Raw genomic sequence first — 72,089 nt, 5'->3', positions numbered from 1 at the left:
TTTTTAGTTGTTGACAATATCTAGTAATTTTATTTGTGAGTTTTTTATTGTTGAGATTGTTTAATCATTTTTAGTGTGAGTAGAGTAGTGCAAATAATAGCCATTTAATGGTAGTTGGAAACTAGTAGGAATGACTAGTAGAACTCAATTTAGAAAATAGCTTTGGAATAGTATTAATGCCAAGTTGAGTTGATGGTGATGTTGTGTGTGTGATAGGTTCCAACGAAACCCCACACCTCCATTCAGAATCTTAGTCGAAGTTAGAGCCCACCGTAACATCAATAAAGACTGGTGAGTGAACTTGCATTTCAAAACTTTTTTGGAAATGTAGATGTATTTGGGGTGAAACATTTGAATGATTTTATCCAACTTTTCCATAAAAATATACCTAGGGAACAAGCCTTTGGTGAAATGTTTCTATCTTGTGAAAAATATGCCATATAAAAGGTTCATATGTTATCACAATATGTTGGTATATATAATATGAATTGGATGTTCCTTTTTGTGTGGTAATGATGACCCAGCTATGTGCGTGTGGGAGTGCACATGAGTTGATGATGGCCCAATTTTGTGTGGTGTGGGAGTGCACATGAGCTGATGATGAGTCAGTTATGTGCGAGTAGGGAGTGCACATGAGCTAAAGATAATGGGATGGTATGCATGATGATGTGTATATATATATAAATATGTGTGCTATAGAAAGTTCATGAGTATGGTATATGGTTGTAATACATGTGAATCTTGCATGTTAAACCTTGGAAATTTCTAAGCATGTTCAAGTTGATTTTGTCTTTGCAGCAAAATGGCTTTTTCTTGAGAGAATGAAAACTTATTATTGGTGTCCTATTTCTCGCTACAGCGAAAAACTCTCTGGTTTGGAGAGTTACAATGGCCTGGTTCTCACTACAACAAGAATGTATTCTCACTGTAGCGAGAAAGTTGCTAAAGCTTCTTATTCTCGCTGCAACGAGAAACTTTCTGCTTTGCTGCTTGAATTTTGCTGCAGCGAGAATGGATTCTCACTACAGCGGGAAACTTTCTATTATGCCTCTTGAATCTTGCTGCAACGAGAAACCTTTTGTTCTACATGATACCTTGTTTGGTTGTTGCCCCATTTTCCATTCCAGTAATACCATAGTTGCTCATGGACTCCCAACATTAAGAAATTTATTTAATTAAGTTTGAAATGAGGGGTTTTAGAGAGAAACCCTCATCCAGTTGATAGTTTGAGCCCAAATTTCGGTGTAGCGAGAATGCCTTTCCACTGTAGCGAGGACTTGTCGTTTCATTTGACTTGCTTGAATATTACTAAAGCTTTCATTCATCAAATTCTTTGTTATGTATAGTTCTTTCATCCTTAAGGGATTAATTCATTAACAGTTTAATGAGGGGTTTTAATAAGAACCAAACTAAATTGCATTGTTTTTGAAAATAAGTGCATTATGATTTCTTAACTTTTCTTATCGATTGCTTCTTCCCTTCCTTTGTTCACTCACTGGGTTTATACTCAGCGTTTTTCAACTTCATGTTTTCAGATCAAGAGGCAACCAGTAACTAGGTCAAGGTGTCCTTGTAGATTCATTTCCTTGGTAGGTATCTCGGCGTTCAATAGCTGAACTTTCGTCGAGTCTCTCTACTAGAAGTCGAGTATCCCTTTTTGTTGTGTATAGACAAAACCATTTTAAACTATTAAGATATACGTTTTAGACAATATGTATATATTTGATTGGAAATGCCACTAAGAGATAGCAATGGTTAGCATTATTTTGAATTGAAATTATGAAATGTGACTTTAATAACTTATGATGGAATGATGTACAGATTATATAAATAGGCTTACTTGGGCTTAGTAGGCTACGTCCATTGAGCCCATGCGCCAATCATGGCTCGAAATTTTGGTCGTGACAACAATTTAAAAGGTTTTATATATTGTCATCATGAATACATGCATCATGAAATGTTCAAAGTCCATGAATAACTAGTATGCTTACATAATTTCAATTGTATTTTCAGAAACATATCTGCAGCACATATATGAATCGACTTTCAATTTTGCTGAACAAATGCACTCTAAATGGTGATAACTACATTGAATGGAAAAGAAACCTTAATATCATCCTTAATTATGTCAAGATCACATGGGTTCTTTCTAACCATGAGCCTGAAGCACTAATTCCCTAATCAACTTTGCATGATATAAAAATATTATAAGAAGTGGCATGATGTAAACAAGCCAGCTAAATGCTATATACTGGCCTTCATGAATAGTATATTGCAAAAGCAGCATGAAGGCATGGGTAATGTTGCTAACATAATGTTACACTTACATGAGATGTTTGGTGCAAAAACAAGGTCTGCTAAGGTGAAGGCAATCAATGCTTTTAGGGACTTCAAGCAAAAACCCAAAGAGACAGTAAAAGATTACATGCTGATGGTGATCTCTTATCTCAATAAGGCAAAACTACTTGATGCTGAGATAAATGCAAAAACACAAGTATCAATGATCGTTCATAGCTTGAATTCATCATTTCCACAGTTCAAATTGGATTATGAACTGCACACTAGGGATTACACCCCAAATGGGCTAATCAATGATCTCCAAAATGTGGAGGAGGTTCTTGATTTGCAAAACGAAGCCTAAAGCACATGTAGTTTCCACTTCTAAGCCCAAACCAAAAGGTAAAAGAAGATAGTTGGAAATAAAAAGACTACTAAGGGCTTAATGGGAGCAAAAAAATAGCCCATGAAGAAAAAATTGCTTCAAAAGATAACACTAAAAGATAATGTTTCCACTGTGGTGTGAAAGGACATTGGAAGTAAAATTGTAGGATTTACCTTGAAGAAATCCGGAAGAGTTAACAAGGCATGGGCTTTCTAAATATGTTAGAAGTCTATTTAGTGGTTGATTCTACGGATACTTTGATAGTAGATTCTGGAGCCACTAACCATGTTTGTAATTCTTTACAGGGGTTTCAACAAAGGAGAAAACTGAGTAAAAGGCAATTTTGAATGAGGATGGCAAATGACTTATTCATTTTAGCATTAGTAATAGGAACCATTATTCTTCAATTTCCTTATGGTCATAGATTAATCTTGGAAAATGTTTATTACATTCTAAAGACTTTTAAAAAATTGATTTTTGTCTTTTGTTTAATAAAGTCTATATATTCAATTTCTTTTAGTGAGACACTCACTATTTAAGCGAGTAAGGATTTTTTTTGTTCTAGAATTGTAAGATATAATCTTTATTTCCTTAAGCCTAAAACTTATTCTACAAATGATGTAGAAGCAATTCAATTTAAAACTAAAAGAGTCAAAAAATCTAACATAAATCAAAATTATCTTTAGCATTTGTGTTTAAGTCATATCAATCATAATAGACTCAATAGGCTTATAAAGGATGGTACTGTACCAAACATGGTTAAGGGTCTTTTGCCAATATTTGAGTCTTGTATTAAAGCAAAAATGACTAAAGGGCCCTTCAAGATAAAAGGTAATAGAATGTTAAACGTTCTAAACTTGGTGCACATAAATGTGCATGGACCAATGAACGTACAAGCTCAAGGAGGTTATGAATATTTGATAACTTTTATTGATGACTACTCAATAGATGGTTCTGTGTATTTAATGAATAGAAAAAATGAATCTTTTGAAAAGAGAATTTGAAGTCGAAGTTGAAAAGCAACTAGGCAAGCCATTGAAACAAATTCGATCAAGTCAAGGTGGTGAGTATTTATTAGATGAATTTCAACAATATCTCATAGGCAATGGGATAATTTCCAATCTGTCAGCATCGTGAACACCTTAACATAATGGTGTAGCTGAAAGAAGAAATAGAACATTTCTAGAAATGGTTGGATCAATGATGTCTTATGCTAATCTTCTAATCTCGTTCTAAGGATATTGTATGCAAACTGCTGAGCACTTGCTCAATTTTACGTCATCTAAGGTTGTGCCTAAGACACTAAGGGAGCTGTGAAAAAGGTGTAAATCATCTGTACGCTATTAGCAAACCTAGGGGTGTCCTACTGTAGTACCTCATATTTTGATGTGGTGGCTAATAAAGTTTATGGATGCCAATTGAGGTTAAATATTGAGTTAAAAAGGGTAATTCAGAAGTGAACCTGTGAAATCTCGATCTCCATAGACACGTAACTAGAAGTAGACTTGAAAATACGAATTAGGGGTAATTTCATAATTTCACTTGGTGAGCTCCTACGAGTAGGCTTTTTTTTTTATGCTATTAAGGTCTAAATAGGCCTAAGGAATGAATGAATGATGTTTATGATGGCAAAATAAATGAAGAAGATAAAAAATAATGATAATTTTTATAGTAGGGGTAAAATGGTCATTTTTCATCTCGAGTTGAAATTTTTACGTTTTCGTGAACCTGAGTATTTTAGACTATTATGGACTATGTTTCGGTGTCAAAAGAGTAAAAAGGTTGAACAAAGGATGGGAGGAAGACAAAGCCACCATGTTAAGGGCATTTTGGTAATTTTAGTGGAAATTTGGATTAACTTGAAGCATAAATATCTAAGCTCCAGTAGCTTCTCCTTCTTCATCCCAACCCTTCTCTTCGATTTCACGTTTTCTTCATTATCCATGGGAGGAAAACCTTGATTCCTCCATAAATCTCTCATGGAAAGTCCAAATTTCATGCTTTTGCCCACTCCTTTATAGGGTTTTTCATGTTCTTCCACTTTTACACCTCAACAGCCTTCAAAAGTCTTTGTTCATCATTTTCTCTCACTAGTTGGAAGTTTTAGAGAGAGAAAGAGAGACTTGCCATAGTAGCTTGAAAACTCTTGAAAAGGAGTTCAACTATAAGTCCACCAAGGTGAGTAATGAATTAGATTTAATTTTCAAGTTATTGATAATGGTTAACGATTAGAGTGGTGAGTTAATCTATTGTTGAGATTGTTAATCATTTTTAGAGTGACTAGAGTAGAGTAAACAAATAGCCACTTAATGGTTATTGGGAGCTAGTTAGGAATAACCAGCTAAACTTGAATTAGGAAATAGCTTTTGAGAGTGTATTAATGCCAATTTGGGTTGGTTGTGATGTTGTGTGTGTATAGGTTCCAACAAGGCCTCACGTGTCCATTTGGAGCATTAGTTGAGGTTAGAGTCAAGCAAAAGAATCAACAAGACCGGTGAGTGAACTTGCATTTCAAAATCATTTTGGGAAAAATAATTGTATTTGTATGAAACATTTGAATGATTTATTCCAACTTTTCTTTAAAAATGTGTGCTCGGGAACAAGCCCTTGATAAAACGTTTTGATGTTGTGAAAATGTGAAATGTGTAAAAAGATGAACCTATGTGCTCAATATTATGTTGATATATACATATATATACGAATATATGTTGTGCATTGATGAATAATGTTGTGTAATGATATCGACCCGGCTATATGCGAGTAGGAGTTCGCATAAGCCGATGATGACCCAACCATGTGCTAGTGGGGAGTGCATATGAGCTGATGATGATGGGAGGGTGTGCATGATGATGGATATATATATATATATATATATATATATATATATATATACACATACATAGATATGTGTGTTATAGAAAGTTTATAAAAATAATTATGATTGTGTTGTTTGTTGCCATTGTTAATTGCTCATAAATTACTTTTCTTTTCCACAAGGAAATGGCTTTTGATGTAATAAAACCCATTTCAAGAAAAAATGCTCTGTTTCTCACTGCAGCGAGATTCATTTTCACTGCAGCGAGAATAAATCTTACTGCAATGAGAAACTCTCAGGTTCTAGTGCAGTTCTTTCACTTCGAAGAAGATTTTGACAACCTTCTCAGTCCAAACTAGGAAAAGTTGTAAACATAAAAGTTGTAGCCCTGCCTCTTATCTTTCAAATGGTTCAAAAATTAGATCAATTGGACTTCTGTAGTGGGATATATTCTAGAAATATAGAAACACAGGCAAATTGACACTATTTCTCACTACAGCGAAAAACTTGCTACCTTACTTGCTATCTTGCTTGATTTTGACATATTTTTCACCCATTTAACTTCATGGATTGATCATGGGTTTTTGGAACACTATGAGGTTATTAATCAAAGTTTGAAAGGAGGGGTTTTTAGTAAAAAATTAAACCAATTGCATTATTTTTGAAACAAGTGCATCATGATTTCCAAATTCTTCCTATCGATTGGTTGTTCCTTTCTTATGTTCACTCACTGAGTTTTATACTCACATTTTTAAACTTCATGTTTTCAGATTTGGAGGCAATTGGGACCTAGATTTAGTGTCCACGTATGCTTATCTTTTTGGTAGGTACTATGACATCTCAGTAGCGGTACCTTCACTTAAAGTCACTCCGTTGACGGTTGATAGTCTTTTATCTGTGTACATGTATATGGAATGTAAAGTACTAGGAGTCATGTTATATATGAAGTATGTATATGTTGGATTGATGATGATGCCTTATGAGACGACAATGAATGACAATACTTTGAGATAATACAAATATGAATATTCGATTACTATAAATTATTACTGAAACATTCATCAATCAGAACTAAAATATATGGTTTTAAAAATGATGGTTGGGATTAATGATCGGGATTGCATAAATAGGCTTGCTTAGGCTTAATGGGCTATGACCATTGGGCCCATGCGCAGGTCATAGCCTAGAATTTGGGTTGTGACAAAGGTGGTATTAGAGCCCTAGGTTTAGTCGAGTCCTAGGGATTCTTTTGTCAGTCAGCAGAGTTGTCGGTGTTAATGTAGAGTCTTGTTTATTGTTTGTGACTACAGCACAATTCATAAATAGGAGGCTATATGAACTCCTATTCCTAGTAACCTAACCTCTTGCTAACATTATGCAAAAGTCATAAGTTGTGCCGTTTTTCGGATTTTGAGATGCAACCTGAGACACGAGCCATTGTTGGAAAGATTTTAATCAAATACTCCTAATGAAAGGCTAATGTAATAACAAATCCCTTCGATTAAGGATGGAGGAAAGTGGAGTTGGATTAATTGGTCTATAATAACTTGTTCATTTGGTGGGGTTAAAATTTAAGCCCATAATTGTCAATGGGAAGAAATTGGATGATATTGGATCATTATTGCGATCAATATAAAGAAATATATACAGTAATGGTACAAGGGGAGCACTTTGATTGGAATGAATAGTGATGATTGTGATTCACTTGGAGTGTATAAATTTAAGCATTTGGGGTAAGAGTAAACCAATATTTGTGTGCACGGATGTAAGTGCACTATGTTAAGTGAGCTTGTTATGCCATATATAAATGGTGTTGCGCTTCCGAAATATTTATATGAGAATGTGTGTTGAATATGTGTACAACGGTTAGAGGGAGTTGGTTTTGATTCTAATTAAGTAATTGGGAGATTTCAAGGCTTGAATTGAATTATTGTGGTTTATGGTTATAATTGCATGAATTAGCTCATGGGTGAAAATCACTAATTATTATAATTGATGTATGGTCATGAAGTACAAGGCTAGTAAATGATCTACTCTAAGTATAAGCTTGAATTTTGCTATGCTTAGCGTGGAGCCAAAGGCTTAAAGGACTATGTGTGGATTTAATAGTTTGAAGTTAAATGACTTAGAAATGATGAATTTAGTCTAAGTGCCATATGGAGTTCTATATTGAGATTGATATATGAATTGCTTTAAAGGTCAATTTAAAAATCTATTTGGTTCAATATGCAACCTATGATGTAAATGATTAGTCTTGAATGTGATTTCTCCAAAGGTAAGGAACTTAGAACATGTGGATTTTCAGATATGCTCTAAAAGGAAGCTTCTGCATCTTAAGTTTAAGAAATTTTGATCTTATGACTGTAAAGGCAAGATACAAAAAAAAATTAAGTGAACTGTTTATCTTATTGATGTAATTGGTAAAGAATTGATGAGTAAAGTCAAGATCTCAACACTAAGTGGTGTAGAATTTAATATATGTGTATATAAGAGTAAATTTGGAGATCATTGCTTAATCAATTTGCACTGAATGTTATGGTAAAAGTATGCGAATGCTAGTAGTGAAGTATGCCCAAAGTGAGATATGTTGAGACTAATGTTCCGATCGCAAACTTGTCATAGAAAGCTAGTTTTGTAAATTGTGGTTTTTTATTACCATGAAATATATGAAGGTTACCAATATGTAAGCATATACTCGAAGTTGTATATCTTGTGATTTGCATTCATCATGTGGAAGGAGATATTCCATAGAGGATTTGGCCTAACTGGTGATTACATGACTATAGGCTTGGTATGAGATTGAGAATGCCCTAACATGTATGCGAAGTGTTGCGAAAGGCTGAAAGTCATTAAGACGAATGATGGGTGAAACATAGATGTTGTTATGATGAGCATAAAAAGCTCAAGGATAATCAATGCAATTATATTAAGTTAGTTTGGTTCGATCCGAAATAAGAGTAAGGCCATCTTGAAAGATCTTAAAATAATGTTCAATGGGGTTAATGAGCTAAATGTTATCGAATATATATTAAATTGTTAAATTTATACGTGGCTTTGAAGATAAGCCTTTGATTGTCTGAGTCTTCAACAAAATTCTATTGAAGGATGTGTTTAAGCATTTTTGGAAGTGTATTGGAAAACATAAGATTAATATACTAGTTTGACTTGCTATAAGAGGTCGAATTTGGATGGCCATGAGTGGCTTATGAACAATCAAGCTGTCAAACCCTGTTCTATAAAATAATTACGACGTCATTTACATGCTCAATAGAATGTTTGCATATTTAGGAAGTTCGAGAAATCGTTAAAAGATGAGATTGCCCCTAATGGTACCATTAAGTCGATTAAGCCTCGAACTAGTTCAAATAGGAATTTTAAGGTGAAATTATGAGTTGTACGATCCAAGGATTACTCAAAATGGTAATTCGGAGTTCGAGGATCAATTTGGAGTCAAACCGGAATTTTCACTATCTAAGGGTAAAATTGTCATTTGCCACCTAGGGATAAAATGAAAATTTTTAGAAAAGATTTTTTTGGCCCCATTTGACTTATTGGAGTATGATTTAAGGTTTACAAGTGAAAAATTTTAATTCCGATAAAATTTAGAGTATAGGGGCGAAATGGTAATTTTGCCACCCTAGGGGCAAAATTGTAATTTTCCACCACCAGGACATTTGTCCACCACATGATCTTCCCTTATTCTCATTTTGACTTTTGACTAATCATGTGGTGGAGATAAAAGGTTTAAAATTTTTAAAGTTTTAAAAATGGACTAATGGAAACATGTCATGTGTCAAGTTTAGGATATTTTATTATTTAACTTAAAAATTATCATAAATCAGCCCATTATCTCTCCAAATATTCGGCCAAGCAAGGAAGAGAGGGAATGAAAGGAAGAACAAATCCTAGGTGAAGAATTTCAAGAGAAGAAGTGTGGAAAATCAAGGAAAACAAGTGAAAAAAGGTAGGATTTTTCAACTTAAGCTTGAAATCTATTTTCCTTAAGCATTTCTCTTTATTTTCCATGCTTAAATTACATGTTTTCATGATAAATTCATGGCTGGTCAAAATGGGTATGGAGAGAGAAAGATGTTGGATTGAATTGATTTTAAGATATGTTAGTGTTTTTAGTTAGTTTAGCATATTAAGAAACAAAACAACAAGAAAAGAATCCATTTTCACCATGAACCTTCAATGGTTGAACCCTATGTGAAGTGTAGAAGTAATGAATTGATTTTATAATGGTCAAGCATTAATGTGGTGAATTATGTATTGTACATTGTGGATAGGTGGTGAGTAAATTACACTAGTAAAAATACAGAGATTGTGCTTGAAGACTGGGATTAAGAGTACATCGACTCCTAGAACTGTGAGTAAACTTATTATAGTCTTAATTATCTAGAGTAGTTTTATACAATTGTGTGATTTTATAGAAAATGGGTTTAAATGGTAATTTGCTATGTTTTAGGAGAAATTGTGATTTTATAAAATGATTTTATAAATTTTCTGGAAAATTGAACACTGATTTTGAAAATAGAGTAATTGGAGATTGCCTACTTGTGTTATAAATTATGTTTTAAATTATATGGCTTATAGCAATATGTGAGCATGAATGGCAAAGTCGATATTTGTATCAAAATTATATATACTATATATTCAGCCTTGAGAGGCTAGATTGCAATAAATTGCCATGTGATGCAGATAAAGATTTTATAAATCAGGTGGTAGATAAAATAATCCATAATCCTTGTAGTGGAGGCGTTGTGGACTAACCTAAGAGAGGGGGCACAGAATCAAATATACCTTACCTCGATCGGAGAGCCGTGTGGAGGGTATCTCTGGAGGTAAAGATTTAAGTGCACTTCACGTGGACCACTGCACGAGAGTGAGACTCAGCCAACGCCAAGGCATGGCTAGAATTTCGGATGTAAAGACATTTGACTACCTTGGTGGTCTTTGTCAGATGCCTAGGCCAAGGCATCCCCGGGAATGATATTGGTAGGAGCCAAGTTTTGTGAGATATATAAGCCGTGTTGATTAATTGAGTAAACTGAATATTCATGTTATGAAACATATATTGGAAAAGAATATTTTAATTCGTCTCCATTTACTTGCCTTTAGATAGTTTAGATGGTGTCTGTTTACTCACTGAGATTTTATAATCTCACCACCCTCATTTCCTCACATTTCAAGCTCGGGGAATTCCATAGTTAGCTAACTTTGACAAGGACCTTCATTTGGACTTGAATAGGCAAAAGCTGTAGGTTTTCAGCTTCCGATGCATTTTGGTTAGATGTGGGCCCACGTGTCATTGTAAAAGTAATTTTATACTTTAGTTATCTGATTTAAAGTATGTATGAGCATATTTAGCTTTTACACCATGTTTTTGTGGGTTTCGGTATTTTCAAAGAAAAATAACGAAAATACCCCTATGAGCCAAAAAATAATATTTTATTGTTTTGATTTGGAAACGACTTATGATTTCTTGAAATGCGAGATTTAATAACTGTCGCTCACCGGGGAGATACGGAAGTTGATGCTAAGCCTTGGGGGGTTTCGATCGGCATTCAGGGTAATGAGTGCCTATCGGGACGTCGCGACTGTTGTCACGGGCCCGATAGGAGTTTCGAGTCGTGACACAAGCAGTGTAAAGTATGTGCTCATAAAGGGAGCTATGATTGGTAGGTAAAGGTGGAACTTTAGAATTTCAATGTCATAGTTATTAGATTATATTTTGTATTATATGATATAGCGTTGAACATCAATGATGAGATAGTGTTCAATGCTTTAGGCCTTGAACTGTAAGTTATGGACATGTATCCACATTGTGAATACCCTGATGAGATAAATTCGAAAGATTTTGCATAATGAGAAAACATTAAAGCTTAAAGAGCAAATGGCTATATAGTCAAGTTGGGCTCGTGACTGATATGTCACATAAGTATGAAGATATGATACAAGCACAAGTATACTTGGAAATGCTGGTTTGAGGCAATGATTATCCTATTGTTTTGTGGACCCGATGAGGTTCTAGTCTCGACATAATTATAGACACAAGGCATAAATTGTGAAATGTGGTTCCCCCACAAGTTTCAATTTCTTTTGAGTAATTATCAAGGCAAAGTGCCTGATAGGGATAGGCAAAGGTTGAATTATGCTTTAAATGTTTAGAGAAGGAGGGTGACACGGGTTGCTTAAATGATACTACCACTAGTGAGGGAATAGAAATACGTTATAGGAATTGCAAAGATCTACTTTGAAAAGAGATGATGATTTGAGAATTCAAGTACTCGTATACGAGTAAAGATTTGGTATTGAGACACGACCTAAAGTTGGAATACTACAATATGAATTTTGACTAAGAAAATCAACTTATAAAACACGTGGGGTTTGGAGATGGTGCCAATTAGTGGTTAACTCTTGTATGAGAATGGAATATTGAAATCAGCTTTGTGTATTTGCCACAAATGATGAGTATGATCTAACCAACCAAGAGAAGAAATGATTCTAAACTTGATTGTTGGTTATTTTGGTTTTATAGATGGCTTATTGAGCTTGATATGCCTAAGGCTATTCGAACTTAAAATTTTTGGAAATATATATATATGGATATATATATTGCATATTAGTATAAAAACTCATGCGGAGTTAGTTATAATTTGATTCGATGATGATATTCTATCAATGGTTATAGTGCTAGGCAATGATTAAGATAATTTATCGCTGATTTTGGCAATGAACAAGTGGATTATAATGCTGTTAGCTTAAAGGTAAGTGTTTATACTTTTGGTAGGAATTCATCAAATTTTATTATATCATCATAAAACTTGGTGTTTTGATATAGCCTGAGAGGCTTGGCATATGAACTAGCTTAACTGTGAGCTAGAAATTGTTAGTTTATTATGAAGTACACAAATAGAGAAGTATGCCATAAATTTAATTCTCTAAAGGCTAATGGAATAGAACGTATGAGTGCTGGTATAGCTTCAATACAAGGTTTTGACTTAAGGAGATTTGGGTAAAAATTTATAGCTTATGAGTAAAGCTATGCATTTGAATTCATGTAATTAAAAGTTTAAAATCTGCCTTGTTTGGCATAAAGCCATGATTGAGAATGAATGATTATAGATTTAATTTTCTAAGGCAAATAATAAAAAGGCTAAAAGGAGCTAATATAAAAAAGGTCTTAATAGATGATTCTTTGATATTAAAGTACACTTAAGGAGAGACAAGTGTCTAATTTCATCCTTGGATGGATGAACGAATGAGGCCGTGAGATTTTGCATTTGAAGTAAATTTGAGGAATCTCAAGTTAGATATGTTTGTATTTGACATATAACTAACAAGTTGGTTATGACCTAGGAATTATAAAGATTAGTTAGGTCCATAAGGATGCATCCAAAGGTATCATTATTTATTGAAATGTATTGTGGTAAGAGTCGAGATCTACTTAGTAAGTACTTGATCATGAAGGTACTAGAGTTTTGTTTTTGGGAATATGGTTACTAATGGTTACCGGATTTGAGTCATCCATGATGTTAAACATATATGAATAAATAAAGAGTGTTTGATCCTTATGTATTATGAAATGCTTGAATGGAATTTGTATCGAGGTATGTAAAATGGAATAGAGGTTGGTTGACCAATTAGACCCATAGTCAATGGTGTAATAGATGCTTGAATATTGGAAAGTTTGATAAAGGAGCAAGGTAGAGGAGTTACGGATGGTTAAGTGAACATTCATAATTGATGATTTAAGGATGATTTGATTGAGGTGTGACCAGAATTAATAGCTTATTTGAATTCTCTTCATAAGATGAAGGATGATATTATTTTGATCCAACAAGAGCAATACACATAACTATATATTATGGCATTGTCGAGTTTTCAATAAGATTGGAAGTTGATATGATGCATAAACCAAGATTCTATGTTAAGAATGCCGACGAAAGTGATGTGGAAGAACTTTAGAACTTTGATTATTCACCCTACGTCGATTTGAATTCGAGGATGAATTCATTTTTAAGTGGGGGAGACTATAGTACCTTGTATTTTGATATGGTGGCTAATAAAGTTTACGGATGCCAATTGAGGTTAATTATTGAGTTAAAAAGGGTAATTTAGAAGTGAACCTATGAAATCTCGATCTCCATAGACACATAACTAGAAGTAGACGCGAAAATGCAAACAACGGGTAATTTCATAATTTCACTTAGTGAACTCCTATGAGTGGGTTTTGTTTTTATGCTATTAAGGTCTAAATAGGCCTAAGGAATGAATGAATGATGTTTATGATGGCAAAATAAATGAAGAAGATAAAAACTAATGATAATTTCCATGGTAGGGGTAAAATGGTCATTTTTCATCTCGGGTCGAAATTTTTACATTTTCGTGAACCTGAGTATTTTTATACTATTATGGACTTTGTTTCGGTATTAAAAGAGTAAAAAGGTTGCACAGAGGATGGAAGGAAGACAAAGCCACCATGTTAAGGGCATTTTGGTAATTTCAGTGGAAATTTGGATTAACTTAAAGCATAAATCTCTAAGCTCCAGTAGCTTCTCCTTCTTCATCCCAGTCCTTCTCTTCATTTCATGTTTTCTTCATTCTTCATGGGAGGAAAACCTTGAATCCTCCATAAATCTCTCATGGAAAGTCCAAATTTCATGCTTTTGCCCACTCCTTCATAGGGTTTTTCATGCTCTTCCACTTTTACACTTTAACAGCCTTCAAAAGTCTTTGTTCATCACTTTCTCTCACTAGTTGAAAGTTTTAGAGAGAGAAAGAGAGACTTTCCATAGTAGCTTGAAAAGTCTTGAAAAGGAGTTCAACTATAAGTCCACCAAGGTGAGTAATGAATTAGATTTAATTTTCAAGTTATTGATAATGGTTGATGATTAGAGTGAGTTAATCTATTGTTGAGATTGTTAACCATTTTTAGAGTGACTAGAGTAGTGTAAACAAATAGCCACTTAATTGTAATTGGGAGCTAGTTAGGAATAAGTAGCTGAACTTGAATTAGGAAATAGCTTTTGAGATTGTATTAATGCCAATTTGGGTTAGTTGTGATGTTGTGTGTGTATAGGTTCCAACAAGACCTCACATGTCCATTTAGAGCATTAGTTGAGGTTAAAGTCAAGCAAAAGAATCAACAAGACCGGTGAGTGAACTTGCATTTCAAAATCGTTTTGGGAAAATAATTGTATTTGTATGAAGCATTGGAATGATTTATTCCAACTTTTCTTTAAAAATGTGTGCCAGGGAACAAGCCCTTGATAAAACGTTTTGATGTTGTGAAAATGTGAAATGTGTAAAAGGACGAACCTATGTGCTCCTATATTATGTTGATATATACATATATATATGAATATATGTTGTCCATTGATGAATAATGTTGTGCAATGATATCGACCCAGCTATGTGCGAGTAAGAGTGCGCATAAGTCGATGATGACCCAGCCATGTACTAGTGGGGAGTGCATATGAGCTGATGATGATGGGAGGGTGTACATGATGATGGATATATATATATACACATACATAGATATGTGTGTTATAGAAAGTTTATGAAAATAATTATGATTGTGTTGTGTGTTGGCATTGTTAATTGCTCCTAAATAACTTTTCCTTTCAACAAGGAAATGACTTTTGATGTAATAAGACCCATTTCCATAAAAAATGCTCTGTTTCTCATTGCAGGGAGATTCATTTTCGCTGCAGCGAGAAACTCTCAAGTTTTGGGGGTCACACTGGCTTGATTCTCGCTACAGCAAGAAACTCTCAGGTTCTAGTGTAGTTCTTTCACTTCGATGAAGATTGTGATAACCTTCCCAGTCCGAACTGGGAAAAGTGGAAAACATAAAAGTTGTAGCCTTGCCTCTTATCTTTCTAATGGTCTAAAAATCAGGTCAATTGGACTCTTTTTGTGGGAGACATACTGGAAAAACTGAAACACAAGCAAACTGACACTGTTTCTCACTACAGCGACAAACTTGTTGCCATGCTTGCTACCTTGCTTGATTTTGACATATTTTTCACCCATTTAACTTCATGGATTGATCATGGGTTTTTGCAACACTATGAAGTTATTAAATGAAGTTTGAAAGGAGGGGTTTTTAGTAAGAAATTAAATCAATTGCATTGTTTTTGAAACAAGTGCATCATGATTTTCAAATTCTTTCTATCGATTGGTTGTTCCCTTCTTATGTTCACTCACTGAGTTTTATACTCACATTTTCAAACTTTATGTTTTCAGATTTGGAGGCAATTGGGACCTAGATTGAGTGTCCATGTATGCTCATCTTCTTGGTAGGTACTATTGCATCTCAGTAGCGGTACCTTCATTGAAAGTCACTTCGCTGATGGTTGAGAGTCTTTTATCTGTGTACATGTATATGGAATGTAAACTACTAGGAGTCATGTTATAAATGAAGTATGTATATGTTGGATTGATGATGATGCCTTATGAGACAACAATGAATGACAATACTTTGAGATAATACAAAGATGAATATTTGATTGCTATAAATTATTACTGAAACATTTATCATTGAGAACTAAAATATGTGGTTTTAAAAATGATGGTTAGGATTAATGATCGGGATTGCATAAATAGGCTTACTTGGGCTTAGTGGGCTATGCCCATTGGGCCCATGCACCGGTCATAGCTCGAAATTTGGGCTGTGACACCTACACAAGTTTTAAAGCTTGAGTTTACAAAGATGAAATGAAAGACTAAAGTGTGCTTGTTTGTAGGGTATCCAAAGGAAACAAGAGGTTATTGCTTTTATAGTCCTCAAGAGAAAAAAGTTTTCGTTAATGCGGATGCCACTTTCTTAGCGAAAGAATTTGTGAGAAATCATAAACCTAGAAGTAAAATTGTCTTAGAAGAATTGTTTGATCCTTTAGATTTTAAAGTTAATTTTGAAGATGTCGTAACATAGTTTGATTTAACGGTTGAAATAGAAACATAACTTGAACATCAAATAATGTTGCCTCGACATAGTTGGAGGGTTGTGAGACAACTAGAGAGGCACATGGGTCTAGGAGAAAACATGATTGCACTCTTAGATGAACATGAATCTAACCCTATTACATATAAAGAAGCTATTAATGATGTAGTTGCTGAAAAGTGGCATAAGACAATTGTCACAACCCATTTCCGACAGGGATTGTGACCGGCACATGGACACAAACAAGCATAACCCGTTAAGCCCAAACAAACCTCCTATCATAACATCATCAAACATTCATCATCCCATGTGGAAGCATCATATCACATCCATTAACGTACATAACCATAATACATACATTCTTAAAACTTATTACACAATAAAGGAACTTCTTAACTTAATTGTGTAACCTCAGCTTAATACATCTATATGTATATTAACAAGTGCCACTATCATAGTGCACAATAATATAACATTAAACATCATCAGCACCCTGAGGTGTCCCTATAGGCTTTCAAGCCATCATCATGATCTCATACATAACATTATTCATATAAGGTGCCCAAACATTGGTGATATCAACATAAACATGTTCATAGTCTATAAACATAACATAAAGTAAAGACCGACTCATCAACAAAATGTGACCGACCCTCTAGGCATCAAGTGGCTACTAGACACCTACCAAGGAGTGAAGACCGGACACTGGTATCCATGACACTGGCTGCTATCAAATCCTATCACTGATCTGCAACAAAATAAATGGGAAAAATACGTGTGAGTCACAAAGACTCCGTGAGTGGATACGGGAAGAGGATAAACCAGGGGATAAGAGTATTTCGTAACCATGAATTTATAACTCATGCTGTTTTTAACTTTCGAATCATAAAATTCATTATACATGTCATTTAAACTCATTTAAATACATTTTGTTTGAAAACAAACATATATAAGTCTTTAGAAATTCTTTACCTTTAAAATCCTCATCAAATTCACTCAAACATCCTTTTCTGTACCATATCTACCGATACATTTCACACATAAAGCCACCAATGGCAATCTGTTTAGAATGTATCGATACGTGCTCCATATGTATTAATACTTTGAACACAAAGACCAAGTTTCTGAACAATTTCATCATTTTTACCATTCCTTAAGTCTTTTTACATCTCGAGAACTATCTTTAGGGCTCAATTCTTTTTACTAAGCACATTCTCATGCCATCATAGAGGATAAACCATAAACATTACTCAAATGAACTCAACATACAACATACCATAAACATAATAACCATAATCATTTCATTAACATTAAAACTCATACATTGTGATGGTTTGACCCCCATCAACCTTAGGTTGGTAATGTACATCCCCATTGCACCTTGGGATAGCAGTGCATATATCTATTGCCCTTCGACATTTTATTATGCATCATAGGAGTGAAGTCATCATTTGCGCCCTGTGAGAGTGGTATGAATCGCACTCATTGAGTTCTCACACTCGTAACATGTCGTATGTGGAATGTCTTTCACATACATGCTTACTCATCTTATAAGGTAAAGGGAATTTACATCATATACATAATCTCATGGCATTTATGCTTACCTAATCACCTCAGTAGTATATAGAATATACATCATATACATATTCTCATGGCATTAATCATGCATACTTAATCATCTCATGTAGTATATGGAATATACATCATATACATATTCTCATGGCATTAATCATGCATACATAATCACCTCATATGGTATATGGAATTTAAATCATATACACAATCCTATACTATACATCATGCATACTTGATCATCTCATATGATATATGGAATTTACATCATATACATAATCTTATGGAATTCATCATACCAACATGGACAATATAGCATCTAATAATAAGCATACAATATCTCGTACCGACACTAGTTCGAAAACCAAAGTACTCAAGTGGACTTCAAATAGAAGGTGCTTGTCCCTCCTTGCTGAAAACTAATACATAGTAGAGTATTTACATACATAGAAGATTAATAAACATTTCAGAAAATCCATTGAGTAAATCACATCACAATCATTATCAATTTATTTTCTTAGAAAATCATTGTCATTCTAAAATCTCAAATCATTTGATAGCCAATTTAGAGATATAATTTCAACATGCATAAATAATATTTTTCATTGAAATCATGCTAGCTTTACATATCAAAATAATTTAAAAGTTGTGTATCCACTCACCTAATTAGAGAGTCGATTCCTAGCTCTAATCACAACTCCTTTTCGACATTATCTGTGGAGTTTTGAAGTGTTCCTACCATACAACAATCATCACGAACATTTCTAGAATAAGAATTTCGTAGTAACCATTCTCGGTACTTTTGAAAGTACTCGACTTTTGCTACACTACTTTTTTCTAGCTAAAACCCATGCTTAGAAACCCATAACTATTCCATCCTTACCTTAGGTGAGCTTACATGCTTAAGCAAATCATTAAACCTTTAAACCTTAATAACTAGCAAAAAGTTTTGGCAATAACACAACTATTTAAGTTATGAAAATCCAAAGCGAAAAGATTTAAAAGCTAAAAATATCATATTTTTCCATAAAAACCCAAATCTAAGCTTTAGAATCATAAAAATGGAACTTTTTATTAAAAATGTGTTAAAAGAGCTTAAGAATAGGTCTTTTACTTTGCAAATGCGGCTGAGGGTTACCAACCCTCGAAAAATGTGATATATTTATAAGGGTGTGAAAATACAATTATACCCTTTTTTTTCTGAAATCAACAAAATATATCGATACATTAGCCCATGTATTGATACATGTGGTTCTGGGGAAAATGTTTTGATACATTATGAATATGTATCGATGCATGTTCATTAGAAACCCATTTAGGACTAAATGTATCAATACATCATGAACATGCATCGATACATTTGAGATAGAATTGCCTAAAAACCTGCCCACGATTTAAGTAAATCTCCTTTTTACTTTCCATTTACTTAAGATATTTAATGTAAATAAGCAAACAACCCCCTTTTTGGATTCGATAAAAATATCAAAAAATCAAAATCCAAAAGATCAAAATCCAAAAGAATCAAAATTTAAATTTTGCTTTCAAGAACAAAATCGAAAAAGTTTAATAGAAATTAAATTTACGATTCCTATTTACCCTAGCAAACGTGCTCCAAAAATTAAAGAAAAATCACTTTTGATCATCTAAAAACCAAAGGAATCATTACCACCATTTTTTATTTTCAAAAGATTGTTCTATAAAAATCACATATTTTGACCCTTTCCAAACTTAGAAAATTTTTTGCTTCAAAAGTGACAGACAATAAAAAGTGTCAATAATTCTTTTGAAGGTTCAATCTAAGTTTGATGTTCGAAACATGTAATCTATATGCTCATGTAAGGATTTCCTAACTTATCATCTTACTCAATATGGGATTTCACAGCAATGAAACATGAGTTGGACTCCATGGATTCCAACCAACTCTAGACTCTAGTATATCCACTTGAAGGGCTAAAACCCATAAGATGCAAATGGATTTATGAGAGAAAAAGAGAAAATGATGGGAAGGTGAAAACCTTCAAGGCTAGACTAGTGGCCAAGGGTTTTACCTAAAGAGAAGGGATTGACTATGACAAAACCTTTTCCTTGGTTGCTATGCTTAAATCAAACAGGATCCTCTTAACCATAATTGCACATCTTGATTATGAGATATAGCAAATGGATGTTAAGATTGCATTTTTAAATGGGGATCTTAAATAGCATATTTATATGGCTTAACTAGAAGGTTTCATTAAAAAAGGCCACGAGCCTAAGGTTTGTGTATTGCATAGGGCCATTTATGAACTTTAGCAAGCATCTAAGTCTTGGAAGATAAGATTTGATATTACTATCAAATCATATGGTTTCCAACAAAATGTTGACAAACCTTATGTCTATATAAGGATACAAGATAAAAAGGTTGTTTTCTTTGTCCTTTATGTTGATGATGTTCTACTGTCACAACCCAATTCCAGGGCCATGACCGGCGCAACGGCCCAATAGGCATTGCCCACCAACCCCAAGCAAGCCTCTATTTCTTTAATATCTAATACTCGTAATTTCTATGAATGTTCTTTCAAAATTAGACCATGAGGACCAAGTATATATATATATATATATAACGTTCCCAAAATAGGGTTATCATTCGTCAACCCTAAACGACATGGTTAATCAATCAACATACATAGTGCAAAACAATCTCAAACATTTAAGTAACTATATACACATGCTAGAGACCTTGATTATCAGCGGAGTGACTCTGAGCGTGGGTGCCACTACAGGATGCCATGGTACCTACTGAATGGTGAATACAAATGGACACTTCAATCTAGGTCCCAATTACCTCTGAATCTGAAAACATGAAGTTAAAAAAAGTGAGTATAAACCCAGTGAGTGAATATAGGAAGGGAACAAGCAAACGATACGAAGAGTTTTTCGAAAACATGATGCACTCATTTAAAAACAATGCAAATTTGCATATTATGAACAAAACTTGATGCCGTACTATTTTTCAACTCATTTTAAAACATTTAGGAAGTTCAACTTTCAACATTCAATACAATCACATAATATTTTCTCTAACATTTTTATAGTATGTGTAAACATGCATACAACCACCGGTCATCAGCTCATGTGCACTCTCGCACCACACATAGCTGGAATCATCATCCTTCGATCATCAGCTCATGTGCACTCCCATACCTCACACATTGTCACGACCCGGTACTCCCCTCGAGCCCGTGACAACCGCCGCGATGTCTCGGTAGACACTTATTGCTCGGAATGTCAACCCGAAACCCCGCAAGGCTTTACTATCAGTTTCTCTGTTCCCTTGTGAGCAACCATTGTCAAATATCGTGTTCTAAAATATTTTAAGCTGTTTCCAACTTTAAACAAATAAAATATTAATTTTTTCGTCTCACAAGGGTATTTTGGTCATTTTTCTCAAAAATTTTAAAACTGGCTAAAACGTAATATACAAGTACAAAACACACAATTCATATTCAAAATGAGTTTAAAAGTCTAAAATCTTCATTTAAAATGAAATTATGGTTATTTGAATATAATAAGAAAATAAAAGAAATATTAAGTAAAATATTCTATTTTCTTATAAAACAATATTTATAGAGTTATACGTGAATAATTTTTATAGCGTAAAAGCTAAATAAATTTATACATACTTAAATACAGTAAGCCAAAATATTTAATTTAATTTACAATAACAAGAGTGCCCCCGAATAAACAAAAGTAAAGAGGACTGTGAACCTACGGTTTGGAAAATGCAGATCCCACTGTAGTCCTCGATGAGATCAGCTATCTACAGTCTATACTGAACCTGAAATGGGTGGAAAGGAGGGTGGTGAGATTATAAAATCTCAATGAGTAAACAAACATCATCCTAAACATCTAGAGTTGAGTACATGGAGACAATAAAGTAAATCATCATAAACTGGGTTATAGCATTAGAACACATTTTGTTCAAAACACGTAAAGCGGCTTATGAATCTCATAAAAATCTAGGCTTGTGCCATAAATCCATTCTCGGGGACACCTTGGCCGAGGCATCCTACCGAGACCGCCAAGGCTATTAAAATTCACATTTCACATAAATCATGTTTTTGTTTTGAAAACATAGCCGTTCCTTGGCGTTGGCTGAGTTCCCCCTCACGTGGTGGTTTAGCGTGAAGTGAACCCTAAACTTTACCCCAGGAGATACCCTACGCGCCTCTCCGTTCGAGGTAAGAATATAATGGGGTTTACCGTGCCCCTCTAAAAGGCTGGTCCACAGAAACCCCCTACTGCAGTGATTAATTAATATATAATCCACCATATAATAAAACTCAATAACATGATATGGCAATTTTTGTAATTCGTAGTTTTTCAAGGTAACCAAACAATTCGCATTTCAATACAATTGCCAACTAGCCAATCATGCTCGATTTATCATAAGCCAGTTAATTTAAACAATCAAATTGCCACAATTAACAGTCTCCGTGTACTCTATTTTTCAAAATCACTATTAATTTCAAAACAATTTATAATTTAATTTCATTGAAACTCATTTATTCATAAAACATGAAAATTTATCTTTTTAAATTCCTTTTTCCATAGAATTCATGAAAGCATTTAAAAACCACCCTAGATAATTAAAATGACAGTAAGTTTACTCACAATGTCTAGAATGCGGACTTTCGAAGCACTCTGTCTACTGGTCCTCGGATGCAATTTCCTTGCCTTTATCGGAGGACTCACCACCTTGACACAGTACAAAATCGAGAGTTTTACCAAGTTGGTACTAAATCAAAATTAAACTAATTTAGACTACCAATGCATGATATGGAATGCAAAAATGCACTGGTAACTATTTAAACCCGGTATTGGCCTAATTCGTCTTATCACCCGATTAAATTCCTAACGGGTCCGTTTAAACTCCAATTTAATTCTTTTCAGTTTCTATACCTCAATTGCACCCAAATTAACTTAATGTCCCTCAGTGTGGTGCAAATTATCAGTCCCAACAGTAAATTACGAAAATACCCCTAGTGGGTAAAAATTCGTATTTTTGCTCCGAAAATTCCCATTATTTTTCTAGGCTCATAATTCATCATTCCTTAACCAATTTTCCTAGAATAAAATCAAACTCATCCTCACTCACTACATGGTAAATTCAGCCATTAATGGTTGGGGGAGAAAATAAATTCTTTTCTTGTTGTTTTGTTTCTAAATATGCTAAACTAACTAAAAACACTAACATAAATTAAAATCAAATAAATCCAACAACTTTCTCTCTCCTAACCCATTTTTCCAGAATTTAATTCATCATGAAAACATGTAATTTAATCATGGAAAATAAAGAGAAATGCTTGGGAATAAGAAAACTCAAGCTTAATAGAAAAAACTCACCTTTTTCACTTAATTTCCTTGAAAATTCACACTTTTTCTTTGATTTTCTCTCTCTAGGGTTTTGTTTTTGTTTTCTCTCTCTTCTTGCTGGTTTGGCCGGCCATGGGGTGGAAGATGGGCTGATTTTGTGCCTTTTAAAAAGGAAAATAATAAATTAATAAAGGCATGACACATGGCATCATGTCATTGGCCCGTTTTTAAAATTTTAAAAATTTAAACATTTTATCTCCACCACATGTTTAGTCAAGGGTCAAAGATGAAGACAAGGAAGACCATGTGCTGGAAAAAATATCCTGGTGGTGGAAAATTACAATTTTGCCCCTGAGATGGCAAAATTACCATTTTACCCCTATACTCCAAATTATACCGAAATTAAAATTTTTCACTTCTAAACCTCAAATCATACTTCAATAAGTCAAATTATACTCTAATAAGTCAAATGGGATCAAAAAAAATCCTTTCTAAAATTCCCATTTTGTCCCCAGGTGGCAAATGACCATTTTGCCCCTAGTTAGTGAAAATTCCGATTTGACTCCAAATTGATCCTCAAACTCCAAATTACCATTTTAAGTCATCCATAAACTGTGAAACTCTTAATCTCACCTTAAAATTCCTATTTGATCTAGTTCGAGGATTAAATAAACTTTGTTGTACCTCTAGGTACAACACCGACTTTTGTAAATTTTTCGAGACTCTCCTAGCATGCAATCATGCTATCATCACATGTATGTCATGAATAGTATTTTATAAGGTTGGGCTTTACAGCACTACCCCCCTTAAAATAAAATTTTGACCTCAAAATTTCACTTACCTGATTCGAATAAAAGATGTGGATATTGGTTTCTCATCTGGCTCTCGACTTCCCACGTTATCTCCTCCATTTGAGCATTCTTCCACAATACTTTCACCATTGGAATGCTCTTGTTCCTTAGCACTCGATCCTTTCGATCTAGAATACGTATAGGCTGCACCTCGAACTTCAAATCCTCATGCAATTCAATGGGAGGTGTCTCTAAAATGTGAGAGGGATCGGGAACATACTTTTTCAACATCGAGACATGGAAGACATTATGAATTCGATCTAACTCTGGGGGTAATTCAAGTCTGTAAGCCACTGGCCCAATCCTTTCAATGATACGAAAAGGTCCAATGTATCTTGGATTGAGCTTTCCCCTCTTCGCGAATCGAATCACACCTTTCATCATCCAATAAATACCACAAATTATCACAATAGTATAATCAAATAAGATTTAATACTTGGAAATGTCAAATTATTACCTTTCCAAGGAGAAACCTTAAGAAAAACTTTATCGTCGACTTCAAACTCCAAATCTTTCCTTCGTTTATCCGAATAATTCTTCTGCCTATCTTGAGCTGTCTTTAATCGCTCTCGGATAACTTTGACCTTATCATTTGTCAAATCAATCAATTCCACATTCACCAATTTCCTCTCACCTACTTCATCCCAACAGAGCGGAGTTCGGCATTTCCTTCCATACAAAGCCTCGTATGGTGCCATCCCAATACTAGACTGAAAACTGTTATTATAAGCAAACTCCACCAATGGCAAGTGTCTGTCCCAACTCCCGATAAAGTCAATGACACAAGCCCGTAACATATCCTCCAAGGTCTGAATAGTTCTCTCAGATTGACCATCTGTCTGTGGATGAAAGGCAGTACAAAATCTCAATTTAGTTCCAAGAGCTTCCTGAAATTTCGGCCAAAATCGAGAAGTAAATCGAGGGTCTCGATCTGACACAATAGAAACTGGGACTCCGTGTAATCTCACAATCTCATCTATATAAAGTCTTGCCAGCCTCTCAATAGAATACGTGCTATGGATAGCCAAGAAATGGGCGGACTTAGTCAATCTATCCACAATCACCCAAATAGCATCCTTCCCACTTTGTGTCCGCGGCAAACCCAATACAAAGTCCATAGTCACATGTTCCCACTTCCATTCAGGAATCGGTAAAGGTTGAAGAGTACCTGACGGTTTTTGATGCTCCGCCTTGATCTGTTGGCATGTGAGACATTTCGCTACAAACTCTGCTATGTCTCGTTTCATACCCGGCCACCAATAACTTTCTTTAATAGTCCGATACATCTTGGTGCTTCCGGGATGTAAAGCGTAGGCGGAAGAATGAGCTTCCTCCAAAATAGCTCGTCTCAACTGATCATCCTTAGGAACACAAATTCGGTCTCTAAGCATGAAAGTACCATCATCGCTGAGTCTAAACTCACTAGCTTCTCCATCTTGCAGCTTTTGAACTTCCTGTTTCAACCAATCATCAGATTTCTGCAATTCTCTTATCTGATTCAACAATGAAGGTCTCACGACGAAACTAGCAAGTAGGGTTCCATCCTCACCATTATTCAACTGGATCCCTAGAGATTTCATCTCAAGTAACATCGGAAAATAAGAACTCCGAAGTGTTGCTAACGACGATGAGGATTTACGACTTAAAGCATCCGCTACAACATTTGCTTTTCCCGGATGATAATCAATCACTAAGTCATAATCCTTAATCAACTCCAACCATCGTCTCTGTCTCAAGTTAAGCTCTTTCTGGGTGAGCAAATACTTCAAACTTTTATGATCAGAAAAAATCCGACAACGCTCACCATATAAATAATGTCTCCAAATCTTCAATGCGAATACTACTGCTGCCAACTCCAAGTCATGAGTAGGGTAATTCGTCTCGTGCTTCTTCAACTGTCGGGAAGCATAAGCTATTACTTTCTCATCCTGCATCAACACACACCCTAATCCCAACTTAGATGCATCGCTGTATACCACAAATTCTTTTCCACTAACAGGAAGTGTTAAAACGGGAGCGGAGGTTAACCGGTTCTTTAGCTCCTGAAATCGATTCTCACAAACATCATCCCACTCATACTTAACTCCTTTACGAGTCAAACGAGTCAGAGGAGCTGCTATCAAAGAAAATCCCTGAACAAATCTTCGGTAATAACCGGCTAAGCCAAGGAAACTACGAATCTCAGTTACCGTTCTCGGTTGCTCCCATTGCAAGATTGCCTCAATCTTCTTGGGATCGACATAAATTCCAGCTCCGGACACCACATGTCCCAAGAAAACCACTTCCTTCAACCAGAATTCACATTTAGAGAACTTGGCATAGAGTTGTCTCTCGCGCAAAGTTTGCAACATAATGCGCAAATGGGCAGCATGTTCATCATCATTCTTCGAATAAACCAGGATGTCATCGATGAATACTATCACAAACTTATCCAAGTATGGATGGAACACCCTGTTCATAAGATCCATAAAAACTGCCGGGGCATTAGTCAAACCAAACGGCATCACCAGAAACTCATAATGCCCATAACGAGTCCTGAAGGCAGTCTTAGGTACATCCTGCTCCTTAATCCTCAATTGATAGTACCCAGATCTCAAATCAATCTTAGAGAATACCATAGCACCTCGTAATTGATCAAAAAGATCATCTATCCGGGGTAAAGGGTATTTATTCTTGATGGTCACTCGGTTCAGCTGACGGTAATCAATACACAATCGAAGAGTGCCATCTTTCTTCTTTACAAATAGGACTGGTGCTCCCCAAGGAGAAATGCTAGGGCGAATGAAACCTTTATCCACCAAATCTTGCAACTGGGCTTTCAGTTCCTTCAACTCTGCTGGAGCCATTCTATATGGAGGAATAGAAATAGGTGCGGTACCCGGAAGTAAATCAATAGGGAACTCAAGCTCTCGATTAGGAGGTATTCCCGGTAAATCATCAGGAAATACATCAGGAAACTCATTTACTATTGGGACATCCTCTAACTTAGGTTCCCCCTTTGAAGTATCGATCACGTATGCCAAATAAGTCGGATACCCTTTTTGCACTAATTTTGAAGCTTTGATGGCCGAGATTACACAAGATGGTAATACTCGACGTTCCCCTACAAACACAATCTCTGCTCCCTCCGAATTCCGAAGAACGACTTCTTTTCGGAAACAATCCACGTTCGCCCGATGTACAGTTAACCAGTCCATACCTAATATTAAATCAAAATCCAAGATCTCTAGAGGAATTAAGTCACCCCTAAATTCTTCCTCACCTACCCTTACCCCACAGTCTCTATAACAAGTATTTCTAATCAACTGTTCTCCTAGAGGGGTATGCACTACAATTTCTTCCTCTAATGGTGACAGGTTTCTATCAGTAATTGATGCAAATGTCGTACTCACATAAGATCTATCTGAGCCAGAATCTATCAAAACATAAGCATCTTTATCAAATAAAGACATAGTACCTGTCACTGCTCCAGGTCGGACTCGTGCCTCATCTTCTGTCACAGCAAAAACTCTTGTTGCGGTACGAGTCTGTGGTCTCGAAGGCGGATGTGACGGGGTATTACTCTCCACACCAGACCGTATGGCTACTCCCTGTCTCGGTGGTAACCCAGAAGAATCTCTCCTCTGTATATCTGTGCGAGCTGGTGGAGATGATGCAGCTACAGTGGCTCGTCCTAACTGTGGGCAATTACTCCTAATGTGACCCGTCTGTCCACATTGGAAACATCTTGTTGGCCCTCTACATAGCCCACTATGATAATTCCCACAATTTCTGCATCTGTCAAAACCTCCGAGACTCTTCCCAGAACCAGTCATAGCAGATCTGCTAAACCTCGAAGGTCTCTGCTGTGATGGTGGAAATGGAGGTCGAGGAGATGTCACGGAAACAGAAGTAGTGCTCCCTGAAGTCGCTGAGTCCTTGCCTCTTTTTACTGGCTGACTAGAAGACATACCAGGATTCCTCCTTTTTGCAAACTCAGTCCGAGTCCTTCTATTCTCTGTTGCGAGCTTCTCAGCCCGTAAAGCCATCTGTACCACCTCCTTATGTGGCTCCCTACCAATCACTGTCATTCGCTCTCTGATCTCATTACGGAGCTCTTCCTCGAAATAGCTGGCCTGATCCTGCTCAGATTTCACCAGATCCGGCACATATAACATCAACTCGTTAAAACGAGTCTCGTACTCCTCTACAGTTAGATTTCCCTGTTTCAAACTCAGAAATTCTCTCTTCTTTTCTTTTTGATGGAAATAAGTGAAATACTGACCATCGAATTCCCTGAGAAAATCGGACCATGTCTGAGGAGTAGCGGAACGGGACTTCACCGAATTCCACCAAGTACGAGCCCTCTTCTCTAATAATCTCGTAGCCACCATCAGCTTCATGTCATCATCTAATCCCATATCAGAGAGAGTCTCGGACACCTGATTAATCCAGTCCTTTGCTACAGTGGCATCCAACTCACCAGTGAAAGATACACAACCCAATTGCCTAGCCTCCTTCAGCTTCTTGGAAATGGATACATCCTGTATTGGTGGTGGAACTAAATGAGTAGCTAGAGGCACTACAGGTGGAACTTGACCAGTCTGAGCTTGACCAGCCATTGCTGCAAAGAAAGCTGCCAATGCCTGTGCTGCCTCAGTAGGCATGGCGGGAATACCAGTAGGTGGCTGAGGAGATGGAGGATGTGGAGGACTATCGGCCTGCTCAGCAGCAGGTGCTGCCCGAATGGTAGATGCAGCTGATTCCTCCTGTACTATATCTGGCTGATGACGTTGGGAACGACCTCTTCCCCTCCCAACCGATCTAGTGAGAGGTGGGCGTCCGCGTCGAGGAGGCATTATAATCTATAAAAAAAATACGAGCAAGTTTAGGTAACCTTAGGCTCTATATGCAAATGCATGCATTCTATTCAACCTAACCTAACTTAACTTAATCCGGGGCCACACTGATATTGTAAATATTTAAAACAACTTTAAAACTAAAAACTTTGATCTTGAAAACCAAAAGCTCTGATACCAATCGAATTGTCACGACCCGGTACTCCCCTCGAGCCCGTGACAACCGCCGCGATGTCTCGGTAGACACTTATTGCTCGGAATGTCAACCCGAAACCCCGCAAGGCTTTACTATCAGTTTCTCTGTTCCCTTGTGAGCAACCATTGTCAAATATCGTGTTCTAAAATATTTTAAGCTGTTTCCAACTTTAAACAAATAAAATATTAATTTTTTCGTCTCACAAGGGTATTTTGGTCATTTTTCTCAAAAATTTTAAAACTGGCTAAAACGTAATATACAAGTACAAAACACACAATTCATATTCAAAATGAGTTTAAAAGTCTAAAATCTTCATTTAAAATGAAATTATGGTTATTTGAATATAATAAGAAAATAAAAGAAATATTAAGTAAAATATTCTATTTTCTTATAAAACAATATTTATAGAGTTATACGTGAATAATTTTTATAGCGTAAAAGCTAAATAAATTTATACATACTTAAATACAGTAAGCCAAAATATTTAATTTAATTTACAATAACAAGAGTGCCCCCGAATAAACAAAAGTAAAGAGGACTGTGAACCTACGGTTTGGAAAATGCAGATCCCACTGTAGTCCTCGATGAGATCAGCTATCTACAGTCTATACTGAACCTGAAATGGGTGGAAAGGAGGGTGGTGAGATTATAAAATCTCAATGAGTAAACAAACATCATCCTAAACATCTAGAGTTGAGTACATGGAGACAATAAAGTAAATCATCATAAACTGGGTTATAGCATTAGAACACATTTTGTTCAAAACACGTAAAGCGGCTTATGAATCTCATAAAAATCTAGGCTTGTGCCATAAATCCATTCTCGGGGACACCTTGGCCGAGGCATCCTACCGAGACCGCCAAGGCTATTAAAATTCACATTTCACATAAATCATGTTTTTGTTTTGAAAACATAGCCGTTCCTTGGCGTTGGCTGAGTTCCCCCTCACGTGGTGGTTTAGCGTGAAGTGAACCCTAAACTTTACCCCAGGAGATACCCTACGCGCCTCTCCGTTCGAGGTAAGAATATAATGGGGTTTACCGTGCCCCTCTAAAAGGCTGGTCCACAGAAACCCCCTACTGCAGTGATTAATTAATATATAATCCACCATATAATAAAACTCAATAACATGATATGGCAATTTTTGTAATTCGTAGTTTTTCAAGGTAACCAAACAATTCGCATTTCAATACAATTGCCAACTAGCCAATCATGCTCGATTTATCATAAGCCAGTTAATTTAAACAATCAAATTGCCACAATTAACAGTCTCCGTGTACTCTATTTTTCAAAATCACTATTAATTTCAAAACAATTTATAATTTAATTTCATTGAAACTCATTTATTCATAAAACATGAAAATTTATCTTTTTAAATTCCTTTTTCCATAGAATTCATGAAAGCATTTAAAAACCACCCTAGATAATTAAAATGACAGTAAGTTTACTCACAATGTCTAGAATGCGGACTTTCGAAGCACTCTGTCTACTGGTCCTCGGATGCAATTTCCTTGCCTTTATCGGAGGACTCACCACCTTGACACAGTACAAAATCGAGAGTTTTACCAAGTTGGTACTAAATCAAAATTAAACTAATTTAGACTACCAATGCATGATATGGAATGCAAAAATGCACTGGTAACTATTTAAACCCGGTATTGGCCTAATTCGTCTTATCACCCGATTAAATTCCTAACGGGTCCGTTTAAACTCCAATTTAATTCTTTTCAGTTTCTATACCTCAATTGCACCCAAATTAACTTAATGTCCCTCAGTGTGGTGCAAATTATCAGTCCCAACAGTAAATTACGAAAATACCCCTAGTGGGTAAAAATTCGTATTTTTGCTCCGAAAATTCCCATTATTTTTCTAGGCTCATAATTCATCATTCCTTAACCAATTTTCCTAGAATAAAATCAAACTCATCCTCACTCACTACATGGTAAATTCAGCCATTAATGGTTGGGGGAGAAAATAAATTCTTTTCTTGTTGTTTTGTTTCTAAATATGCTAAACTAACTAAAAACACTAACATAAATTAAAATCAAATAAATCCAACAACTTTCTCTCTCCTAACCCATTTTTCCAGAATTTAATTCATCATGAAAACATGTAATTTAATCATGGAAAATAAAGAGAAATGCTTGGGAATAAGAAAACTCAAGCTTAATAGAAAAAACTCACCTTTTTCACTTAATTTCCTTGAAAATTCACACTTTTTCTTTGATTTTCTCTCTCTAGGGTTTTGTTTTTGTTTTCTCTCTCTTCTTGCTGGTTTGGCCGGCCATGGGGTGGAAGATGGGCTGATTTTGTGCCTTTTAAAAAGGAAAATAATAAATTAATAAAGGCATGACACATGGCATCATGTCATTGGCCCGTTTTTAAAATTTTAAAAATTTAAACATTTTATCTCCACCACATGTTTAGTCAAGGGTCAAAGATGAAGACAAGGAAGACCATGTGCTGGAAAAAATATCCTGGTGGTGGAAAATTACAATTTTGCCCCTGAGATGGCAAAATTACCATTTTACCCCTATACTCCAAATTATACCGAAATTAAAATTTTTCACTTCTAAACCTCAAATCATACTTCAATAAGTCAAATTATACTCTAATAAGTCAAATGGGATCAAAAAAAATCCTTTCTAAAATTCCCATTTTGTCCCCAGGTGGCAAATGACCATTTTGCCCCTAGTTAGTGAAAATTCCGATTTGACTCCAAATTGATCCTCAAACTCCAAATTACCATTTTAAGTCATCCATAAACTGTGAAACTCTTAATCTCACCTTAAAATTCCTATTTGATCTAGTTCGAGGATTAAATAAACTTTGTTGTACCTCTAGGTACAACACCGACTTTTGTAAATTTTTCGAGACTCTCCTAGCATGCAATCATGCTATCATCACATGTATGTCATGAATAGTATTTTATAAGGTTGGGCTTTACAGCACTACCCCCCTTAAAATAAAATTTTGACCTCAAAATTTCACTTACCTGATTCGAATAAAAGATGTGGATATTGGTTTCTCATCTGGCTCTCGACTTCCCACGTTATCTCCTCCATTTGAGCATTCTTCCACAATACTTTCACCATTGGAATGCTCTTGTTCCTTAGCACTCGATCCTTTCGATCTAGAATACGTATAGGCTGCACCTCGAACTTCAAATCCTCATGCAATTCAATGGGAGGTGTCTCTAAAATGTGAGAGGGATCGGGAACATACTTTTTCAACATCGAGACATGGAAGACATTATGAATTCGATCTAACTCTGGGGGTAATTCAAGTCTGTAAGCCACTGGCCCAATCCTTTCAATGATACGAAAAGGTCCAATGTATCTTGGATTGAGCTTTCCCCTCTTCGCGAATCGAATCACACCTTTCATCATCCAATAAATACCACAAATTATCACAATAGTATAATCAAATAAGATTTAATACTTGGAAATGTCAAATTATTACCTTTCCAAGGAGAAACCTTAAGAAAAACTTTATCGTCGACTTCAAACTCCAAATCTTTCCTTCGTTTATCCGAATAATTCTTCTGCCTATCTTGAGCTGTCTTTAATCGCTCTCGGATAACTTTGACCTTATCATTTGTCAAATCAATCAATTCCACATTCACCAATTTCCTCTCACCTACTTCATCCCAACAGAGCGGAGTTCGGCATTTCCTTCCATACAAAGCCTCGTATGGTGCCATCCCAATACTAGATTGAAAACTGTTATTATAAGCAAACTCCACCAATGGCAAGTGTCTGTCCCAACTCCCGATAAAGTCAATGACACAAGCCCGTAACATATCCTCCAAGGTCTGAATAGTTCTCTCAGATTGACCATCTGTCTGTGGATGAAAGGCAGTACAAAATCTCAATTTAGTTCCAAGAGCTTCCTGAAATTTCGGCCAAAATCGAGAAGTAAATCGAGGGTCTCGATCTGACACAATAGAAACTGGGACTCCGTGTAATCTCACAATCTCATCTATATAAAGTCTTGCCAGCCTCTCAATAGAATACGTGCTATGGATAGCCAAGAAATGGGCGGACTTAGTCAATCTATCCACAATCACCCAAATAGCATCCTTCCCACTTTGTGTCCGCGGCAAACCCAATACAAAGTCCATAGTCACATGTTCCCACTTCCATTCAGGAATCGGTAAAGGTTGAAGAGTACCTGACGGTTTTTGATGCTCCGCCTTGATCTGTTGGCATGTGAGACATTTCGCTACAAACTCTGCTATGTCTCGTTTCATACCCGGCCACCAATAACTTTCTTTAATAGTCCGATACATCTTGGTGCTTCCGGGATGTAAAGCGTAGGCGAAAGAATGAGCTTCCTCCAAAATAGCTCGTCTCAACTGATCATCCTTAGGAACACAAATTCGGTCTCTAAGCATGAAAGTACCATCATCGCTGAGTCTAAACTCACTAGCTTCTCCATCTTGCAGCTTTTGAACTTCCTGTTTCAACCAATCATCAGATTTCTGCAATTCTCTTATCTGATTCAACAATGAAGGTCTCACGACGAAACTAGCAAGTAGGGTTCCATCCTCACCATTATTCAACTGGATCCCTAGAGATTTCATCTCAAGTAACATCGGAAAATAAGAACTCCGAAGTGTTGCTAACGACGATGAGGATTTACGACTTAAAGCATCCGCTACAACATTTGCTTTTCCCGGATGATAATCAATCACTAAGTCATAATCCTTAATCAACTCCAACCATCGTCTCTGTCTCAAGTTAAGCTCTTTCTGGGTGAGCAAATACTTCAAACTTTTATGATCAGAAAAAATCCGACAACGCTCACCATATAAATAATGTCTCCAAATCTTCAATGCGAATACTACTGCTGCCAACTCCAAGTCATGAGTAGGGTAATTCGTCTCGTGCTTCTTCAACTGTCGGGAAGCATAAGCTATTACTTTCTCATCCTGCATCAACACACACCCTAATCCCAACTTAGATGCATCGCTGTATACCACAAATTCTTTTCCACTAACAGGAAGTGTTAAAACGGGAGCGGAGGTTAACCGGTTCTTTAGCTCCTGAAATCGATTCTCACAAACATCATCCCACTCATACTTAACTCCTTTACGAGTCAAACGAGTCAGAGGAGCTGCTATCAAAGAAAATCCCTGAACAAATCTTCGGTAATAACCGGCTAAGCCAAGGAAACTACGAATCTCAGTTACCGTTCTCGGTTGCTCCCATTGCAAGATTGCCTCAATCTTCTTGGGATCGACATAAATTCCAGCTCCGGACACCACATGTCCCAAGAAAACCACTTCCTTCAACCAGAATTCACATTTAGAGAACTTGGCATAGAGTTGTCTCTCGCGCAAAGTTTGCAACATAATGCGCAAATGGGCAGCATGTTCATCATCATTCTTCGAATAAACCAGGATGTCATCGATGAATACTATCACAAACTTATCCAAGTATGGATGGAACACCCTGTTCATAAGATCCATAAAAACTGCCGGGGCATTAGTCAAACCAAACGGCATCACCAGAAACTCATAATGCCCATAACGAGTCCTGAAGGCAGTCTTAGGTACATCCTGCTCCTTAATCCTCAATTGATAGTACCCAGATCTCAAATCAATCTTAGAGAATACCATAGCACCTCGTAATTGATCAAAAAGATCATCTATCCGGGGTAAAGGGTATTTATTCTTGATGGTCACTCGGTTCAGCTGACGGTAATCAATACACAATCGAAGAGTGCCATCTTTCTTCTTTACAAATAGGACTGGTGCTCCCCAAGGAGAAATGCTAGGGCGAATGAAACCTTTATCCACCAAATCTTGCAACTGGGCTTTCAGTTCCTTCAACTCTGCTGGAGCCATTCTATATGGAGGAATAGAAATAGGTGCGGTACCCGGAAGTAAATCAATAGGGAACTCAAGCTCTCGATTAGGAGGTATTCCCGGTAAATCATCAGGAAATACATCAGGAAACTCATTTACTATTGGGACATCCTCTAACTTAGGTTCCCCCTTTGAAGTATCGATCACGTATGCCAAATAAGTCGGATACCCTTTTTGCACTAATTTTGAAGCTTTGATGGCCGAGATTACACAAGATGGTAATACTCGACGTTCCCCTACAAACACAATCTCTGCTCCCTCCGAATTCCGAAGAACGACTTCTTTTCGGAAACAATCCACGTTCGCCCGATGTACAGTTAACCAGTCCATACCTAATATTAAATCAAAATCCAAGATCTCTAGAGGAATTAAGTCACCCCTAAATTCTTCCTCACCTACCCTTACCCCACAGTCTCTATAACAAGTATTTCTAATCAACTGTTCTCCTAGAGGGGTATGCACTACAATTTCTTCCTCTAATGGTGACAGGTTTCTATCAGTAATTGATGCAAATGTCGTACTCACATAAGATCTATCTGAGCCAGAATCTATCAAAACATAAGCATCTTTATCAAATAAAGACATAGTACCTGTCACTGCTCCAGGTCGGACTCGTGCCTCATCTTCTGTCACAGCAAAAACTCTTGTTGCGGTACGAGTCTGTGGTCTCGAAGGCGGATGTGACGGGGTATTACTCTCCACACCAGACCGTATGGCTACTCCCTGTCTCGGTGGTAACCCAGAAGAATCTCTCCTCTGTATATCTGTGCGAGCTGGTGGAGATGATGCAGCTACAGTGGCTCGTCCTAACTGTGGGCAATTACTCCTAATGTGACCCGTCTGTCCACATTGGAAACATCTTGTTGGCCCTCTACATAGCCCACTATGATAATTCCCACAATTTCTGCATCTGTCAAAACCTCCGAGACTCTTCCCAGAACCAGTCATAGCAGATCTGCTAAACCTCGAAGGTCTCTGCTGTGATGGTGGAAATGGAGGTCGAGGAGATGTCACGGAAACAGAAGTAGTGCTCCCTGAAGTCGCTGAGTCCTTGCCTCTTTTTACTGGCTGACTAGAAGACATACCAGGATTCCTCCTTTTTGCAAACTCAGTCCGAATCCTTCTATTCTCTGTTGCGAGCTTCTCAGCCCGTAAAGCCATCTGTACCACCTCCTTATGTGGCTCCCTACCAATCACTGTCATTCGCTCTCTGATCTCATTACGGAGCTCTTCCTCGAAATAGCTGGCCTGATCCTGCTCAGATTTCACCAGATCCGGCACATATAACATCAACTCGTTAAAACGAGTCTCGTACTCCTCTACAGTTAGATTTCCCTGTTTCAAACTCAGAAATTCTCTCTTCTTTTCTTTTTGATGGAAATAAGTGAAATACTGACCATCGAATTCCCTGAGAAAATCGGACCATGTCTGAGGAGTAGCGGAACGGGACTTCACCGAATTCCACCAAGTACGAGCCCTCTTCTCTAATAATCTCGTAGCCACCATCAGCTTCATGTCATCATCTAATCCCATATCAGAGAGAGTCTCGGACACCTGATTAATCCAGTCCTTTGCTACAGTGGCATCCAACTCACCAGTGAAAGATACACAACCCAATTGCCTAGCCTCCTTCAGCTTCTTGGAAATGGATACATCCTGTATTGGTGGTGGAACTAAATGAGTAGCTGGAGGCACTACAGGTGGAACTTGACCAGTCTGAGCTTGACCAGCCATTGCTGCAAAGAAAGCTGCCAATGCCTGTGCTGCCTCAGTAGGCATGGCGGGAATACCAGTAGGTGGCTGAGGAGATGGAGGATGTGGAGGACTATCGGCCTGCTCAGCAGCAGGTGCTGCCCGAATGGTAGATGCAGCTGATTCCTCCTGTACTATATCTGGCTGATGACGTTGGGAACGACCTCTTCCCCTCCCAACCGATCTAGTGAGAGGTGGGCGTCCGCGTCAAGGAGGCATTATAATCTATAAAAAAAATACGAGCAAGTTTAGGTAACCTTAGGCTCTATATGCAAATGCATGCATTCTATTCAACCTAACCTAACTTAACTTAATCCGGGGCCACACTGATATTGTAAATATTTAAAACAACTTTAAAACTAAAAACTTTGATCTTGAAAACCAAAAGCTCTGATACCAATCGAATTGTCACGACCCGGTACTCCCCTCGAGCCCGTGACAACCGCCGCGATGTCTCGGTAGACACTTATTGCTCGGAATGTCAACCCGAAACCCCGCAAGGCTTTACTATCAGTTTCTCTGTTCCCTTGTGAGCAACCATTGTCAAATATCGTGTTCTAAAATATTTTAAGCTGTTTCCAACTTTAAACAAATAAAATATTAATTTTTTCGTCTCACAAGGGTATTTTGGTCATTTTTCTCAAAAATTTTAAAACTGGCTAAAACGTAATATACAAGTACAAAACACACAATTCATATTCAAAATGAGTTTAAAAGTCTAAAATCTTCATTTAAAATGAAATTATGGTTATTTGAATATAATAAGAAAATAAAAGAAATATTAAGTAAAATATTCTATTTTCTTATAAAACAATATTTATAGAGTTATACGTGAATAATTTTTATAGCGTAAAAGCTAAATAAATTTATACATACTTAAATACAGTAAGCCAAAATATTTAATTTAATTTACAATAACAAGAGTGCCCCCGAATAAACAAAAGTAAAGAGGACTGTGAACCTACGGTTTGGAAAATGCAGATCCCACTGTAGTCCTCGATGAGATCAGCTATCTACAGTCTATACTGAACCTGAAATGGGTGGAAAGGAGGGTGGTGAGATTATAAAATCTCAATGAGTAAACAAACATCATCCTAAACATCTAGAGTTGAGTACATGGAGACAATAAAGTAAATCATCATAAACTGGGTTATAGCATTAGAACACATTTTGTTCAAAACACGTAAAGCGGCTTATGAATCTCATAAAAATCTAGGCTTGTGCCATAAATCCATTCTCGGGGACACCTTGGCCGAGGCATCCTACCGAGACCGCCAAGGCTATTAAAATTCACATTTCACATAAATCATGTTTTTGTTTTGAAAACATAGCCGTTCCTTGGCGTTGGCTGAGTTCCCCCTCACGTGGTGGTTTAGCGTGAAGTGAACCCTAAACTTTACCCCAGGAGATACCCTACGCGCCTCTCCGTTCGAGGTAAGAATATAATGGGGTTTACCGTGCCCCTCTAAAAGGCTGGTCCACAGAAACCCCCTACTGCAGTGATTAATTAATATATAATCCACCATATAATAAAACTCAATAACATGATATGGCAATTTTTGTAATTCGTAGTTTTTCAAGGTAACCAAACAATTCGCATTTCAATACAATTGCCAACTAGCCAATCATGCTCGATTTATCATAAGCCAGTTAATTTAAACAATCAAATTGCCACAATTAACAGTCTCCGTGTACTCTATTTTTCAAAATCACTATTAATTTCAAAACAATTTATAATTTAATTTCATTGAAACTCATTTATTCATAAAACATGAAAATTTATCTTTTTAAATTCCTTTTTCCATAGAATTCATGAAAGCATTTAAAAACCACCCTAGATAATTAAAATGACAGTAAGTTTACTCACAATGTCTAGATTGCGGACTTTCGAAGCACTCTGTCTACTGGTCCTCGGATGCAATTTCCTTGCCTTTATCGGAGGACTCACCACCTTGACACAGTACAAAATCGAGAGTTTTACCAAGTTGGTACTAAATCAAAATTAAACTAATTTAGACTACCAATGCATGATATGGAATGCAAAAATGCACTGGTAACTATTTAAACCCGGTATTGGCCTAATTCGTCTTATCACCCGATTAAATTCCTAACGGGTCCGTTTAAACTCCAATTTAATTCTTTTCAGTTTCTATACCTCAATTGCACCCAAATTAACTTAATGTCCCTCAGTGTGGTGCAAATTATCAGTCCCAACAGTAAATTACGAAAATACCCCTAGTGGGTAAAAATTCGTATTTTTGCTCCGAAAATTCCCATTATTTTTCTAGGCTCATAATTCATCATTCCTTAACCAATTTTCCTAGAATAAAATCAAACTCATCCTCACTCACTACATGGTAAATTCAGCCATTAATGGTTGGGGGAGAAAATAAATTCTTTTCTTGTTGTTTTGTTTCTAAATATGCTAAACTAACTAAAAACACTAACATAAATTAAAATCAAATAAATCCAACAACTTTCTCTCTCCTAACCCATTTTTCCAGAATTTAATTCATCATGAAAACATGTAATTTAATCATGGAAAATAAAGAGAAATGCTTGGGAATAAGAAAACTCAAGCTTAATAGAAAAAACTCACCTTTTTCACTTAATTTCCTTGAAAATTCACACTTTTTCTTTGATTTTCTCTCTCTAGGGTTTTGTTTTTGTTTTCTCTCTCTTCTTGCTGGTTTGGCCGGCCATGGGGTGGAAGATGGGCTGATTTTGTGCCTTTTAAAAAGGAAAATAATAAATTAATAAAGGCATGACACATGGCATCATGTCATTGGCCCGTTTTTAAAATTTTAAAAATTTAAACATTTTATCTCCACCACATGTTTAGTCAAGGGTCAAAGATGAAGACAAGGAAGACCATGTGCTGGAAAAAATATCCTGGTGGTGGAAAATTACAATTTTGCCCCTGAGATGGCAAAATTACCATTTTACCCCTATACTCCAAATTATACCGAAATTAAAATTTTTCACTTCTAAACCTCAAATCATACTTCAATAAGTCAAATTATACTCTAATAAGTCAAATGGGATCAAAAAAAATCCTTTCTAAAATTCCCATTTTGTCCCCAGGTGGCAAATGACCATTTTGCCCCTAGTTAGTGAAAATTCCGATTTGACTCCAAATTGATCCTCAAACTCCAAATTACCATTTTAAGTCATCCATAAACTGTGAAACTCTTAATCTCACCTTAAAATTCCTATTTGATCTAGTTCGAGGATTAAATAAACTTTGTTGTACCTCTAGGTACAACACCGACTTTTGTAAATTTTTCGAGACTCTCCTAGCATGCAATCATGCTATCATCACATGTATGTCATGAATAGTATTTTATAAGGTTGGGCTTTACACACATAGCTGCAATCATCACCCTACGGTCATCAACTCATGTGCACTCTCACACCACACATAGCTAGAATCACCCGTTATCACTGGCATGTGCACTCCCACACTGCACACGTGCAGTTACAATTATCATTCAACATTGCATTTCAATGCATGGCACATGTAACAACATGTAACAAGAATCTTTGCATAACAATACATAACATGCCACAAATCAATTGGCAATTCAACATAATATTTCAAATACGTAATTCATCACATTATACGTATCGCACAATATAGGAACACATGAGTTAATCACATTACACAATTTCACAACGTAAAGAGATTTCATCAAGGGCTTGTTCCCAAGCACATTTTAAAGCAAGACAAATAAAGTTTTCAAATGATTCATTCAAACACATGTGCATTTATCCTAAAACATTTTTAAATTCAAGTTCACTCACCTTAACGATGCCACCTAACAAAAATCTTAATCTAGGTAGTCCCGAAATACCATTAAAACCTATAATTGCCAATAAACAATAATAGCTTCAAATATATCATAAATTCAAACTTAATAATTCTAATAAGCATATGCTTGATAAACTACATTCTAGCCTTATTTTTAACCTAGAATTCTCATCTAATTCTCAAACCCATCATATCAACTATTCAAATTTAATGGTTCTTTACCTTGGTGAACTTGGAGGTATAAAGATCAACAAAAAACCTAATATTTTCAAGAAAAAGAATTTGAAGAAATTAGGAAATAAAATCTGAAAATATAACCCATAAATTCAAAAATTCCAAAATTTGAAAATATATACCTTTTAGCCTTAAAAATGAAGATTTGAAGTTGAAAATTCAAGTGTTGGTGATGGTGGAGTAGAAATCGAAAATAAAGGAAAGAAAGAAAGATTTTTTCTTCTCTCTCTTAGGGTTTAGTTGTGCTAGAAAATGGAGTTAGAAGCTGCAGGTTTGGTGCCCAAGAACTTAGGAGAAGAAAGAAGTAAGAAAAGAAAAGAAATGAAAAGAAATGAAGGAAAAGAAAATGGAAAAAGCTTCATTTTTTTGGTGGAGGATGCAAATGGCATTGGGAGGAGAACAAGAAGGAAGATAATGCCTTGGACATGATGGCCAGCCATGGGACAAGGATGAAGGGTCAAAGCTTCCAATGGAAGCTTTGACCAAATTAATGGCAAAATTATCATTTTGCCTTCTAAGGTTTTCACTCTTTTTAATTACGTCCTCCCATAATCTTTTAAGTCCAATTTCTTCCTATTTTTCTTTCTTAACACTTGTACGTATAAAATATCAAGTTTATAGTTCAACATAGTATCATCATAATATTTAAATATTTATTTACCAACGTTAGCTTTTTTTAATAGAAACACGCGGACCCTATTAGTGTCATTTTTCTCCAAAATTTCCTTGTTCTTCTTCTCCCCCACTTAGATTGACCATATATTCTTTCATGGAAAATTTCAACATTGAATAAAATATTAATATTTTAATATTATTTTATTCTAAAAGTTTTCACATGTCTCCTTGGCATCCAAAATGTCTTATTATGCCCTGATTTACTTCCGAATCACTTTTTATCTCGCTAATTCATCCTCAATAAAAATATTTTTATTCAACTGTTATTTCTTCGCGTGCGAAATATTTTTCTCCAAACTATTTCTTTCACCTTTCATCACTTTTGAATATTCTAATTACCCTCAATTGGCATCCAATAAGCTTTATTAGCCACCATATCAAAGTATAGGGTATTACAGTCTCCCCCACTTAAATAGAATTTATCTTCGAATTCACGTTGGTGTCAGGTTATCAATCTTACTCTATGATCTTATTCCATTCGTCCCTTTATAGGGAATTTTGAGTTATTCACCTCGTTTACCTCCAGTTCGACTAGAATACTTCACTTATGTCTATTATCATCTTTTAGAATCAAATCGGCGGTAACCTTCACAACCATTATCTCTTATATTAAAATGTCGAGTATGCCTTTCTTTCCATCATTGAATTTGAACCATAACTCCATCTCATTCATACCGATTTCAATCACATTTTATACTTACTTGTGTATACCTAATCACCATCTTATTACTTCATTCCTTGTTGAACTTCTCGACATTCATTCATTCATGTTATCCCCATGCACTATTACGTAGCTTACCGCATTCTAAACATACCATATTCATTCCGGTACACATTGTCAATGTTAGGAGGGAGGTTAATGCCCTCAATTATTCCCACATACATCATGTTCATCTTGCATTTATGCAACTTCAATCTCCTTAATCATATTGGTCCATCTTGTATGGCTTAACCATGCTATAGATTACATTTCCTTGATATCATTTCTTTGACTATTTCTCCAAAATTTCTTTTATCAATATAGCTCAACTTTTGATGGGATTTCTCATTGTTGTACTATCTGTACAACTCATCAATTATACTGAGTTCGAATCTCGAATCACTAAGAATAATTCTTCACTTTAGTTGGGCACATCACTAACTCCACACATACGTATGTACGCGCACATTTAAATATCAACATTCCGTATTATGTGTGGGACTCCTTGTATTTAAGTTCCTTCGGACTAAATTTCCCTTTATTCATTCCCATCTATAACCAAGATTCAATATAATAATCCTCATAGTGCATGTCTACACTCTCATATTTAATCTAGAAGCATTGGGGTATAACCAATCTCAGATTGCCCTCTCTAGGTATTTAAATTATCATTTCACTTACGTCTTACTATAAGTTCTCCTTTACGTAATCCATACGAATTCTCATTATGCCTATGCATAGCTTCACATCATTCACATGATTATACTCCTTCCTTATCATTTCCAATTATAGGCTTAAGTTTCATTGTACTCCATATCCTTGCATCATAACATCATTAATCACGTCTCATTGCTAAACATCATTTTCATTAAATTGCAATCCAGTATGTGTACATGTTTTATAATCTCATTGATCTTTCAAAAATTCATATTTACTTGATCATTGCATCTTATCCAATACCACAATCCCTCAAAGTCATCCTTATTTCTCAATTATCTTTCATGCTTCTAACATATATATTATATCCTTATTGCATTTCGATATTAACCAGTCACTTAAGACTTAGACTCATTCGAATCATGTATGCCTCAAGCATTTATGAATTCCATTTTCCATCATCCATTAGGAGGTTTTCATTATCTGACTTTATTATCAAGGCTACCTTCAATCGTCTTTTGTACTACTCTTTCACACAAATATAACATCATTCTCCCTTAGCCAATTGACTATATGTACATGAAATTACAATACTTGAAACAAGGTTTTTCTCAAGTACCTCTCAATGTCAATGTGAGTATCACTCTCAGCTTATAGCTTCCTTTTCGTAACCATGTAACTTAATGTTTGTTTTCATAAGATTCACAGTAGGATTCCTCTTGAGTATTTCCTTGGGGATACCTATCTTAAAGTTATGTCTCATTGTATATGATCACATAACCCATGGTGTAGCCATTAGGCTTATCAGTAAGTTTCAAAATTTCCAGATGTTGTACTTGCCAAGTATGATTAGTAATTCCTTCTCAAGGATGTTTATGCTAGGAACGACATGATTAGAGCATCAACGTAGCGGAATAAAAAAATTAAAATAAAATAAAAACCATGCCTCTTACCTTTGGATCACCTTGGTTGTTTAATGCAAAGTTAAGCACCACATAAAAAAAAAAAGTTTTACCTTTCCAAATGATATCGTAATCAAATGGATTCCTTTTGGTGACAAAACGTGAACACCTTTTGTGTGAAAGAATCCTAGCCACTCAATCGTTTGGCCTCCAATGATGCACACACGATTGCAACGGATCCTTCTCAAGGAGAGAGCTTTATGCCACGGGCTTGTGCTAGCAAGTGGACAACAATTTGTCCTCTTTTCTTCTTTGATTTCCAGCAAAGAATCAAAAAAGAAGTTTTCAAAAGAAAATAAACTTCTCAGGAGTGGTAGCACTCAAGAGAAAATCCCCTTTGTTTTTCCTTAAGAAAGAGTGGCTTTAATGTGATATTTATATCTAGGTTTAATTTATTAAAATTTACAAAATAAGTCCTTAATATTATAACAATTATAATATTTAACCAATACCTAATTAAACTCTTTTAATTAGGTCCTTAGTAGTTAAAACCTAGAATTTGATTTAAGTCTAACTTAAATCATCACACTCTTAATTTAATCCAAATTGCAACCTTTCTGTGTGACCCATTAGGTTCCAACATGTTGGCAATAGAATTGAATTATAATATTATTAATTAATTAATTTAAATGAATCATATTCAATTTTAAATTAACTAATTCAATTCCATAGACCATGATTGGTATCTAGCAATGCATCATGGCCACCCAATTGTTAGGAGAGTCAAAGGGTTCTTTGACAACCTTTTAGTGTACAGTTTTTCAGTGCAATTCATTCCCTCATCATATATCCCGAAGATGATAAGAGCTTGGTGCAGTGCCTACTCTTATTGATCTCCATATTTGTTCTTGCAATTAGATCATTAGCTTTATGGAGACTTATAAAATTCATTTCATAATCTCCTAATCACCTTGGCCAAGGATTTGATTAAGCTAATATAAACCAAGAACTAATGAGATATTTTCCCTTGAATCACTTGAGGTGATGATTCCTATCTTGACCACTCATTTGCCTTCATATGTTTCATACTATACTTAAAAACATCCTGTTTTGGCATCCTTGTTTAGGCACCCATAAGGATGAAATCAAAGCATAGTACTCCACATACAAAACAACCCAGTGTCTCAAGTTTAGGGAGTCGTTACAGAACTGACACATGAGAAGTATTGCATAGACACTTGAGTGAAATACCAAATGCACTTCTCATGGCCGATCATGTTCAGTGAACTTGCTATCCCATGACAAGCACCCACATACTAGTTCCAAGTATATCTATACTTCAACCTATGAAAACAATTGCTTACTTCACAAGTAAGGAACATAACATGTGCCAATCTTTAAGCATTATTGATGCCCTATCTCTATAATGCATTGATCAGGAACTTTTACGAATAATGCATTAATGCATAAGGATCTCATAATTGTATCCCAATACAATTCCTTTGCAAGGCATATATAGTTCCATAGGCTTTATCCACATAAGTACAAAAGTAATTAAATTACAAACTTATGGATAAAGAACTACCTCAATGTTATTATGAATAACAAAATGTCATACATGAATATCTCAAAATTACAATTCCCATACAACCACAAATTGGCTTGAAGGGCTTATACTAACAGTTTATGCATTCTTGAAACACTTAATCACTTATTTGCTCTTTAACCTTCCGAGCATATCATTCCAAAAAGGCATTCACTTATTCACCAAAATATTTAAATGCATGCTTATCTATTCATACTTCAATTTATCTTCATGGGTTTCTAGCATGCCACATAATTGGCCTTGTGTTGTTACTTATTGTCACGACCCAAATTCCGGGTCATGACCGGCGCATGGATCCAATGGACGTAATCCACTAAACCCAAGCAAGCCTATTATTTATCTTACTTATGATTCTATTTATTATCACTAAGTCCTATTTCATGACTTTGAGTCAAAATAGTGATATACATTGCCAACTCGTATTGGCATTACTCTTTTAAAATTTACATTTAAGTTCATCTATACATAACAAAATAATACTCGACCTCCAGCGAAGTGACTCGGATGGATATACAGCTACCGAATGCCGAGACACCTACCAGAAGATGTACACAGATCTACAAGGACACCTCGTCCTAATTATCGGCTACCTCGTGATCTGAAAACATGAATTTGAAAATGGTGAGTATAAACCCAGTGAGTGAACAAGGAAGGGAACAAGCAACAATTAGGAAAACTTTAAAATCATGATGCACTTGTTTCAAACAATGCAATTTAGTTCATTCCTATTTAAAACCCCTCCAAACCCCAGAGTTTTTCGCTACAGCGAGCATGAATTTCGATGCAGTGAAAACAAAGCAACAAGAGAAACATTTTTCCTCACTCAACAAAAGTCATCCTGCTAAACTAATAAAATCAACCTAACATTCATGAAAATTCTCAAAGTATAATGTGTCAAATTTTACGTACATTACAACCATAAATCATTGTCCATCAATTTGCTATATCACACACATTTACATATGTATATATATATATATATATACGTATATACCCATCATCATCATCTCACCAACCCATCATCATCATCACCAGCTCATCATCATCATCATCACCAGCTCATGCGCACTCCCTACTCGCACATGGCTGGGTCATCACCGGATTATGCGCACTCCCTACTCGCACATAACCAGGTCATCCTCGGCTTATGCACACTCCCTACTCGCACATAGCCGAGTCAACATAATTACACAACATTATATTCAAGCATATATGTATATCAACATAATGCAGCCACATAGAAATCCATAATAACCACATTTCATTACATAAACCTTTTCTCAAAAGCTTGTTCCCAAGGCATTCATTTTCATGAAAAATTTCATAAAATCATTCAAACACTTTGTTCAAAACAGTCATATTCCCAAAACAATTTTGATAGGCAGTCCACTCACAGGTGTCGAAAATTCGGATTCCGAGTGAACTCTGACTAATAGTCCTCAGGCGTAATTCCTTTGCCTTTTCCGGACGTCTCACCACCTTGACAAATAACAAAGTCGAGGAATTTACTATATTGTCCCTAAATTGATATAAATTAATTTAAACTACTAATGCTTGATATGTAAATGCAAAAATATGTCCGATTACCGCTTAATCACTGTATCGATTAAATTCGACCGATCACCCGATTAATCGGCGATTGTGTCCAAATCACCTCCAAATTAATTCATTTCTCCTCTAATACCTTAATTTACCACATACATTTAAATAAAGCCAAATTCAGCATTAGAACCCTCACAATTCCTTATAGAAAAAATTTGGCCATTTGGTGTACTAGCATCGAATTTTTTTCTACATAACCGTTTCACCTTACTTCATCATTTTCCATGCCATTTTCCTTGAAATAAAAACAATACCCCATTGATATTCAGCCCTCATGGTTCGGCCAACAAGGAAACCTAGAGAAATTGAATATTTCTTTTGTGTTTTTGTTCATAACCATGCTTAACTATCCCTAAACACTAACATAGTCTAAAATCAAATTATTCCAACAACAATTCCTCTTCCATACCCATTTTTCAGAATTGAATTCATCATGATAACTCAATATTCAACCATGGAAATCAAGAACAAAAGCATGGGTAAGCTAGGTATCAAGGAGAATTAAAGAAATTTTAACTTACCTAGCTTGTTTCCTTGATTTCTTCACTTTTTCTTTGAATTTCCACCTAGGTTTTCTTGTTTTTCCTTTTTTCTTGTTGCTGGATGTCTAGGCCGAATATGGTGAGGGAATTGGGGATTTAATGGGCTGATTTCTATAGAAAATAATAAAATAATCAAGCATGCCATGTGTCACATGCTTATTGGCCTAATTTTTAACTTTTTGACTTTTTCTTCTTAATTTTCCACCACAAATATTCTGGTATTTATCCAATCCTACCACAATTAAAATCCCTTGGTCTTGACAAGTGCTGGGCCGAAAATTTTACTGATTTGCCCCCGAGACAAAAAAATTATGATTTTGCCCTTATACTCCGAAATGTACCGGAATCTCATTATTTTTACTTTTCAACCTAAAATAACACTAATATTGATCAATATTAACCAAATGGGCAAAAATTGTTTAAAAAAATTTTCGTTTAGTCCACTAGTGGCAAAATTACCATTTTGCCCTTCTGCTTCATAAATATCGAGAATCACAATTTTTCACTACTAAACATCATTTTATACTCCAATAATCATAATTATATTTCATATAATTATTCTTGGTCAAATGTGATCAAATCTTGGCTAAAAATCTCCATTTAATCATCAAATGGTAAAATGACCGTTTTGTCCCTAATTGGTCAATTTTCTGATGGACTCCAAACTGGACCTTGAACTCCAAATCACTATTCTAAGCCATTCTGTTGGTTTTAAAATTTTCAAATTCCTCTTAGAATTTCTATTTGAACTAGTTCAAGACTCGATTTAACTTAGTTGTACCACTCGATACAATACCGTCTTTTAATCGAGCTTGACAGGGTCTCACACTTATCCTCTTCATTCAACTAAGTCAAGACAAGATTTGTAAATCCTCATAGCAATACTTTATATTAACTCATTTGTTATGCCACTCTTGTAATCCTTTATTCACAATTTTATCAATTGGTATTGATATCCCTTGTCAACGTCTCATACATTTATCTAACTTTTCACTCACTTTTTCCTTAGCCTTTAACAAGGCTTAATCTCTTGTCTTCTTTATTTCTTAAGATTTGACTTTAGTCAACATATTATTCATCTTAATACTTCACATGGTAGTTTATCTCAATGTAGCAGTCTCGAGAACTCTCTAACTTCTCTTTTACTTACATGCCAATATATAAGGCAATAAAGAAACTTTTCAATTGACTCATATAAACACTTTCCCAACACACTTAAAACTGCAAATAGCAAAGCTCGACATTAAGATCAATGACCATAATTCAACTTGTGAGTTTCTTCTTCATGCCACTCACAATCTGCTCATGCTTACTAGCCATGAGGGGTTCTTAACACGGCAGCATTGGGCAGTCAACGCTGTGACGTTGCAACTACTGGAATTTACTTTATCAAATTGATTCTTCTACCTTTAAGGCGACCACACTAATCATTCTCAACTGCATGGCTTCACTTTAAGCCTATACCACAATTTCCATAAGCACGTGTATCTTCTATTTGCTTATCATATGTACTAGGTCAAGTCAATACTTTTAACTCATTTTATCCTTTAACATTTATCATCAATCATTAAGTCCCACCTTATGGCATCCTTTCCATATTGTGTAATGACTTCACAATATATATAACACCACACACACAATTATTCACTATTTATGGCATCCCACAATTCTTATCATCCATAATTAATTGTCTTTCTTGTCTTGTAACTCAAATAGTTTATTGACATTTCAGTACAAATGACCATGAAAATAGTTCATCTTTTTCCACACCTTATACTCACAATCCTTACAAATAGAGAATTCATCTTTCCTAAGTTCCATAATTTACCTCCAATGGTCTATATTTGTATCAAATTATCATTTTATGATGTCATGGCACTATGTGCCTCCATTCTTGCATCAATCATACTTCATAAGAAACAATTTAAAAGATTTACATACCTTTTTCTTCTTTTATGCACTGCACAACTATATAGGATCTACCTACACACTACAGACACTTGGCCAATGAGTTATCTTTCTAACCCTTTTCCTGTCTATCCAGCATATACCCCTTAACATTTCTCATCCACAAGAATATCAGGTTACAATTCCTTCAATACTTACGATAACAATCATCGACATTAAGCACGTTAACCATCCAAAGTATCACCTGTAATCTCATGGATTTCTCCCACATCCTTTCAAAATTGTAACTGTAATTAAGATTTCTAGTTCCATAATCCTACGATTGATTGTTGGCCTTACCACGTTAGCTCATGATATCCCATACAATTACAACACATTGAACTCTCTGATTATAACATAGTCCCCAAGTTCAATGTGTTTACTCAAAAGTCAACGTTCTTGATACAACTTGCCCCATAAACTAGGACTTTATTTATTCATTTTCATATTCTAAATCATGCCAACAACCCACATACCATGATAAATGATAATTTCCAATAAACACTATCAATTCAAACAACATTTTATATCTTTCTAAAAACTAAGGTTACCACTCAAAAGTCCATCACGTTTATTGGTAACCATTTCATAGTATTGCAAAACATATTTATCGTCATGTCTTGTAGTTGCTGGAATCGTTAATGACTTTCTACGTCAACTTTCAATAATTGCCTAAGGCGACCAATCAACCCACTAGGGTGCATATCTTTCCTTAATCATCATGGTGTTAATCTACATCCGTCATACGTGAAAATTTCAACCTGCCCCAAGTCATTTAAACAACTACTTCATACCATACTTAAATCATATAAAATACAAGCCAAACATTCAAATCCTTTATACAGATAGCTACTACTACTTAATTTACACCGCATTCACCCATACTTAAAGTAATACAAAGTTCAACAAAAATATTAAGTGTCATTGGGATCATCATTGCCTTGATCCGAGCACATCGACGAATCCTCTTTCGGGTCCTCTTCTATCTTCTGAGATTTTCCCATTTTATCCTTAATCCAAACTTGCTATATTCTTATGCATTCCTCCCTACTCACAAGTGCAGCACCTCTTCCACATCTAGGAGGTAAGTGTCGAACGGCGGATACCTTCCTAGGACAAATATCTCCCTTTGCAATTGCCTCTTTTGTCTTTTCCTTATACCATCCCTCAAGTAATTTGTTCACACCTTCCCGAATATCAGAGCTGTCCTCACCAAACCTAGGCTCTGATACCAACTTTGTCACAGCCCAATTCCCAGGCCATGGTTGGCGAAGGGCCTAATAGGCATTGCCCACCAGACCCAAGCAAGCCTCTTTTTCTTTAAGATCTAATACTCTCAATTTCTAATGAATGTTCTTTTGAAATTAGACCGTGAGAACCAAGTATATATATATATATATATATAACGTTCTGAAAATAGTGTTATCATTTGTCAACCCTAAACGACATGGCTAATCAATTAACATACAGAGTGCACAACAATCTCATAATTTACCTTTAAGAAACTATATACACATGCAAGAGACCTTGACTATTAGCGGAGTGACTCTGGGTGCTGCTACAAGATGCCATGGTACCTACCAAATCACGAATACAAATGGACACTTCAATCTAGGTCCCATTTGCCTCCGAATTTGAAAACTTGAACTTAAAAAGAGTGAGTATAAACTCAGTGAGTGAACATAGGAAAGGAACAAGCAAACGATATAGAGAGTTTTTCGAAAACATGATGCACTCGTTTAAAAACAATGCAAATTTGCATATTATGAACAAAACTCAATGTCGTGCTATTTTTTAGCTCATTTTGAAACATTTAGGAAGTTCAACTTTCAACATTCAATGCAATCACATTTCTCTAACAATTCTATGGTATGTGTAAACATGTATACAACCACCGATCATCAGTTCATGTGCACTCCCACATCGCACATAGCTGGAAACATCATCCTCCGGTCATCAGCTTATGTCCACTCCCACACCGCACACAGCTAGAATCATCACCCACCGGTCATCAGCTCATATGCACTCCAACATCGCACATAGCTAAAATCACCCGTCATCACCGACATGTGCACTCCCACACCGCACACGTGCGGTTACAATTATCATTCAACATTACATTTCAATGCATGGCACATGTAGCAACATGTAAAAAGAATCATTGCATAACAATACATCACATGCTACAAATCAATTGGCAATTCAACATAATATTTCAAATACGTAATTCATCACATTATACGTATCGCACAATATAGGAACACATGACTTAATCACATTGCACAATTTCAAAACGTAAAGAGATTTCATCAAGGGCTTGTTCCCAAGCACATTTTAAAGCAAGACAAATAAAGTTTTCAAATGATTCATTCAAACACATGTGCATTTACCCCAAAACATTGTTAAATGCAAGTTCACTCACCTTAACGATGCCACCTAACAAAAATCTTAATCCAGGTAGTCTTGAAATACAATTAAAACCTATAATTGCCAATAAACAATAATAGCTTCAAAGATATCATAAATTCAAACTTAATAATTCTAATAAGCATATGCTTGATAAACTACATTCTAGCCTAATTTTTAACCTAGAATTCTAGTATAATTCTCAAACCCATCATATCAACTATTCCAATTTAAAGGTTCTTTACCGTGGTGAGCTTGGAGGCTTAAAGATCAACAAAAAACCTAATATTTCCAAGAAAAAGAATTTGAAGAAATTAGGAAATAAAATCTGAAAATATAACCCATAAATTCATAAATTCCAAGAGTTCAAAATATATACCTTTTAGCCTTAAAAATGGAGGTTTGAAGTTGAAAATTCAAGTGTTGGTGATAATGGAGTAGAAATCGAAAATAAAGGAAAGAAAGAGAGATTTTTTCCTTCTTTCTCCTAGGGTTTAGTTGTGCTGGAAAATGGAGTTAGAAGTTGCAGGTTTGGTGCCCAAGAAGTTAGGAGAAGAAAGAAGTAAGAAAAGAAAAGAAATGAAAAGAAAGGAAGGGAAAAAAATGGAAAGAACTTGATTTTTATGGTGGAGGATGAAAATGGTGTTGGGAAGAGAAGAAGAAGGAAGATAATGCCTTGGACATGATGGCCGGCCATGGGATAAGGATGAAGGGTCAAAGCTCCCTTTGAAAGCTTTGACCAAACTAATGGTAAAATTACCATTTTGCCCTTCAAGGTTTTCACTGTTTTTAATTAAGTCCTCCCACAATCTTTTAATTCCAATTTCTTCCTATTTTTCTTCCTTAACACTTGTACCAATAAAATATCAAGTTTATAGTTCAACACAGTATCACCATAATATTTATATATTTACTTACCCATGCTAGCTTTATTTAATAAAGCCACACGGGCCCCATTAACGTCATTTTTCTCCAAAATTTCCTCGTTTTTCTTCTCCACCACTTATATTGACCATATACTCCTTCTTCGTGGAAAATTTTGACACTAAATAAAATATTAATATTTTAAATATTATGTTATTAATAATATATTATTTTACTCTAAAATTTTTCACGTGTCTCCTTGGCACCCAAAATGTCTTATTATGCCCCGATTCACTTCTAAATCACTTTTTATCTCGCTAATTCATCCTCAATAAAAATATTTTTATTTAATTATTATTTCTTCGCGTGCAAGATATTTTTCCCCAAACTATTCATTTCACTTTTCATTACTGTTAAACATTCTAATTAACCTCAATTGGCATCTGATAAGCTTTATTAGCCACCATATGAAAGTACGGGGTATTACATTTGCTCATTAGGAATAATGTAGGAATGTTATCAATAGTTAAAGGTTGGCTGAACCAACAATTCAATATGAAGGATTTGGGAGAAGCTAGTTATTTTCTAGGGATCAAACTTTTAAGGGATTGTAAGAACAAACAGATAGCATTATGTCAAATGTCCTACATAAACAAGATTTTGGCCAAGTTTGCTATGTAAGATTCCAAGAAGGGTTTTATGCCCTCTAGACATAGAATCAAACTTTTTAAAGAGATGTCACCTAAAACTATAGAGGAAGTTGAAAACATGAGACGGATTCCATACGCATCTTCTATTAGAAGTCTCATGTATGCTATGTTGTGCACTAGGCCGAATATTTGTTATGCAATTGAACTGGTTAGTAGATTTTAGTCAAAACTAGGCAAAGAGCATTGGATTGTAGTAAAGTGCTTTTTTAAATATATTTGCAGAACAAAGAATTACATGCTTGTCTATTCTACAAATGACCTTCTAGTAACAAGCTAGATAGATTTAGATTTTCAGTCTAATGTTGATTCTAAGAAATCAACATCAAGATCTATTTTCATCATAGGAGGAGAAGCCATAATTTGGAGGAGTGTAAAGCAATCTTGTATTGTGGACTCTACTATGGAAGCAGAGTATGTTGGGGCTTGTCCAGTAGCAAAGGAAGTTGTATGGCTTTATAAGTTCCTTTTGGACCTTGAAATAATTTCAAATGCGAACAAGCCCATTACACTTTATTGTGATTACAATGGAGTAGTGGCTAACTTAAAAGAACCTCAAAATCATAGAGCAGTAAAACATATTAAGAGGAAGTATCATCTCATTCGAGTGATCATACAATGTGGAAAAGCACTTGTGAAAACAATTCCAATAGAGCAAAACGTCGTTGATCCATTCACAAAGGCTCGAACACAAAAGAGTGTCGATGGTCACTTAAAAGGTTTTGAAATGAGGGATATGTCATACTTGCTATAGGGTAAGAGGGAGATTGTTAGGAATTTGAGAATATGGTTCCCTGGAAAGCATGTATATTCTCATGTTTAATTTCATTTACTTTATTCATAATGAAAGCACATTTTGATAATAAGATGAAGAGTTTGTTTTAAGTAAGCATCCATTATCTAGTTATTAAGGTACCATGATTCTATTAAGATATTAAAATACATTTGTACGAAGAGCTCTACAAAGGAAACATGCATTTTAATTGAATCTAAAAATTATTCACAACCATATAATAAAGTTGAGACTTTATTGTGATAAGGTTGCAGTGTCCAAATTACTTCCAATGAAATGAATGTGATTCACTTTAAGGGAATAATGTGTCTTAAATCATCGAAATGGTTGATTTCGAGTAATGACACTGTAACATGAACTGAAATCACATGAGAATCAAATTTAAGATTAACTGTTGCTTATATCTTGATCGCGCACTTATATATTTGCTTATAGTAGAATTGAAATCTTGATGCATAGTGGACTCATGTTTTATCTCCTTATAATCTTTGATAAACCATGGGCATGATCTTCATAAAGTGTTGATTTAGACTCCCTATGTTGGGAATATAATCAAAGTGAACATCTAGGAACATATATCAAAATAGTGGAGTTCATAGCGTTAACATCACTTCTAGTGATTTCAGGAAGATTGGTGATTAATTTAAGCCCAGGGGATTGATGAATTAGCTACTCATCACATCTTGAGGCTCAAAAGATTATATCTACAGTATTGCATCACTAATTGGATGAAATTTGAGACTAAGGGACAAAATTGACATAAAAGGTAAAACGGTAATTTAACCTTTTGTCATTGGATGGTTATAAGGGTTCACAATATAAGGTTTGCAATTGGAAAACTAATAATGAATATCAAGTATTGAATCATTTCCTGTAATTATACTTAATCCAAGAGTGCAACCATGAATCTATTGTGGAGTGATTTTATGATTAATAACCGTGAATTATCTTAATGAGATTAAGAATATTTCTAAATTTATTGGAGCTTGGACTATCTATGTCCAAATAGATTCCCCACTTAGAATTCAACTTGTTTAAGTTGGAATGCTTGTTTTATTTGATTAATTAAATTTGTGTGCAAAATGGCAGTTTTTACATGTTTGTCTTAATTTAAACAAGAAAATATGTTTATCTTAATTCAGACAAGAAAACATGTTTCATGTTTGTCTTAATTTAGACAAGAAAACGTGTTTGTTTTAATTTAGACAAGAAAAACATGTTTGTCTTAATTTAAGATAAGAAAAATAAGTTTTGTCTTAATCTAAACAAGAAAACATGTTTGTCTCAATTTAAACAAGATAAAATGTTTTGAATTAATTAAAGACAAGAGCTGTCTTAAATTAAGATAATGCTAGGAGGATTCTTGTAAAATGAATCTAGACATCCAAGTTGATAAAAATAGACTTCATGTTTAACTATCACTCTTTTATTTATTATTAATTCTTTTTGAGTAAAGAATTTTAATTTTGATAATTATGGAACATGTTTGATGCATCTATCGCTCTAAATGGATGGTCAAGATTGATTCAAAGGTATTTGGTTTTGGTTAAACCTTTGAGACAAGAGTTTTAATTAAATGAGAAGAGATTGGAGGAAAAGAAACGTACGTATCTTTCTTGAAAAAGTTTTAGTCATTACTTCTCTCCTCCTCCACTTCATAACTTTGTCGTACCTCTCTCCCATTCTTGGTTAACTTCTTAAAAGAAAAATAGTCAATAATTTTTAGGACAAAAAATGCGATAAAATCATATGCCATCTTGTAGTTTAGCATTCCACACCTTGTGCACCTAAGGTTCAAGTTGAAAGCATTCTTGAAGAAGAAGTGGCAAGCTTGTTTGGTTGAGAAATCAATTATTGGTGTGGTGCTATTTGAAAATAAGAATCTTGAAATAAAAGGCATGTTTTATCATACATTAATAGATTCTTATTTGTTAGGATGTGATTATGTAACTTGCAATATGAATGACGTGTTTTTTCGTTTATGTAATTGGATTGCTTGGTTCCTTTATAAAAGAAAATTTTTGAAATACATGTTTTACACAAATACATCAATGCATTTAGATCCAACTCCATCACTACCATCATTAACATCAAATCCCTTTTCAGGCATTGGGCTTTTACAGTACTTTTCAAAGGTAACAGAAATAAATCTATTCCTATCATAAGAACCACTCGTTAGTACAAGCCCTACAAGCCAATCTGTGGTTGTATGGGAATTGTAATTTTGAGATATTCATGTATGACATTTTGTTATTCATAATAACATTGAGGTAGTTCTTGTTGGCTCCATTAGTTTTTGATGATAACAAAACATTCCCATTTATTTGTGTCTAATACCTTCACTTGAGTGTGCAAGAAATTAATATATGAAATTAATTTATTAACTCTTCAAAGAGTATTTTTGAAAGAAAAAAAGGGATAAAATCAACAAGATGTAACTAAATAACAAGGAGGAAGCTTATTGGTGAAACAAAGAACAACATTGGTTGACTAAATTTTAAATTAGAGAAATGGCGAGCTAAAGAGTTTAAAAAATATAACAAATTTAGTCAACCAAGTCAGTCGACTAAGTGCTCTTTGCCAGAATCTACAAACCAAAAACAGAACCTTTATGCCCTCAACCGTGAATGTAGTGACAAATGAGTTGATGCCCAAGTCAAGGTCTGAATGGATTGAGACTGAAACTAAGAAAGTTCAAATAAACTTTAAGGCCATCAACACATTACATTGTGCCTTGACTCCCATTGAATTTAATAAAGTCTCAAGCTGTACAACAGCTAAACAAGTGTGGGAAAAACTTAGAATAATCCATGAAGGGACTTCTCAAGTAAAGAGTCCAAAATTACTCTTTTAACACATAGTTATGAAATGTTCAAAATGGAGCCTAGTGAAGACATCACCAATATGTTTGATAGGTTTACAAACATTAAAAATAAATTAAATCAGCTAGACAAGCTTATCCCTGAACATGAATTAGTTAAGAGACTGCTTAAATGCCTACCAAAATCTTGGAAACCAAAAGTGACTGTCATTAGAGAGGCTAAAGATCTGAACATCATCACTCTCAATGAGATTTGTGGTTCTTTTCTCACTCATAAGTTGGAGCTTAAGAAAGAAAAAGAAAAAGACTGAAGAAAAGCAAAGGAAAAGAAAAAGAGCATTACACTTAAAGTCAACATCCTTGAAGAAGAGTTGGAAGAGCTTTCCTGTGATGATGATGAAGAATTAGCTATAGTTGCAAGAAAATTCAGAAAGCTAATGAGTAGAAGAAATCAAAGGCTAACTAGGAGAGGTTTTAGGAAAAACCAATGTGCTTCATGGAAAATAAGGAACAAAAATGACTCCAACAAAAAAGAGGAGATGATCTGCTACGAATGCAAGTAACCTGGTCACTTCAAGTTTGAATGTCCATTGTTGAAAGATGAAACCCCCAAGAAAAATAAAAAATCCAAGAAAGCAATGGTGGCTGCTGCATGGTCGGACAGTCAGATATCAAGCTCTGAAATTGATGATGAAAAATCTAAGGAAAGAGCAAACATCAGTTTAATGGCACAAGAAGATGAAATAGAGGTACCCTCATCCCCCTACATTAATTCTTATGATGATTTACAGGATGAGTATGAGTGCCTTTATGATGAATTTGAAAAACTTTTTTCAAAATACAAGTCATTAAAGAAAAAGGCTACATTTCTTGAAAATGATTTGGAACAAATCAAACAAGAGTTTACTTCTGTTTTTGAGTAAAGAAATATTTTACAAATTGAGTTAGAACACTCAAAAACAGACTTTGAGGTTTTAAAACGAGAGCTGGAAAACAAGTCTGAAGCTTTGCAAATAACTTTTGATGAAAATATAGCTCTTAAATGTTTGAAAAATGAATCCTCAAAAAGAGATGTATACCACAATAAAAATTCAGCTAAAACATTATCTAGATGTTATAATTGTGGTAAACATAGTCATTTATCATATGAATATTTTAAGAAAAGAACAGTGCAGAAAGTTAAGAAAATCTGGGTTCCTAAAGGATCCTTTGTTGCAACTAACACTCAAGGACCCATCAAAGTATGGGTTCCTATAAAGAAAAACTAAAATTTTGTTTTGTAGGTTGAGCTGGACTTAAAGGAGACATGTTCAAAAGCTTAACTCAAGAGGAAACAGCCTTGGTACTTGGATAATGGTTGTTCACAACACATGACAGAATATGAAATGCTGTTTGCTCAACTGGATAAGAGAAAGGGAGGAACCGTATCCTTTGGAGATAATTCAAAAGGAAGAATTCATGGTATAGGTACGGTTGGTAAGAATTTCCAAACTCAAATTAGTCATGTGTTGCTGGTTAAAGGCTTAAAGCATAATTTACAAATTATTAGTCAATTATGTGATAAAGGATTTAGAGTGTGCTTTGATTCAACTAAGTGTGAAGTGATAGATATGAGTACAAATAAAATCTCATTTATAGGAAATAGATTGAAGAATATGTATGTAATTTTTCTTGAAAATCTTGAAGTAATAGTGAAGTATGTCTTGTTGCAAATGCTAAAAATGATAGTTGGCTATGGCATAGGAGATTAGTACATATGAGCATGCATACTATGTCAAAATTAATTAAGAAGAATCTTGTTGCTGGACTACCTAAGTTAAAATTTGAAAACGATAGGATATGTGATGCTTGCCAACTAGGAAAACAAGTTAGGACATCCTTCAAGTCCAAGGAAACTGTGTCAACATCTAGACCTCTTGAATGGCTTCATATTGATTTATTTGGTCCAATAAGCACAACTAGCTTAGGAGGAAAATCTTATGGCTTTGTTATAGTAGATGACTATTCTAGATATACCTGGGTGTATTTTCTTGCTCATAAGAATGATGCTCTACAGGCATTCTTAAGTCATTGTAAGAAAGTAGAAAATGAAAAAAGACTAGCCATAGTTAGCATAAGGAGTGATCATGGAGGAGAATTTGAAAATGATGAGTTTGAAAAGTTTTACAATGAAAAGGGGTTGGATCACAATTTTTTTGCACCTAGAACACCACAGCAAAATGGAGTTGTAGAGAGGAAAAATCGAACCTTGAATGAAATGGCTAGGACCCTACTATGTGAGAACAACCTACCTAAATATCTTTGGGCTGAGGCAGTAAATACAACGGCTTATATTCTTAATAGAGTCTTAATAAGACCCTTAATTTCAAAGACTCCATATGAACTTTAGAAAGGTAGGAAACCAAATATTTCTCACCTTAGGAGCTTTGGCTATAAATACTTTGCATTGAACAATGGAAAATAACCCCTTGGGAAGTTTGATGTAAAGAGTGATGAAGTAATATTTTTAGGATATGCTTTAAACTCAAAGGCCTATAGAGTTTTTAACAAAAGGACCTTGACTGTTGAAGAAACAATTCATGTCGTTTTTTATGAGTCAAATGCATTGCAAAAAGAAGTTCATGATTATGATGATGATGTAGAAGTCCTAGAAAAACAAATGGAGGAAATGAGCTTAGAAAACAACAAAAATAATGAAGAAAGCTAACCTAGAAAAGAAGATGAAACTCCACCTCTAGAAAATCTGTAAAGAGCAGAAAATCAGCATTGATCTACCAAGGAGTTGGAGATTTGTGAAAGATCACCCACAAGACCAAATAATTGGTGAGTTTCTCAAGGAGTTAAAACTAGGAAAGCAACTAGAGAAACTTGTGAGTTTTCAACTTTTATATCTCAAATTGAACCTAAAAGCTTTGAAGAAGCTGAAAAAAAGAAAAGTTGGATAATGGCCATGCAAGAAGAACTTGATCAATTCACAAGGAGTTATGTATGGTCATTGGTACCTAGACCTTCAAATCACCCTAATCTTGGTACAAAATGGGTGTTTAGAAAGAAGGTAGTTGGGTAATAAAATGTACTTAGAAAGAAAGCTAGGTTGGTAGCAAAAGGATACAACCAAAAAGAAGGAATAAATTATGATGAAATTTTTGCTCCGGTTGTTAGGATTGAAGCTATAAGGTTGTTGCTAGCTTTTGCATGTTTCATGAATTTTAAATTGTTCCAAATCAATGTCAAAAGTGCATTCTTAAATTGACTAATTCAAGAGGAAGTATATGTAGAACAACCACCTAGTTTTGAAGACTTTGAAAAATCTGACCATGTTTTCAAACTTCATAAAGCCTTATATGTATTGAAACAAGCTCCTAGAGCTTGGTATGAAAGGCTTTCAAAATTTCTAGTTGAGAAAGGGTATGATAGAGGCAGCATCGATACTACATTGTTCATTAAGAGATATCTAAATGATTTAATTGTTGTGCAAATATATGTGGATGATATTGTATTTGGTGCAACTAATGAGGCTTTGTGCAAGAACTTTGCTAAGGAAATGCAAGGTGAATTTGAAATGAGTATGATGGGAGAGTTGAAGTACTTCCTTGGTGTTCAACTCAAACAAAGTGAGGAGGGAGTCTTCATCAACCAAGAAAGTTACACTCATGATATGCTGAAGAAATTTGATATGCTAAAGCTGAAATCAATTTCTACACTAATGAGTCCATCCACGAAACTCGACTTAGATGAAAAAGTTAAGGATGTAGATCAAAAGCTCTATAGAGGTATGATCGACTCTCTTCTCTAATTAATAGTAAGTAGACCAGATATTCAATTTAGTGTGTGCTTGTGTGCTAGATTTCAGTCACAACCTAAAGAATCGCACCTAACAGTTGTTAAGAGAATTTTTAGATACCTCATAGACATTCAAGAACTAGGAATATGGTACTTTAGAGACTCAACTCATAGACAGCTTAGTTGGATATTCAGATGCTGACTTTGCTGGCAGCAGAATAGATAGGAAAAGCACTAGTGGAACATGCCAATTTTTAGGAAGGATGCTTGTGTCTTGGTCTAGCAAAACGCAAAACTCAGTGGCATTGTCTACAGCAGAGGCTGAATATGTATCATTAGGTAGCTGTTGTGCATATATCCTTTGGATCAAGCAACAATTAAAAGACTATGGCATAACTATGCATAATGTACCAATATACTGTGGTAACAAAAGTGCAATCAATATATCAAAAAATCCTATGTAGCACTCTAGGACAAAGCACATTGAAATTAGACATCATTTTATTAGAGACCATGTAGTGAAACATGATATTAAGATAGAATTTGTGAATACTTTGCATCAATTAGCAAACATTTTTACCAAACCTTTGAGTGAAGATAAATTCTGTGAGATTGGAAGAAATTTAGGGATGATTAGTGTGAAGGAATTATAAAGCCTTAAGCTCTCACATAGTAAACAAACTGTTTTCAGTCGACTAAGGATTTCTCAATCAACTAAGAGTGGTCTGATAGCCTTAAATAATAAGACTTAGTGAGTTTTAGAGAAAGAAGAGGAAAATGTGGTAAAAATTTAGGTTTACCAGGTGCAAAAGGAATGAAGAAAAAACTGTCAAAGGTAAATAACCAAAATTTAGAGGGAAGTTTGAAATTATAAAGAAACAAAATAGGGTAGCACTTAAAAGAAAGGTGAGGAGTTTTTTTTTGGTAATAACTGTCGATTGCCTCTCCTTCTCTCTCCCCTGAAACCCATTGCTCTAAAAACAAAAACCTAAATCTCCCTGTTTGCTTTCGAAACAAACTCAAACCCTTAGAAAATTTTGCAACCAACATGGCTAGAACATCTTAGAGTAAAGAGATATCAGAAAAGAAGAAAGGGAAAAGGCCGATGGAGAAAGAAACAGGAACTGAAAGTGTGAAGAAAAAACTAAAAATCATGCCTGGTTCAGTGAAAGATATATCCGAGAAACTTAGAGAAAATAAGCAGAAAATTGGCAAGAAGAAAGAAACAGAGCCCTCACTCCACAAAGGTACCAGTTCTTCTTCTTCAAAATTTAGGAATAAGTTACATGAGTATAGATTCAAAAATATCGAGAATGCACCAATCTCTTGTGGAAAATTCTTTAACTGGAAGATTTTTAAGGCAAATGTAGAAATCCAAACCAGTCTATCTAATTACTTTGATGAACTAAAACTAAAAAGCTACAGTACTTTTAAGAATAGATCTTACAGTCCAAGTCTAGTCAAAGAGTTTTATTCTGAAATTGATTTGAAAGGAAAGGAATTTATAGATTCTGATGATTATGTAGAAGATGGTTTGAATGTTTATCTAAATGGAAAAGAGTTTGTTATGATTGCTGAGGATTTAGGAAACCTGCTGAAAATAGAGTTTGAAGAAGGTGAATTTGAACTGCTTGATAAATATGATCCATCTTCATTGTTAGAGATCATCACTAGAAAGAAAGAAAAATATTCTTCAAAAAGTAATTCTGGTTTGATAACCAGCCCTCATATCAGAATTCTACACTATTTCATAGTAGCAAATATACAAGGCAGAAGTGGAAGCCTTAGCTACATCAGCCTCCAGGACCTTTGGCTGATGGAGTATGCTTTCAATAGAGTGTCTCTGAATTTGGAAAGATTTATGATTGAGAAAATGAGAAGTGCCTGCAGAATTGATAAGGTAAATTTGCCGTATGGGAATGTGATTACATCACCTGTGCAGAAGAAGGGAATATGGGCAAAGAGGTATGATATGGACTTGGTAAAAACCAGATATCAAGCTATTCAATATGGCAGCTTAGTTAAAATAGGGTATGTACTTGATGGAGAAAGGTTCATTAAAACCTTCAAGACTGGTCCAAGAAAAGAACACAACTTACCTGCTCAGCTTGAAAAAGCTCCGTTTAGATTTTCAAATGAAGTGATTTTTAATTTGCTCATGAGGATTGATGGTAAGCTGACTGACCAAGGAATGAAGCTACAAAAAATGGAAGACAAAATCACTGAGTTGGAAGACAAGCTGAAGGAAAAGGAAAACATGCCATCTAAACCTGTGGTTGCAGATAGTTCTACCACATCCACCACTACACCTGTACAACAAGGTACTGAAAGTTCAACTAAGTCAGCAGAAAATCAGCTCCTCATGTTGGAAGTTCTAGCATTCAGGCTGAAGGTTCCACCTACAAATTTGCCAATCTTGCTCTGCAGACTAAAGACTCTCCCCAAGGGGTTGATCAACCAACCAAGACAACCTCCCTTGAACCTCAAAGCAAAAATGATTCAAAGATAGAGAAACACTAGGCATCCTCAAAACTCAGAAGAAGTCTCCATCATGGATATCTTCCACCACATGGTTAAGGTGGGAGAAGCTAAAAAGGACACTGCCAGGACAGAAACTCAAAAGGCTGGTGAAGGTGTAAAAAAAGAAAAAAAATCTGTATTAGCTGTCAGAGTAAAGACAAAAGCAGGGAAAGCTAAGGCCACTACAGCACCGCCAACTGAGGCAAAACTACCAACCAAAGGCAAGAAGACTATGGCCACCAAGACAGCTTTTCTCAAAAGAAAAAAGTCTTCCAAGTTGGCAAAGAAATCTAGACCAGTTTCAGCCTCCTCTCAAATCTTTGTCTCAAGCAAGTCCTCACCAGAACCTTCCCCAAGACAGTCATTACCTCTCCGAGAGCCCTTTCCTTTTCCTCTCAATCCTTTCTACAACACTAAGTCCTCACCCTCTAACACATCAGATGAATAGAAGCCCCTCCCTTTGATGCTAACAAAAAGGGGAGTAGAATAGAATGGGTGCAAGAACAAGGAACTAAAGAATAATTGAAAAAAAAATGTTAGGGTAGAGGAACTAGGAAGGAACCTAGGAAAGGAAAGAAGACAGAATCAAAGATGAATGAACTTAGAAAAATTGGAGTTAGGAAGCAAAAATAGTCCAGGGGTAGTTTTGAAATACTTATTGGTTAACTGTTATTTGTGCCTTGGTGGCAATTAAACACTCAATTTTACTTCTGTTATTTATGTGGTTGTATGTGAAAAATAAATGCTGATATGACTGTTGCTTAATTGCTAAAAATTGAAGTCTACTGATATTTTGCTATTTTTGTATTTTGACTGTCATGAACAAAATCTGCTAGTGCTATGTTGATATTGATTTACATGCTGATAAAGGATTTTTGTTATGGTATTGTGAATAATTTTTGTTTGAAAATAGATATAGATGGTATGAATAGTATATAAATTAAAACATAAATGAAGTGAACAAAATCTAAAATCAATAAACTATTGACAACTACTGGAATAGTGATGAAAATCTATCAACACTTAAAGCTGAAAGTTTAATGATGATTTGCTAATACTTACTTGCTGCAAATCACCCTATGTTGCTGAACATATGTATACTCTAAATGTACAATATCATTTTCTATATGACGAGAATAAAATTGGCTGAAATAAAATAAGCAAAATATGCACACACTAAGGGGGAGCTTATACTTAAGGGGAGCAATCCTCAATTTTTGCAAAAAACTAAAAAGAATTAAAATGACACTATGTTGTTAATCAATGAGTGTTTTGTCATCATCAAAAAGGGGGAGATTGTTGGCTCCATTAGTTTTTGATGATAATAAAACATTCCCATTTATTTGTGTCTAATACCTTTACTTGAGTGTGTAGGAAATTAATATATGAAGTTAATTTATTAACTCTTCAAAGAGTATTTTTGAAAGAAAAAGAGGGATAAAATCAACATGATTTAACTAAATAACGAGGAAGCTTATTGGTGAAACAAGGAAGAACATTGGTTGACAATATTTCAAATTGGAAAAATGGCGGGCTGAAGAGTTTGAGAAACAGAACCAATTTAGTCAACCAACTTAGTCGATTAAGTGCTCTCTTCCAGAATCTGCAAACTAGAAACAAAACCAACTTAGTCAACCAAGTCAGTCGACTAAGAGCTCTCTATCTACAATTTGAACCAGAGCACTACAACATAGATTAACGGGTAGAACTCATCCTCAACTATTTCCAACGACCATAAATTGTCAAACTGCCATCAGAGTTGCATTTCCAAGTATAAAAGGGTCTTCCAACAATGAGAAGCAAGTTTTTATGAAGCCTTGAATGACAATTGAGCCATAGAAAGTAGAAAAAACCAGAAAAGCTTCACTGCACCTTATTGCACTTAAACGTTAATCTTTGTGATAGAGTTCAACACTTCATCTTGTACCATCTAGATCAAATAAGTGATCATAGGTACTTTTTTATTACTTCCCTTGTATTTTTAGAGTGAATGAGTTAGTCTAAGGGGTTGTTCAAGCTTGGGATAGCTTGATTGTTAAAGGTTATGGTTGAGCCTTGGAAAATCGCATTGGGTTTTAGTTTAGCCCGTGAAAAACTAGTGTAAAAGGTTTTTGGCTGAACTTGGTAAAAGCCATTGTAAAGATTGGTGAAAACTTGTGAATTTCACTGGTCCATAGTGGATTCGTGGGAAAATCCTTGGTTGGATAATCAAGGTAGTGGATATAGGTCTTGGACCGAACCACTCTAAATTATTGTGCATTTTATACTCTGTTTTGTTTTCTTAAGTATTAGAAATTAGTTTCTAATCTCGTCAAGAGCCAAATTGTGCTATTCAGCCTCTCTCTAGCACATATTATCGGGACCAATAGTTTTTTGTCCATAAGTGTTTGGTTTAATTACTTTTTTTACTTATGTATATTAAGCCCATGGAACTATATATGCCTTGTAAAGGAATTGTATTGGGATACAATTATCAGATCCTTATGCATCAAAGCAATGATCCTAAAAGTTCATGATCATAGTATTTTTGGGGTAGGGCATCAATAATGCTCAAAGATCGGCACATGTTATCTTCCCTACTTGTGAAGTAATCAATCGTTGTCATAGGTTGAAGTATAGAGATACTTGGAACTAACATGTGGGTGCTTGCCATGGGAGAGTGAGTTCACTGAGCATGACCTGCCATGAGAAGTGCATTTGGTACCTCACTCAAGTGTCTATGCAATACTTCTCATGTGTTAATTGTGTAACAACTCCCTAGACTTGGTGACACGCCATGCATAACAAGTAAAATGTTGTGACACGCCATGCATAACAAATAAAACTTTGTGACACGCCATGAATAACAAGTCAAATGTTGTCACACGCCATGCATATCAAGTAAAATGTTGTCACACTGACACACAAATAACTAACTATAATAACAATGTCGTGACACGGTAAACACCAAAAACCAGTAAAACCACTATGACTTAATTCCAAAAACCATCCATCCAACCAGCGAGAAAACCTAGTATAAACATTTGCAAAACAAAACATACAAAAAACACGAACATATCAAACAAACCCAGCAAAAAGAAAAAAATTAACGAACACAATAATGTTTTAATTTGAGACTACTTACCTCTTCACTCATAACCAACATTGTTGTTGTTACTGTGGTGTCCTTATGCTTGCAAAGAGCCTTGTCGAACACTCCAGTACCGGCAGGAATGAAAAATGAATTACACAGACGGTAGGACTTCTGACAAATAAGTGTTTAAAATGAAAAATGGCCTTATAATATTCTCATTTATTCATTTCATTTATAAATTAATTAAGTGGAAGTCCAAACGGTTACCACGTTAACTGCTTACTTTTTTTTTATAAATTTAGTGGAAGTCCAAACGGTTACCATGGCATGTCAATTGTTAAAGCAATGGCGTGTCACAGTCGTGTCACATATTCTAACCATGGCGTGCCATAAATTCTGAACCCTGCCGTGTCACAGTTGTGACAGATTGAGTGCAAGCAGATTTATGGCGTGACACGGTTGACTTGGTGTAGTAACGTGGAAGCAGATTTATGGCGTCACACGTTGAGTATCTGCAGATTTATGGCATGACACGGCATGACCCAATTGTTCTAACACGCTGGGTTGACACGTTAAGTGCTAGTGGATTTACGACGTGACACGCTGACTTGTTGCAGATTTATGGGGTGACACGCTAAGTTCAAGTAGATGTATGTGGGGACACACTGACTGGTAGTAGATTTATGGGGTCACACACTGACTTCTTGCGACTATGTATCAAATTAAATATATTGTGTATACAAAAGAAAAAAAATTCTTGGTATACAATTAATTGTGTATAGGCAAAAAAAATAATTGTGTATAAAATTAATTGTATAAAATATATTGTGTATACAAAAAGAATTAATTCTATATGCAATGAATTGTATAAAATAAATTGTGTATACAAAAAAATTATGTATAAAATTAATTGTATAAAAATAATTCTGTATACAAAAAAAATGTACAAACAAGGATTGATATGTTCAGGGTTCGCTCTCACAACTATTGGAAAAAATTTCTAGAGCCTATTGCCGATGCATTTTGCCAATAATATTCTGCTTAACTCCGATCTGTTCCGATTGTAAAATATTGTCCATGTACCCTATCATGAACATACCGCAGCTAACACTATCATTCTGTTGATGCACTTTAGCTTTTGGCAAATGAATATCGAATGGCATCAGCATCAAAACCCGTCTCTTCCGACGTGCTTTGTTGAAATAACCGACTTGGTGGCAGATGATTGGCATCATTGTCGTCAAGGGTGTCATCTAGGCCATACGAACTTTGTTATCCTTAGCATCCGAAGATCTTGCAGAGTCCATCACCTTGATCGTCCACCTCACCAAGTCGATCTTCATAACCACCCAATGCCCACCTACGTTGCAAGGCACGAGGAAAAAATCCCATCTTCCCATTTTTTGCCATATGTCGACCTTTCACCCTCCACGTACCCCTGCAACTCATCTGGAATTTGCATTGTGGCCCGGGCATCTTCTGTTGGAAATGCCATGTGTAGTATATGGATGGTGTACTGTGAAACATGTAAACATTAGCTTACACTTCATGCAATCAAAAACTTAGTAGTTATAGAATTGAACAATTTTCAAATAAACTTACGAAGAATGTCGTGTCAACCACGCATGCATGGGTAGTGTACAGCATCGACTTCGACCCTGTCATCTGCTTACAGAGTATGCTGAGGCATGCATTGATATGTTCACTTGTCATTTCCTCATTGGGATCTCTACGGTTATGAAAAAGTCAGCCCCTTGATCCCCTAAAATGCCAACGTTACACCTACATATGTAACATAATAAATTTTATAAGTATTGGTGGATTAATGTTTCATTAAAAAACAATATTTGCAATTTTATTTAAGAGCTTGCCTTGAGGACTTGTCTTTCTTGAAAGTTTCGTAGGCTTCTATGATTGTATCCTTCACATCTCGACGACTCACTGAGGGGTCGACTTGTGGACTTGCCATATATTTGCTCACCATTTTCAGCCGTGCCGGCTCAGTTTGGTCTGAAATTTCTACTACACCATGATGGATAGCAGATGACTCTGGTGACGACGACTGTGTCTCAACTGCATCAGGAAGGCTCTGATGATAAACCACCATAGCTCTTGCTATTGCCTTGACGAATGCTTCGATCGGAGGAAGAAGTTCTCCTTCAGCCACGACTGAGTCAAGGTCTCCCTCCCTTCTAGTAGATGTATCGATAATGGACTTGGGCAGAGGAACATGCTCTCGTTCAGCATCATCTGATTGAAAGGTGACATCCCCTACCACAGCTTCATTGACAACGTCATCGACATGAGTTACGTGCTCTCCGCTAGCACCAAGAACGTCATCGTGAATGTGAACACCAAGTTCATGATGCTGCCCATCATCAGCATCATCGTGCTCCACCACCAGCACCGTGAGATGAAGGACCTCTCTACAAAATGGGAAAAATCGTTAGTTAGGTCATAAAATACCACAAACCATAACCAGTAAAATGTTGTGACATGCCATGGATAACAAGTAAAACGTTGTGACACACCATGCATAACAAACAAAATGTTCTAACACGGCATGCATTACAAGCAAAATGTTGTGACACGCCATGGATAACAAGCTAAATGTTCTGACACGCCATGCATAACAAGTTAAACGTTGTGACATGCCATGCATAACAGGTAAATTGTTCTGACACGCCATGCATAAGAAGTAAATTGTTCTGACACGCCATGCATAACAAGTAAAATGTTGTCACACGCTATTGCTGACACACCAATAACTAACTATAATACAAATGTCCTGACTCGCTAATCATAAAAAGCTAGTTAAACCATTACCACTTAACCTAAAAAATCATCAAACCAACATGAAAACACATTCTAAAGAGTTACTAAACGTAAACCACTAAAATACAAGCGAAGATAGAATAATGTACTTGTGATTTAAGGTCGTCAAGAATTCAAGCAACGATACGGTCCTCAAGTATCTGCATTGCTAGAGTTAATGACTGAATTGAAGCCTTCAGCTCCAACATCTCTTTTTCATGTTTGTGCTTGATCTGTCGCTGTTGGCAGGTAGTGACTACTCCGTCATTAACTCTTCTAGACTTGGTTAACTGCAATAACATATATAACTATGTTATTTAATAACCATATATGGAATTGTTGAACATTAACCATTACAACTTTAATATCATTAACTGTGGCTTGGTAGCAGTTTGCAGTAGAGCCGGACCAATTGGTGCTTGAGGACCTATCGTCACTTCCGTAAGCTGAAATAACAAAAATTACTATGTGACTCAATAAACATATGTGGAAATGTAGAATACAAACCGTTAAAACTGATCTTATAGAAGAGTCGTTTCCACCGTGCATTTGAGAAAGATAGGTGGGTGGTTTTGGAGCTACCGGCGCATGGTCCAATTGTAAACACAGATATGTTATTTGATAATCACATATGGAATTGGAGAACACAAAACTGTTAGAACTGTCCTTACCGGCTGTTCACTACCTTGACCATGGTCGTCCTCTTGGTCCATCAACTCAAGGCTCGACAGCTCATCAACTAAAGCAGCAGTGGTACGCGTCCGCTTCGTGCCACCAAAGGCTCTTTTCTCCTTCAAGCTTATCCTTTTTTGCCTCACATCTAAGCCCCAATCTGATCAATCCTCCATAAGCCTTATTAGCACGTACTGGTGGCCCTCTGATAACGGGACATCAAGGTCCACAAAATACTCCCGACTGGCCTCATCCACGATTTGTTCCAACGTCTCCAATGCCCACAACTGCAAATAAACAAATAAAATGTTGTGATTATCGAATAGGAAAAATTATTATACAGATATAATGCAAAAGTTAGCAACTGTTCACTCACATGCTCAGATGACTCTAACTTCTAAAATGCCTTGTAGAAGTCTTTTGGCTTCTGATTGTAATCCCATTTGCACATTTGTTGGTAGACGTTGTCTTTCAGACCAGAGGGGATAACTATTTTTTGGATGGTTGGAATTGCCTTCATTGCCAAAAACTGCAAGTCAAATGTAACCATTATCAGATCGTAAATCATAAACGAGTGTAGCCATAAATTATTTTTTCAAAACAAAACTGAAAAATGTGACGTGATAGTACCTGTATCACCCATGCGAATCCGTAAATGTTGTAGCGTAACCGAGTTTCCTTTGCCATGCTTGAGTCTGGCACTTCAAAAGGTAGTCCAAGGTCAACTTCCAAACATAGTGCCCCCATGGGAAGACATTCCAAGCGTCGATGTCCTCCACCAATGACAGCAACCAAGGCCTCACCTGTCTACCGTAGTCTTGACCAAATAAAATGTTATTCGCGATCAAGACGAGTGCCATCTTGGTCGAGTCTTCTGGTCGTTGGAAGTTGCCCCCACGGAACGTATCAAGCAAAGCTTGTAGCTTAACTCTCTCTTGCCTGTTCCAGTATCTGGCATGAATTCTGTCCGCAGCAACCTTGTACAGTTCTTTGAACACATCGGGCATTAGACCAAACTTCAACCCAGTGATGAGGTAGAACTCTTGCTTTGATAGCCGTGCCATGCTCTTACCAATGACAAACCATAGCTCGTGGTCCATTGACTGGCTCTCAGTGATCCGGCGAATCATGATGCTATGCAGGAGACCGGTGCAAAAGTACCTTTGCGGATAGACTTCCAAAAGCGTTCCAAAGCATGCATGCTTCGTCATATCATACTCCCTTTTTTGTTGGAGAGTCTTTGTGATATAATGCAGCTGCGACCACTTACAATAGGTGTTAATTGCGACGTTGAATGCCCACTTCTTCCTCGTCACGATCAACAAACTATTAAGATCTTCATATTGTTTCCGTGCGATCTGTAAAACATGGCACACATGCACTAGTGAGTTAAGCCGTAATGTGCAACAACGTATATTAAAGATATAAATAAGGAATAAATGTTGTGAAATGCCATGCATAACAAGTAAAATGTTGTGACATGCCATGCATAACAAGCAAAATGTTGTGGCACGCCATGCATAACAAGTAAAATCTTGTGACACGCCATGCATATCAAGTAAAATGTTGTGACACGCCATGCATATGCATATCAAGTAAATGTTGTGACACGCCATGCATATCAAGTCAAATGTTGTCACACACTAATGCTGACACGCCATGCATATCAAGTCAAATGTTGTCACACGCTAACACTGACACGCCAATAACTAACTATAATAACAATGGCATGACACGGTAAACTCCAAAAGCTCCTAAAACCACTATGAGTTAACCCTAAAAACCATTAAACTAGCAAGAAAACACAGTCTAAACATTTGCAAAGGAAAACAAAAAACACGAACATATCAAACAAACCCAGCAAAAAGCAAAAAATTAACGAACACAAGAATGTTTTAATTTGAGACTCATTGACCTCTTCACTTATAGCCGACATTGATGCTGGTGTTGTGGTGTCGTTACGCTTCCAAAGAGCCTTCTCAAACACTTTTGTACCGACAGGAATGAGAAATAAATCACACATACGTTAGCAATTCTGAAAAATAACTGTTTAAAATGAAAAATGGCTTGAAATGCTGTGAATCATTTTTATGCTAATC

General features: G+C 35.6%; 3 protein-coding genes across 4 annotated transcripts; 1 reads left to right on the top strand and 2 right to left on the bottom strand.

The window, feature by feature from the left end:
• Positions 1 to 2,293: 2,293 nt before the first annotated feature.
• Positions 2,294 to 2,641, top strand: LOC148761805 (uncharacterized). Its single transcript, XM_088808718.1, has one exon. The coding sequence runs from the start codon at positions 2,294 to 2,296 to the stop codon at positions 2,639 to 2,641; it is 348 nt and encodes a 115-aa protein (XP_088664844.1).
• A 19,070-nt stretch (positions 2,642 to 21,711) lies between these two features.
• On the bottom strand, positions 21,712 to 28,176 carry LOC148761804 (uncharacterized). 2 transcript variants are annotated; one of them, XR_016027380.1, is made up of 3 exons: positions 23,383 to 23,479; positions 22,651 to 22,734; positions 21,712 to 21,814 (listed from the first exon to the last, which is right to left on the bottom strand). XR_016027380.1 is itself a non-coding variant. In XM_088807957.1 (3 exons), the coding sequence occupies exons 1-2, from the start codon at positions 28,151 to 28,153 to the stop codon at positions 22,685 to 22,687; spliced, it is 543 nt and encodes a 180-aa protein (XP_088664083.1). In that variant the 5' UTR covers positions 28,154 to 28,176; the 3' UTR covers positions 21,712 to 21,814; positions 22,651 to 22,684. The 2 variants fall into 2 exon arrangements, 1 of the variants encoding a protein (XP_088664083.1); XM_088807957.1 differs by lacking the exon at positions 23,383 to 23,479 and adding an exon at positions 27,661 to 28,176.
• A 1,574-nt stretch (positions 28,177 to 29,750) lies between these two features.
• Positions 29,751 to 36,292, bottom strand: LOC148761803 (uncharacterized). The gene is made up of 3 exons (XM_088807956.1): positions 35,700 to 36,292; positions 30,690 to 30,773; positions 29,751 to 29,853 (listed from the first exon to the last, which is right to left on the bottom strand). The coding sequence occupies exons 1-2, from the start codon at positions 36,268 to 36,270 to the stop codon at positions 30,724 to 30,726; spliced, it is 621 nt and encodes a 206-aa protein (XP_088664082.1). The 5' UTR covers positions 36,271 to 36,292; the 3' UTR covers positions 29,751 to 29,853; positions 30,690 to 30,723.
• Between the last annotated feature and the right edge of the window lie 35,797 nt (positions 36,293 to 72,089).

Source organism: Theobroma cacao, chromosome 7, assembly GCF_053813885.1.
Source record: "Theobroma cacao isolate CCN51 chromosome 7, ASM5381388v1, whole genome shotgun sequence".
NCBI lineage: Eukaryota > Viridiplantae > Streptophyta > Magnoliopsida > Malvales > Malvaceae > Theobroma > Theobroma cacao.
Note: the sequence above shows the minus strand (reverse complement) of the source record. Positions and strands in the feature narration are given on the sequence as shown.

Bases quoted from the DNA above. Each gene is read 5' to 3' on its own strand.
- LOC148761805 (XM_088808718.1), top strand. From the start codon at position 2,294: ATGGGTAATGTTGCTAACATAATGTTACACTTACATGAGATGTTTGGT.
- LOC148761803 (XM_088807956.1), bottom strand. From the start codon at position 36,270: ATGGCTTTACGGGCTGAGAAGCTCGCAACAGAGAATAGAAGGATTCGG. The intron at 30,774-35,699 runs GTACTATGTCTT...TACTGTGTCAAG, and splicing joins CCGACCTGGAGCAGTGACAG to GTGGTGAGTCCTCCGATAAA.
- LOC148761804 (XM_088807957.1), bottom strand. From the start codon at position 28,153: ATGTCTTCTAGTCAGCCAGTAAAAAGAGGCAAGGACTCAGCGACTTCA. The intron at 22,735-27,660 runs GTACTATGTCTT...TACTGTGTCAAG, and splicing joins CCGACCTGGAGCAGTGACAG to GTGGTGAGTCCTCCGATAAA.